Here is a 58,265-nt window from a genome sequence, read left to right as displayed (position 1 = left end):
AAATAGTTCCTCAAATCACAGTATCAAAGAACACAAGGTGGACATTCAAACAGGGAGACTGCAAACAGCTGTGTTCAATGTTCCAAAAACATTGATAAAGTCAGCTATTTAACACCCCCAAACACACTTGCTGTTATATCCGTTAGAGCTCTTTTTCTTTTTTTTTTTTCCCTCTCTTTTTTACAACAAAATTTACACATCTTGGATTTTATTACTCCTTAGTGCTTATTACTTTCTTGGGGGGGGGGGAAGAATACAGTCAAATATGGCAAAACAAAGCTGTCAGTCAATACCAAGGATAGACATAGCACATGGTGTAGAACAGAGTACAAGTTTATCAACAATGGTTATCAACGTTGTCCCTTGTTTCCTTAAAAAGAATTGTCTATCTTATTAGATATTATAAAGTTGGACAAAACAGTAGAGAACAAGACCAATAAAACTTAGGCATTGTAAACATTACAGGACTTCCAAAGAAGACAATAGTCAAACCAGAATGGGTATCTTAGTGAATCTTATTGTCTTCAAAGTAGTTGCCTATGTCTTCAAACTTGATACTATCATATAGAATGGAACAGAGTCTAATCAGTCAAAACAAGATCGTGGGAGTACTACAGGACTTCAAAACAAGTTAACAGGAAATCGAAAAGAGTTACTATTTATATATCCTAATTTTTTTGAATTTTTTCTTTAGTTAAGACAAACATAAGAAATGACTAAATAATTTTTTTTTGAAACAATAAGGGGGAGATTGAGATAAAACAGGACATAACAATATAACAATAGAGGTCACAGCATGACTGTTTCAATAACCTAGTACTTCACCACTATATAACCTGACTTAATAGTAGTTACCATAGTGTCTTTTTCCTTGAAATATTTGGGTAAAACTTCATATACTCTAGCTTCAAATATTTTCATATCAAGAAGCCCAGAATAAAGCCTTTCTAATTAATGAGTGAAAACTTTATAAGGCTTCAAGGCCACCTAATGGGGAATCATGATTACCACATATTTTTATATATTTGAATCATTACTTACATTAGGGAAACTATTCGGTATTCACACATGTGAGATTGATTTATTTCACTTATGAGTATGGTCTCAAGCTGCGCCCATTTATTGATAAATATCTCAATGTGATCCTTCTTTATAGCTGAATAATACTCCATTGTATAGAAATACCACAACTTTTTTTATCCATTCCTCAGTTGATGGGCACTTGGGTTGTTTCCAAGATCTGGCGATTACAAATTGTGCTGCTATAAACATAGGTGCACATATATCACTGTGGTATGATGCTTTCAGTTCTTCTGGGAATATGCCTAGAAGTGGAATAGCTGGAATAAATGGGATTTCCAGTCCCAACTTTTTGAGAAATCTCCAGACAGATCTCCACAAAGGCTGTACCAGTCTACACTCCCACCAGCAGTGCAGGAGAGTTCCTTTTTCCCCACAGCCTCTCCAGCATTTGTTGTCGGTTTTCTTGATCCTGGCCATTCTTTCAGGAGTGAGATGGTATCTCAGTGTGGTTTTAATTTGCATTTCTCTAATGACCAATGACGATGAGCATTTTTTCATGTATTTATTTGCCATTTGCATTTCTTCATCTGAGAATTGCATATTCATCTCAGATGCCCATTTTTGGATTGGATCTTTGAATTTCGGAGGTCTGAGTTTCTTTAATTCTTTATATGTTTTAGACAAGAGGCCCTTGTCTGAGAGAGAGTTCATTAAAATCTTTTCCCAGTTTGTGGGTTTTCTTTTCACTATGCTGGAGATTTCTTTTGATATGCAGAAACTTTTTAATAAGAAGTGGTCCCAGTTATTGATTCTGGGAAGTATTTCCCGTGCGGTTTGAGTCCTGTTCATGAATTCTTTACCTACTCCTATGTCTCCAAGGTTTCTACCTATTTTGTCTTCCAATAGATTTAGTGTTTCTGTTTTAATATTCAGATCCTTGACCCATTTAGATTTTAATTTAGTACATGGTGATAGACATGGGTCTAGCTTTAGTTTTCGGCAAATGGAGAGCCAGTTTTTCCAGCACCATTTATTAAAGAGACTGTCGTTCTTCCAGTGAACCTGCTTGGCTCCTTTATCAAAAATAAGGTGGTTGAGTGTGTTCGTAGTTGTGGTTGTATCTTCTAATCTATTCCACTGATCTTCAGCTCTGTTTTGATTCCAATACCATGTTGATTTTACTACTGTTGCTTTGTAGTATAACTTCAAGTCAGGGATTGTGATGCCTCCTGCTTTGTCTTTGCTGCTTAGAATTGCCTTTGCGATTCTAGGTCTCTTCTGGTTCCAGATGAAATTTAGGAGTGATTTCTCTAGATCTATAAGGTATGTTGATGGTATTTCTATTGGGATTGCATTGAATCTGTATAACAGTTTTGGGAGAATGGCCATTTTCACAATGTTTGTTCTTCCTATCCATGAGCAAGGGATGTCTTTCCATTTTCTGAGGTCATCTTCAATTTCCTTTTTCAGTGTAATATAATTTTCACTGTATAAGTCTTTCACTTCTTTCGTAAGAGTAATTCCTAAATATTTCATTTTTTTGCTTGCTAATGTGAATAGTCCAGTTTCTCTTATTTCCCTCTCTGTAATTTTGTTGTTCGTGTATAGGAATGCTATTGATTTCTGAGTATTGATTTTGTATCCAGCCACATTACTGAATTTATTTATTGTATCTAAGAGTATTTCAATGGAGTTTAGGGGGTCTTCTATGTAGAGTATCATGTCATCTGCAAACAATGATAATTTAACTTCTTCTTTTCCTATCTTTACCCCTTTTATTTCTCTTTCTTGCCTAATTGCTCTGGCTAGTACTTCCAGTACTATATTAAATAGGAGTGGTGATAAAGGACATCCTTGTCTTGTACCCGATTTTAAAGTAAAGGCTTTCAATTTTTGGCCATTTAGTATGATGCTGGCTGTTGGTTTGTCATAAATGGCCTTTATTATATTGAGGTAAAGACCATTTATTCCAATTTTCTGTAAAGTTCTTATCATGAATAAGTGTTGGACCTTATCGAAGGCTTTTTCTGCATCTATAGAGATGATCATGTGATTCTTATTTTTGGCTTTATTGATATGGTGGATTACATTTATTGATTTGCATATGTTGAACCATCCTTGCATTCCTGGGATGAATCCCACCTGGTCATGGTGTATAATCTTCTTGATGATTTGCTGGATCCTATTTGCCAATATTTTATTGAGGATTTTTGCATCTGTGTTCATTAGGGAGATCGGTCTATAGTTCTCTTTTATAGTTGGGTCTTTCTCAGGTTTTGGTACTAGAGTAATATTTGCTTCCAGGAATGACTTAGGAAGGATTGCTTCCCTTTCAATTTCATTGAATAGTTTGAGGAGTGTCGGCATTAGGTCTTCTTTATATTTCTTGTAGAATTCTGCAGTGAATCCATCTGGGCCTGGGCTCTTCTTGGTGGGCAAGGACCCAATTACATTCTCAATTTCATTAGCAGAGATTGGGTTATTCAACAGTTTTATATCCTCTTGATCTAGCTTTGGTACTTCATATGCTTCTAAGAATCTGTCTATTTCTTCTGTGTTATCAAACTTTTGAGAGTAGAGGTTTTCGAAATAGGTGTTGATGATCCTCTGTATTTCTATTGGGTCTGTAGTGATTTCTCCTTTTTCATTTCTTATTGCATGAATTTGAGCTTTTTCTTTCCTTTTTTTTAATAAGGTTGGCTAGGGGCTTATCGATTTTATTTATTCTTTCAAAGAACCAACTCTTTGATTCGTTGATTCTTTGGATTGTTTTCTTAGTCTCTATTGCATTGATTTCTGCTCTGATTTTTATAATTTCCTCTCTTCTTTTGGCTTTGGGCTTGACTTGCTCTTCTTTTTCTAGCTGTTTGAGGTGTAGCATCAAGTTATTTATTTGTATTCGTTCTGTTTTCCTGATGTGGGAACTCAGTGCAATAAATTTTCCTCTCAGAACGGCTTTCATTGCATCCCACAGATTCCGGTAAGTTGTATCTGCATTTTCATTTTCTTTTAGGTATTGTTTAATTTCTTCTTTAATTTCTTCTGTGACCCACTGATTACTCAAGAGTGTGTTATTTAGTTTCCATGTGTTTGCGGAATTTTTGCAGTATCCTTTGTCATTAATTTCTAATTTCAGAGCGCTATGATCCGATAATATGCAAGGGATGATTTCAACTCTTTTGCATTTGCTTAAATATGTTCTGTGAGCTAATATATGGTCTATTTTAGAAAATGATCCATGTACTGCTGAGAAGAATGTGTATTCTGATGTTGTTGGGTGGAACATTCTGTATATGTCTATCAAACCCATTTGTTCACAGGTGTGATTCAGTTCTGTTATTTCTTTGCTCATTTTCTGTCTGGTTGATCTGTCCCTTGGTGTCAGTGGTGTATTAAGGTCTCCTGTTACAATTGTGTTACTGATAATTTGAGTTTTCATTTCTGTTAATAATTGTTTTATATAACTGGGTGCTCTGGAGTTTGGTGCGTATATATTTAAGATAGTTATCTCTTCCTCTTGGAGTTTTCCCCTTACGAGTATGTAGTGACCTTCTTTGTCCTTTATGGTCATTGTTGGTTTAAAGTTCACGTTGTCTGCAAACAGAATGGCTACTCCTGCCTTTTTTTGGATTCCTGCTGCATGAAGAATTGTTTTCCATCCTTTGACTTTCAGTCTGTGAGTATCTTTCTGGGTTAGATGGGTTTCCTGTAAACAGCATATGGTTGGATTTTGTTTCTTGATCCATTCTGCTAGTCTGTTTCTTTTGATTGGTGCATCGAGACCATTTACATTAATGGTTATTACTGTTAAGTGCTGGTTAATTGTAGGAATGTTATCTCTCTGCTGTTGCATCTTTATCTTTCGGTTCTGTTTAATTATTTGCTTTGCTTAGTGGTTTTTTCCTTTGTGTATCTAAACTGTCTTTCAATATTTTTTGCAGGGTTGGTTTGGTGTTCATGAAGTTCTTCAGCTGTTCTTTGTCATGGAAGTATCGTATTGCACCATCTATTTTGAATGATAGTTTTGCAGGATATATCAGTCTTGGTTGGAAATCATTTTGCTTTAGGATCTGGAATACTTCACTCCATGTTCTTCTTGACTTTATCGTTTGTGCTGAGAAGTCTGCTGTGATTCTGATAGGTTTTCCTTTATAAGTGATTTGTCTTTTCTCTCTGACAGCTTTTAATAATCTATTCTTGTGTTGGATTTCTGGGATGGTGACTATTATATGTCTGGGTGTAGTTTTATTTTGGTTATGACTGTTTGGCGTTCTATATGCTTCACTGATCCTGATGTCAGTTTCTGATCTCATGCTTGGGAAATTTTCAGCTATTACTTCTCTAAATATCCTCCTGACATCCTTCATGTTGTCTCCCTCTCTTTCATTAATCCCTATCATTCTTATGTTATTCTTCTTTGCATCGTCTTGCAGTTGTTGAATTGTTGTTTCCTGGTTCCTTGTTATTTTCAAAAGATCTTTCCTTTCCTGTTCACTAGCTGCAATCCTGTCTTCAAGGTCTGAAATTCTATCTTCACTTTCATTAAGGCGGTTTTTACAACTTTCAGTGGAGTTTTTTATTTCCTGTATATCTCTGTGCATCTGCATTATGTATTCTGTTTGTTTCTTATATTGCTCGTCTAGGGATTCTATCTTTTTGTTTAGTTCCTCCAATTTTTTATCTGTGTTTTCTTTAGATATATTTAGAATCTCTTTCATTTCTTTTATCATTTCTTCTTTTATCTGGGAGATTATTTCGAGTTTGAATTTCTTTAAAGCTTCCTGGAGTTGCTTGTCAATTTCAGTGGCTATTGTGTCCGATATATGAGGTGGATGGGATATATTTTCTTCTATATACATCGCTCCTAGGGTTTCTTGAGATGGGCTGGAGGTTTGAAGTTGTAATTTGGTCTTTCGTTTTGTCATTTTCCTATATTTCTGTGTTTCAAGTGTTATTTGAAAGCTTCCTCAGGATCTGTTGAAAATCCCCTTCTATGTTTGGAGCTACTGGGACTCTGGCGCCGCGCTACTCCAAGCCATTAGGCCTACAGAACCAGTGGCCCTCCTCTGCCTGCTCAGAACTCCGCAGTTCCAGACAAGCTGGGCCTCAGGGACACTGTGCGCCCACCTGCCCCTGGAAGCTCCACAGTTCTTCAATCGCAGCCGGGTTAGGGTACTCACCACAGGCCGCAGTGCTTCAGGAACCTGTGGACCCTCCCTGGTTGCAGAGATATCCACAGTCCTCCAGACACGCAGAGAGGCCAGTGAGGGCACCCCAGATCTGCCCAGCTCCGCCTCTGCAGACCTATGGCCAGGCGCGGCAGCTAAACAGGCTGGGCTAGGCTGGTAGTGTGGGCCAGCCCACCTATCGGGAGCTCAGCAGGTCTCCAAATGAAGCCGGCAATGGGGAGGCTGATGTGGAAGCCTCAAACCCACCTCTCTCCTTCACTGCACCTGGAAGCCTGAGGGAACTCCAGCAGTCTGGGCGCAGAAATCCAGAGTCCTCCAGACACGCAGAGAGGCCAGTGAGGGCACCCCAGATCTGCCCAGCTCCTCCTCTGCAGACCTATGGCCAGGCGCAGCAGCTAAACAGGCTGGGCTAGGCTGGTAGTGTGGGCCAGCCCACCTATCGGGAGCTCAGCAGGTCTCCAAATGAAGCCGGCAATGGGGAGGCTGATGTGGAAGCCTCAAACCCACCTCTCTCCTTCACTGCACCTGGAAGCCTGAGGGAACTCCAGCAGTCTGGGCGCAGAAATCCAGAGTCCTCCAGACACGCAGAGAGGCCAGTGAGGGCACCCCAGATCTGCCCAGCTCCTCCTCTGCAGACCTATGGCCAGGCGCGGCAGCTAAACAGGCTGGGCTAGGCTGGTAGTGTGGGCCAGCCCACCTATCGGGAGCTCAGCAGGTCTCCAAATGAAGCCGGCAATGGGGAGGCTGATGTGGAAGCCTCAAACCCACCTCTCTCCTTCACTGCACCTGGAAGCCTGAGGGAACTCCAGCAGTCTGGGCGCAGAAATCCAGAGTCCTCCAGACACGCAGAGAGGCCAGTGAGGGCACCCCAGATCTGCCCAGCTCCTCCTTTGCCAAAAATCTTTTGTTTTCCTTGAGTTCCGTTTTTTTAAGTCAGCTATGAGAAGATTACTGAAGGAACATCAGCTGGTTATACGTGAGATGAACCACCAGTGGTAGGTGCTGGGAAATATATCACATTCTGAATCTAAAGGTCACTCCTTGAGAATTAATACTACTAATAAACAGTACAGAAGGCTCTTTATTCATTTTACGTTAGTGACTTGAAACCAGGTTTGTTAAACAGCTCACTGTAGCTGACAGTGAATGTTTAGCAGGAATGCGTACCAGGCTCTCATAATGTTATCCCCAAGTACAGTATGACTAAGGCATCCTACATTTAGCAGCACCTCTTTCTAACATCAAGTTAAAAGAGAAATAGAGAAAGAACGTAGGAAGAACTGCAGTGGTTTTGACAAACGATTAAGTACACTTCTACAAAGGAGTATCTGAAGAGTAAGCCTTTGCCCTGTGAAGACTGTGTGTCATTCCACATATGCTTGGGGTCATTTCTTCTTTTGTGGCTTCACTACGTCCTGTTTACACACTGACCCACTGGTAGTCTTCACATGCTGGCGTAAATGTTCTGTATCAAATCCCTCATGGAGTTATTTGGTGAATAGTCTGGTTTGCACTAACACGTCTGCAGTAATGTGAGAAACTTAAGAATCAGGCACAAAATTAAGAAGACAGACTCTTATTAGCACTGTCTGTGGCTGCTTTGCTTTGTTCTGTTTTTTGGTACGGGGACTCACACTCAGGACCTTGCACTACCGGGCGGCCGCTGTGCCCCTGAGCTGTATCCCTGGCTCTTAGCACGGCCTGTTGAAAGGGGTTAATGGTAGCAGCAAGGAGGATCCATACTGGTTGTATTTAGATGGGAAATAACACATGAGGAGAAGGGTTGGACTGATGATCAACATCTTATGGTGAGAGTTTACGCAAAATGTTATATAAAAGCAATTTTAGTTGAAATGTGGTTACAGTTTTCTGATAAGGTAAAATTTTGCCAGAAATTAATGACTGTTTTTATACTCTGTAGTCGTATAGACAGTAGTGAGATAACTGGTTCTAAGAGAAATTTTTCATATATTAGCTTGTAAAACACTATGTATAACTCACTTTTTAAATTTTATTGTCTTCAGTGTGGAAAAATCATTAAAAATGTGAAACTTTTAAAAGTCCAAGAATATTGGACAAGAACCTGGGGCGGTCAGAGTAAGCAAGACATGGTGACACCATAAGCAGTTATTTGAGGAATGGAGATGGTGTTCTAGGTTTCCCTTCAGAGTAGATGCGTGATGTTGGAAAATATTATTTGACTCACTCTAAGTCTCCCCATTTTGTCCTGGTACCGCCTGAAGAGCAGAAATGTTGGTTAGAAGAAGCACTTCTGTGTTCTTACAGACAGGGAAGCTGGTCAAGCTGGTGATGTGGAGGAACAGCAGGTAACTGGGGGGTGCGCAGCAGGAACAGTAGGCAAGGTTAGAGAAGGGGCTGGGAGGAGTTAGGAAACAATTCCATAAGCGTGTAATCGTCTCTTACTAAAACAAATACTTGAACACAAAGATTGTACCTTTCCAGTGAGACCCTCATGGTACAAATCACCTGTAGTTACACAATAACAAGGAGACAGCAGATAAACTTTCCTCGTTACCTGTGGCAGAAGGCTCCCTTGCATTCTCTGACTGCTCAACAAGTTGGCAAAACAGCACACAGCACAATTACGTACAAAGCCAGGAGGGCGGAATTCTAGATTTCAGTCTCTTAGCTCTTCATTAATCTTCAGCATTCCACTTACACACTTATGCACAGACACACATGCACGTGCATACACTGGGGCCAGTGCTGTGACTATCAGGCACTAGCTACTAAGAACACATTTCTCACAATCAGTGTGAAATGCATGGAATAGAACAATGTGAGGAGTTTGGTTATATTAACATAATGTATGGTTAGAATTATAAACACAAGGATGGTACAATGTTCAGAAATGGAAACTTTTCAAATCAAGCAGTCACACATATTTACAATATATACAGGCTTTCTAGTGGAGCAGAGAGAATGTCTAGGCAATGTTATTGCAGATTTTCCTGAATGTGGGCATCTCTAGTCCCTGTAATTCATAAAGTAAATCTGCTGACTTGGCATTAAGACTAAAATCTTGTGATCAAATATATATTGTAATAGGTTTGCAGAAATAACATTTACAAACTGTACAGTACACGTACGAGGACATAGAAAATAGATTCTAACTTTATGATCCCATTTATGTAAGGCAAGACTGAATCTGTTCCTAGTTTAGTCAGCCAGAGGTACAAGCAAGAAACAGTGGTCCATGAATAAATAAATGAATATGCTCATCAGGTATCTCAGTATTAAAAATCTGGAGAAACAAATTCCACTTTTGATCTGTGTTACTTCTCGATTGCTGGATACACCTATATTTCTTGAAACACTAACATTGTTGGGATGGCAGATTTTTCCCAAGTAACAGCTACCCAAACCAGTTTCTGAAGGGTCTAGTGTAAAACCAGAGGACTGCAGCTGCACCAGGCAAATGTGTATAGCACTTAGGAAAATCAAAATGGAAATTAATGCTCTTAATTTCATGCCATTGCTATTGAAGCAACAGCAATACAAAATATACAAGACGGGTCACATGACTGAGGGTAGACTTGAAAAGTTTTGTTTGAGTGTGCTGTTATACAAGACTCAGGAAAAAGCACAAAAAGGCAAAGGTCATTGGCGGACGTAACCATCCCTATTTCACTCCCCAGCCTCGTTCCGTTTTTTGGATATTCCTTCTCCATCCTTGTCACAGTAGCGATCCTTGATTTGTGATGGCTCTGCAGTTCGTTGCACTCATTGTGGTCCTGCTCTCGATCTATGTCCCTGGAGCAGTGTCGAGATTCTCTGTGTCTGTGGTCACTGCTCCCGTGGGTCTCATCTCGGTGGTTGTGATCACAATGTGGGGCATAGTGGTCCATGTGTTCACAGGAATAATCTTTTGGCTGCAAGTAAGCAGAGTCTCCACTCTCCTGAGTTTCAGAGTCAAATGTCTCTTGCCTGGAGAGGCCTTGACTCATACTGCTGTGATGTTTGTGATGTGGGGCTGAGGAGGAGGAATAAGGTGGGATTTTTTGACAGGTCCCAAGCAAGATTCTTCTTCAGGTTGGGAAGCTGACCAATCAGGAGTGGAGCAATCAGTCACCTGATCACCTGGAGAACCCTGGTAACAAAAGGAACATAACTGGGCTGACCTTGGGCTTAACCAAGGTCAGAGTATAAAGAACTAAGTGGTCATCGTGCAAAGACATTCAAGTGTAGTCCTTTGAAAGGATCTAAAATGCTGAAATGAAGTCTAGTGTAGCTCAGTTGCTTAATTCCTTTAATATCCAGTGGCATTAGTACGGTTTGTATTGTGTTATGTTGGGCTTTATTAAGTGCCTGAAACAGTACACATAGTAATCAGTTTATTTTATTATTAAGAATAAGTGAAGAAGGGTTACTGCTCTATTACATATTCTTTTGTTGAAATACACATGCAAGAGATTTTTCTATACGTGAACATAAACTTTCCTACCTCTGCTTGAACATAGATTAACAAAAACCACAACTAAAATAAAATGCATGTGTGACACTTGACATGGAACATCACTCCTCCAGGACCTTTACAGACACTGTTTAATCCAGTAACCTAGGAGATAAGGTGATCTCAAGGAAAAAAAAGACAAAAGATGAGACAGTTACAACAGATTGTAATTATTGCTAGGGTGTCCTTACTGTTCTTAAGGCCAGCAAGCCAAGAAGTAAGTTCACCTGAATTGTACATGCAGTTTCAGGTGGATCCAGGCCTTGAATGCAGACAGTTTACTGTCTCAAGGACCACACAGTTAGTTTTAAAAGTCTGTAGTATCGGGCTAGGGATTTAGCTCAGTGGCATAAGTGCCTGCTTGACAACTGAAAGTCGTGAGTATGATCTCTAGGACAAAAAAAAAAAGTCCATAATATGTTGTATTTATTGTGCTTTCTTAGATGTACAACACACTGTGAATATTGTTACCAAGTGATTCATGATGTGAGCCATACTTTCAATACTATTAAGATACTGGAGCATGCACCAAGCTGGCTGTCTGGGCTTGGAACCCAGTGGTGTCACCTGTAGCTTCTCTGTGAAGATTAAGAAAGAACTGCCCTTACCTGTGAATTAGAGAGTAGGGTGGCACTGATGGGCAGAGCTGAGGTGGCTAAGGAAAGGACTGGGGAGGATGCTGCTGGGAGGGTGGGTGGCCTTCCAGTAGGCCTCCAGTTAGTTGGCCAGGTGATCACAAGCGTCCTCAAGCTGCTTCTCATCCAAAATCACATCAAACAACTCCTGTGCTGGGAAACACTGCAGAGGCAGACTTAAGGCCAGGACCTGCCCCCTTACCTCATAAAAGAGGGAGAGGGTCCAGGGGTCATGAGCTACCTTTGTTTTTACTTGCCCATGCTTATGTGTCCCGCTTAATCCTTTTCTGTTATCAGACTGTCTTGGGCAGCTTTTAAGTGTGTGTTACCACATGTAATCGTTTTGAGCAATGAATGCTTAACCAGAAAGTGAACAGGTGTCAAAATTAACAGGTGTCAACCAGAAAGTGAACCGGTATCACTAAGGGCTTGGCAGTGCAAAAAAGAATTTCAGGGCTGAAAAGCATTGATGGTCTGGTAGAAGAGATGTAAAAAGGGATAAAAATCTGTACAGTACAGGAAGAAGCCTGTTCTCAAAAGTTAATGAGGCACAGTTGGGACATGAAATTTGGCAGAGATGTCTGAAACTTCTGACAATTTGACATGGTCCAAGCTTCACAGTAGTTCATTAGGAAGTGATTCACTTTTCAAGATTTTTTGTAAAAAGCTTATGATAGATTTTAACATACTTCAAGACAATCAGATTGATAGAATCACAACTTTTATGAGAAGGTGAGATGACTGTGCTTGAAAAAAAAGTAGTATAGGTTAGAAGTGCAAGTGTGTTCAGAAGTAAGAATTTGAGTAACTTACAGTTCAGAATTGTTTTTACATGGCCCTCAAGTCAATTTCTTAGATAGTTAATATAGGATGGGCAACTTGCTCCCTGAGATTAGAAGTGAATATAGGTCAGCTTCAAGGAGATTCATCTTATAGATCAAACAAATTCCATGGTCAGGTGTTAAAGTGAGGACAGCACAGGGTACATGCGGAAGTCTTCCCTCTCTGTGGCCCACTCGTGCTCAAAAACACAGGGCCACAGAAGCAAGCAGGATGATTTACTTGTCTGAAACTAATTCCTCTTTAAGTGATGAAGAGTCTGTCCCCTCACTAGCACTTGAATTCTTCTTATATATTGGTATTCAGGCCAGAAGAGTTCTAAAATTGATTTTAACTAGGATGTTGTTCTAGAAAGGCAGGTCACTGATTGCCTTCTCACAGCCTGCCATGACTAGGGTCCTTTTATTTACCTGGATATGTTTAAGAAGTCAGGGGCCCAAGTATGAATGTTTTATTCACAGTCAACATAATCTTAATCATTTATTAATTTTTCTTTCTTAGTCCTCGGGTCTGCCAGTAGATTTTTAGTTCTCTGAGAGAAGACATTTCTATTTTACTCCTTTTCCATGCCTATCATGAATTATGGCACTGCGGCTAAGGGCATACATATGTATTTATAGCTCTACCTCTATACTGATATCTCTAGATAGATATTTATTTAGATACATAGAGGTAGACATTGAATACTTTCACTTTGTCACCATGGATGGTTCCAAGCAGAGTTTTCAGTCTATCACAAGGATGCGAATGGAAGAAGTAAAAGGAATCAAGAGCAGTATTCTTTCATACACTGCAAAGAATTTCCAAAGGTGCATTCTAAACAAATTCAAGGAAAGCCTTTGCAAAGTACATGCTGACATACATGGATAGATACACTGTATGTTGTGTTAATTCAGTAATCTGCTTTCATCGCTGCTCTAGCTGCTGTGATCTTAGGTAAGTTCAGAGTTCTAGTGATGAAAAGTTATTCAAGTTTGAAGGTGTTTCTATTACCAGTTTTTTCACAATGTTTTGTTTTTAGAGCAGAGTAACAAAGTGTTTTGCAAGGATCAGTGAGAGCAGAGAGTGGTGGGTGAAAACTTTCAAACTAACAATCAGGGTTAACCATCACATTGATTTAATCACCTGTGGCCAATGATTAAACCAGTCATGGCAGTAAGATCACCTCTTTAAAAATCCCAAAAAGTAAAGTTCAGGGATCTTCCACGTGTTGAACACCTTGAGGTGGTGCCCCCAAGAGGGAGAAGAAGGAAGTGTCACATTCTTCCACGTGGTGTTCTGGAGTGGTTACCCTTTACAAAAACTGGTGATCTAGGCAGTAAACTGTGTTCTTTGAGCCATCCTACAAATTATCAGGTCTGAGGAAGGAGTTGTAGGAACCTCTGATTTACAGTCAAGTCAGACAGAATTTGTGGGAAACCTAGAAACCCACCAGACAGGACTGGTGTCTGAAGCAGAGTCAGTCTTTTGATCCTGAGCTTTTCAACTGGAAAGTCTGTATTATCTCTAGGTAGGTAGCATCAGACTTGAATTAAATTGTAGGACACAGTCCTGTTACCTATAGGAAACTATAGAATTGTTTAGTGTGCAGAAAATCAAAATCTGGTGCCAAAGTAGCTAACGTATTAGGACAGTAAGAGTTAACAAGAGTTTTTCTTCTAGCTCTGAGCTAATGACGCCAATCCTCAGTTTGATTTTTCATGAGACAAGTTAGATACTTCTCACAATTTAGATCTCAGGTGTCTCCCAAAAAATTCACCCAGAAGTGGGGGTTTGAGACGTAACTGACCAGGTGATCTCTAACCTAATCATTGCATTAATCTATTGATGAGATCATAATTTAATGGCAATGCTGGGAAGTGGTGGAAACGGGAGATGAGGATGACTTGAAGGGAGCAGACACTACAGGCATGACAGTGGCGTGGTATCTGGTTCCTGCCTCTCCTCTGGCTTTTCCATCTCTCTCTTCTGAGCTGCCATGGTGTGAGCAGCTTTCCTCTTCAATGTCCTTCTGCCAAGGTGCTTCTTCCTCCCTGCATCCCTAGAAGCAATGGAGCCATGTGACGTGGACTGAGACCTCTGGGACCAGGAACCAAGATAAATCTTTGAGTTGTTTATGTCAGGTATTTTGTCAAAACAAGAAAAAGCTGACTAACCACAGTACTACTACATTGTGTTTCATAGCTACAAGATGATCCACTCCAGCCTTCTGTCCTATAAGCCATTGTAAGATACATGAAGGAGGTGGTCACAATTCCAGAAAAACAATTCCTCACCTCTGCACAGCCTAAAAACTCACACTGACTAATGGCATCTGGTTTTATGAACCCAAGGAAGCATTGGGCTTGCTGCCAAGAGCGAGACGACCATGGAACCAGAGTCTGCAGTCCCAGAGATGCCTTTCCTCTCAGGCTTCTGGATTCCTTGTATGTTAGATAAGGAATCCACAGAGTGCCCTTCCATTCTAACTGGTCATCTCACAGGTTGCATTCATGTTCACATTTGCAATAATCCCCTACCCCACCATGAGCGCTTCTTATCTAAAAACATAACTATATCTTCCCAGAAGGCCCTTTCTCTATGTGAGCAATTTCAATGAAATAGCTTGAAACATCGTTTCATCTTCTTGACTATTGGAACTACAAAAATCTTTGGCCAGAAAATCCAGCCCTTTCATTTGAAAAATGAAATGCTGAAGCTTAGTAATTTTGTGCCTTGCTAGAGGTCACAGCAGCAGTTCAGCAAGGAGCTGTGCCCGGGGCTCCCAGCTCCTTGTCCAGTGCGTTCTCCAGTTACACCTGACCATGGCTTCACACATGAAAGCCCAAGTGAAAGCTGTGCAAATTACTTTTAACTTTAGATGGCAGCTCTTAATTGATATGCCACAGCCAGAAAAAGATAAGCATTTTTAAGAAGTCAGAACAACCGTAACAGCAGTCCCCTTCCCACTTTAGCTATTTAAGGCAAATTACATCAGTTGTCTGTGTACCTGATAGGAAAAGGTACCCATTTCTGGCATCAGCTGAGAATTGCCTGTTGGGCTGAGACACTAATAAGCCCATAGACTGTTCCTAGGAAAATGCATTGTGTGTGTCATTGAGGCTATTTTCAGCCTTGCTGCCTTGAATTGATTGTAAACCAGCACTGGTGATACTGAATTTAAGTGTGATTTCAGGGAAGGATGGAGAAAGTGTAGCATTTTTAGGATTTGGATCATGGCAATATGCTTTCAAAGGCAGTGATAAATCTGTAGACTTTTTTGAGACTTTCTAGAAGTCCTTTGAATAATAAATGAAATATTACCTTTCCACTCATCAGTTGATCTTATGTTAAGGAGAAATAATACTGCTGGAAACATGCACTGATTGTCATTTCACATACCATGCAATACTGCTGGGTATGTGTCTGTCCAAAAACCTGTGGCCCTCTTGGAAGGTGGTGGGGGGTGTAAGAGATGGGGAGGGAGGGCGGTCATGGCACCAGCACTGAATTCTCAAGGCCGTTACCCAACTGTGCTCAGCACTTTTTGTTTAAGGATTCAGGAGAGCATTATGTATGTTTCCACAGAATTTTTTTTTTTTTGAGACACTCTCTACACTATGAGTTCAAGCTGACCATGAGCTGAATTTGTAGCCCAGGTTGGCCTGGAACTGGCAACGATTCTCTCACCTCAACTACCCAAGTGCAGAAATTACAGATGTGCACCACCATGCCTGGCCCACCAAAACACAAAATGTATTTGTTAACAGCAGTCAAGACCAATTATCTATAAATCTCATTTCCAAAGCACCTAAATGAAACCTTGTCGACCTCAAGCTTGGCTATACACTATCTATAGAACTTGCATTATTATTTTATTTTATTGGCACAAAGAATTGAAGCCAGTGTCTTCACACTGAGATACATCCCTAGCCTTTTTTATTTTTTATTTGCTTGAGACAGGGTATTGCTAAATTGCCCAGGCTAGGTTCAGACTTAGAATCTTCTTGGCTCCGCCTTGCAGAGCACTGAGATTACAGGTGTGCACACCATACCTTGCTTTTTGTTTTCTTTTTGTTTCTTCTGAGTTCTGGGGATCAAACCCACAGCCTTGCATTCTACCAACAAATTACACCCCAACCCAAAAAATCTGATGCTCAGTCCTCTTGCCTACAGATTGATTTAGTGTTTGAGGTGAGTTCATATTAAAGGTATCTTGCTTGCTGATTTATCCGTTCCACATCCAGAACCTGCTTTCAGGGCTCATACCTTGTGAATTCATTCACTCCTTTCATTACTCAAAAAAAAAGAAAACATGCTGGTGGGCATTAACAGTAGGGAATTATACAGTAGGCAGAGATTCAAAGATAAACATGTAGCCAAGAATGGTAATGCAGTCCTGTAACCCCAGCAACTTGGAGACTTGGGTGGGAGAATCACAAGTTGAAGGCCAGCATGGGCAAATTAGTGAGACCCCATCCCAAAGTAAATGATGATGATGATGATGATGATAGCTAGGGTTGTACCTCAGTGATACAGTGCCCCTGGGTCCAATTCCCAGGACAGCCAAAAAGAAACAAGAGAAGACAAGAACATATAAAACTTTGCATCTCAAGAAAAAGACAGTCTTGCCGCAGAGAGAGATATACAAACAACTGCAATGCACTCTAGGTACTGTAGTTCTTAACTACAGAACTAAGAACTAATGGAAAAGCTACAAGGAAGGGACTAATCCACAGTGCCTATAGAAGGATTGCGAGACCTCAGCAGCAGAAGGGAGCAATGGCCACCTGTAAAGAAGCCACACTGACTCCATTTTGTCCTGCACACATCTGGTTGATGGCGTTTTGGTAGAAGGTGCAGACCTTCAAACATTCCCCCACCAAGGTAAAAACAGGAGGTCCTGTAAGGACAAGCAGCAAACAAATTACATAATCTAAGTATGCACAATATGTTTCTTTGTTTTTTATCTCAATAACGGCTGCTGGTTTACACTGGCATGACCATCCCTTCCCTCAATCCAAAGGATCTCAGCAGCTGGCTGGAGCATATAAGCTACTGCTCTCCACACTTATAGTACCTCAGTGGGCTGCCATCAACTACCTTTTAGAAGCCATTTTAGGGACAGCTCAACTGATCTGAGACTCTGAGCAGCTGGAGTTTGGCTTCATCTCAGTCCGCATAGTGTTGAAATCCCACAGTGGCTGGGTGAGGGACAAGTGCAGGAGGTGTCCAGGGTCAGAGAGCTGAAGTCAGCCTGGTGAGACACATCCAGAGTGTCCTGGGCTGAACAGTTCAGTCAGCTCCACAGCCAGAGGCTGGGATCAGCCTAACCTTCTGTGGAGTTGAAAACACCAGAATCAGCACTCAGCCCTGATCCTATTGATATAGGGAATGAAATTCCCAACCCACTATGTCCAGTGTGAGTTCATGTCCTCTAAAATCAAAGAATGCATTTTAGGAACAACAGAGGTTAAGAGTAGAATATATTTATTGAGAGAAAGCAAGCTTCTGTCTGAGAGAGAGACAAAAGGGGTCCCAAGCGGGTTGCCAGGGACTCTATTTTTTCTAAAGACTCTTCGAGTAAAATCACGGCATTAAAAAGAGTTTAACATGGGGAAACTGGGTACTCACAAGGCAGATGGGCATAAGGTGGTACAAAACTATGACTGACCAATAAGATGAATAGTTCAGGTAAAATTGATTAAACTGGGGACAAAAGGGGAAGGGAATCACTTAGAATGCAGGAATTCTTAAGAGAGCAGTGAATCTTCCCCAAAGGTTTGGAATGTCACTCCTTACTCCCTCAGGGTGCTAGGGAACTCTTTAGAACTTCACTCCTTAGGATATGGATGTATTTGTATGGTCTTTTATCTTGAGGCTTGGCCCACAGCAGGAGGTGCTTGTCTTCCCCTTAGTTGCAAGGTATCTGAGCTTCTGCACTGGCTCCTTTGAGGACCTAGCCCTGTCTCACTTCCTGTAGTATTTCTAACTAACTCAGCTGCTTATAACAGTCCCCTCTCTGAAGAAGTAACCAGAACTGCCATGAGGGTGTCATGGGTGATGACCGATCTGGCTTCTTCAGGCTGAAGAGGGTTGTAGTGGTGACCAGCAGTCAGAGATACTTCTGCAGAGATCCTGTCTAGAGGCCCCCAATAGATGCCAGGCATTTTCATCTTGGGTAGACATATAGCTCTAAGTCTGGAGGAGACAAAGACAAAGAAACAGTTGAGTATGTATGGGCCAAAGAATAAAACCAGTAGAACAATTATGAGTATAGGTAACAAAGATTTCCACCAATAGGAACTAGTAATAGATTTCCATAAGAAGGAGAAAGACAAGGTCCAGGAGTCTTAAGAATCTTACATATTGTTAATTTGGTATCTAATGTCTTGAATAGCTACTGAGATATTAGCAGAAGAGTCAGGAGTATATATACACAGCATTCAGTTTTTACAATGGCACGAATGCCTCTGTGTGCTGCTGTTAGAATGTCTAATGTCATCTGAGTTTGAAGGACAGCCTGTCTCATTATTTTTTTTTTCCTTATTTAAGAGGGACCAGCAGCAGTGTCATTTAAGGCCCACTCGGTATAGTTAGTCAAGGCCTCAGTACATTGCATGATGTCTTCTAATCCTAGGGAAGGGATAAACACAGAGGCCAAATGATCATACCAGTGGAACACACTTCTGTACCTTCGATGTTGTACGTGGGTAAATTTGCCGGTTTTTCGACATTTTTGATACTCCTGCCTTGTAACCATGCAAATCCTAGTGTGCATCTGCCTATCCATCCAGAGCCCAGGCAGGGCCACAGATAGGCTCCACAAGACCAATGAGTGCCATTCGGGGCTCCCCATTTGATTCCAGGGCCATTAAACCAGTCTGTTGCAAACCAGTCATTAGCCTGAAAAGTTACTTGTGTGTCCACATTGTTCAAGGGCTGTCCACCCCAGGTGGGTAGTGGCATTAGGCCAACCAGAATAAAAGTGGTGTTTTTGTTCCCAACATAAGGGGGATTTTCTACTGAGATATCCTATGGTGGGAGTTAATCATAGATACTCATCCCATATTTGAAAATAGCCATATTGATATCTATGGTTGTTGGCCCTTAGGATAGGACCTTTCTTTTTATCTACCAGGGGCCTTACAGGCCTGTAGAGAGGCTCCAGTGGCATTATAAGAAAAAAATCTGATTATGTCCAGGATCATTAACAATGTAATTTACAGGATCATTAAGAATATAATATTCAGAGGCCATTTTATTACTATGCAATTGTGGGCTGAACTATGAATACTGAACTTCTTTGTTATCTCATTACTATAGTCCTGTAATTTATTCCAATCACATCCTTGAAGTGGAGACACCCACCAAGGAAGTCCTGATGTACTGGACAAGGGCAGTGAGCCACATATCCTGCAAGAGTTGTGTTGTAATGATTTTGCATATGCTTGTGCCCACATTAAAAAGGAGTTGCATCCTCCTTTCAGTGGTGAAGGGAACAGTAAAAGGGCTAATAGTAGCCTTACTTACCTGAAGTCTTTGTTTTCTCCTTGAAGAGGAATCTTAGGTCTTCTGTGGGTTCACAGGAGTATGTGGGTGGTTGTTCACATCCAGTGATAGTCTCAAGTTTCCAGGGTTTGTGTCAGGTGTGATGCATCCGAGTGTCCAGGCCTATTGTCTTCAGCATGGAAGAAGTCGACAGGATCACAGTGTAAGGTCCTTCCAAATGGCTGATGAGGGAGGGGATTTTACCAGTACTAAATCTCCAGGGTGGAAGATAGGTTTTCCTTTCTCTGTAGGCTGAGCTTCTGTAAGCTCTTGAAGAGTTTGTTGGAGTTTATCCAATGAGGTGATGTCTTTTTATAAGGCATCTGTTTCTCTGACAAAGAGAAAATCATCAGTGAGGAAAGGGCATCCATAAGGCATTTCAGGCGGACTGAGGCCTAGGTTTTGAGGTGTATTTGTTATTTTGATAAGAGGTAAAGGTAGGATGAATCTGAACCCTGGTGGGGCCTTGGGCTGAGAGGGCAGTCTGACATCCAGTGGTCACCTTTGCAGTCAGGGCATGGCCCAGGGGGCTTTTGAGTGCAGTCCCTCTTAAGGTCACCTGGCTTGTGGCAGTGATGGCAGGTGAATGTCATTGTTGAGCTCTTCTTGGAGACCTGAGAATCAGACTTAGGGTCTGTTTCTCTTAATGCTGTGCAAAAGCAGCTGCTTTTTCTCAGTCTCTTTGTTTTCTCTCTTTGACATCCCTCTCACAGTTATAAAATACTGAGGAGGCAACTTTTACTAAAGTATCAAGTGAGCTGGGGATTTAGCTCAGTGGCAAAATCACTTGCCTGGCCAATGTGTGGTTGTGTTTGATCTACAAACTCCAACACACACAAAATCAATGAATAAATAAAGTATCAAGTGGAGTATCTGGAGGAAAAGCCATCTTTTGTAGCTTTTTTCTAATAGCTGAGGCTGACTGTGTAATAAACTTATCTTTAAGGATAATTTGTCCCTCTATTGAATAAGAATCTAAAGAAGTATGCTTTATCAATGCCTCTCATAATCCATCTAAGGAGGCAGAAAATTGTTCCTTCTTTTCTTGTTGAATAACTGATAACTTAAAATAATTGAATGGTTTAGTTCTCACTCTTCTTCAGCCTTCAAGAACACATGTCTGGAAATATTTTCTAATCCAATCACCCACCTGGTTGTGGGCCAAGTAAGAGTCTTGCATAGGGACTGTTTGTGATCCAGTGGGAACACAGCTTTTGCAAACTCCAACTGCACTGTGTCGCTGGGCCAAGACAAAATAAATCAGTGCTGCTTTTTTAAAATAAAAACACGTCTTGTCCATTTTTGAACTCGAGTTTGGGCTTTGGGGGCTCGTTTGTGGATTACAAGATTTAATGGCATATTTTTATTATTTTATTCTTGCACAAGTTAAATTTAAACTAGTTGCTAAAGTTATTTCCCTTTATCTTCTGGCCTTCTAAAATTGACAATATGGTATTCATATCCAAAGGCAATAGCAGCCTGTAATGCTGCGTGTCTCTCACGAGAAGTGAATGTCTGATTTAAGAGTAACACTACATCTTTCCAATCTACTTCATATGCCTGAGTAAGTCCTCTAAGGACCTGAATGTACTTGTCAGGCTCATCTGAAAATTTGCCAAGATCTAATTTTATTTGTCTTGGGTCACCAAGAGAGAAAGGTACATGAACTCTGGAAGTTCCAGATCATCCATGTACTCCCTGCAAAGGATACTGCCCTTGAGGAGCTTGCTTAAACTCAGCTAAGGATGGGTATAGTCCTGGAGAGGCCTGGATTACAGCTGGCCTAGAAGCTTTATCCTTAAGGCTGGAAGGGCAGGTGGGGGAAACCTTAGGTTCAGTAAAAAAAAAGGGGGGGGGATTTGATTAAGGCTATTTTGTCCTCAGGTTCTAAAGGTTCAGGAGGTGCAATTTTCTGCTCTTGGGGAGAAGATGCCTTAAGGGCCCGAGGTGCTGAGTTTTCCTGTGGCTAACATTTACATTTAGAGTATAAATAAGAAATATTTCCCAATGCATAGAAAGTCTGAATGTAGGACAACACTGACCATTTTTCCTGCTTGTCATGGTATGTCTCTGGTTGTAAAAGAGGATCATAATTAATACTTACCTCTGTATTCCACTAAGGCTCTAGGGGGTAGGTAGGCCACACACTCATGCAGAGAAATACCAAATGGATCTTTTTCAACATGGAAGGCTTGAACATCTAGTGCCTAAGAATGTGTTCCAAAGGAGAAGGGGCTTTGGCATTTTGTTGTCCATGTCTATAAAGTAAAAGCAAGGCATAAGTATGAAACCTTTTCTGTACCCAGGCATTGAACTAAGTACCATTTGATGAGCTATGAGTGATATTGAGCTATCTAGTTAATGCATAAAATGAGTTAAAATAAGATGTCCTTTTTTTTCCTATTTGATAGATGTTCCCCATGTGTCTCTTGGGTTGAAACTGCTCCAGGGCAGGTGAATGCCCTCTGGAGAGAATGGACGATAGATTCTGTCAGCTTATCCACCCTGGACCTGGCACACAATCCTGTATTGCTAGATAGCTCGTGAGTTTTGTTTCCATAAAGAATGTTTAAGAAGGAAGCATGACTTTGTAAGCATGTATTATAAGGGAGCATACATTAAAAGGTGAATTGGTGGTAGAGTACTTTTCAGGTTTTTTAGAGTAACTCTCCTCTAGAGATAGATAGAACAACTGACTGGAGGAGCCTTACTCCTTAATCTGGGCAAGAGTCTCCAGACATTTGTTTCTCACTTATCTAGGTAATCTTTCTTCGTAACAGGACAAGGTTATACTTCATTTAGATTTCTGTATCTTTGAAGCTCACAGGTTAAATTTATAAATTATCATCTAGCAGTCACATTTTAAGTTAGAAAGAGGCACATCAGTCTTCTAGTCACACAAAAAATCCTAGTTACATTTTTAAAAATTTTATTTAAAGACAAAAGAAAAAACTTTTATTTAAAGAGAAAAGAAAAAAACTGAAAAAGAGTCCAAGTAACACAGAATTTCAAAAAAATAGAAATCACTAGATAATAGATTACACATTGTCATCTTAGAAATAATTGCTCAAGTCTATTTACTTTTAATTAACATAGGTAAATCATTTCCCTAGTAGCTGCTATGGAATGTAAGCAATCATTGCAAGCTACCTCAGTATAATCTCTGAAGGGACGGGTAGTTTAAGTGATCTGAAGATCTATTGAAAAGTTTAGAATGTTTTTAGTCTACTAGCAGAGAAATAAGAATGATAGAAAAGAGGAGATTTTAAATGGTCATGAGCAAATGTCCATTGAGGAAATGTTGGGTGACAACCAGAGTGTTACTCTGGCCAGGAACCCTCAGTTCTCAGTTTCTATTGCCTCAGATAACCAGACATCAGTCTCCAAAAAGGAATCCAGCTGTCTGTCTGGTCAACATTCTGTTGACTCCATTGGCCACTGGCTTCCATGGGGATTCACCAAACAGATGCTGGGGAAAGCTAGCCTCTGATTTTGAGGGTGGCAGTTGCTATAAGGATAATTAGCTGGCACAGTGACCACTGTGTGTCAAAATTCTATGAGGGATAATTAAAAGACTGAGCAAGATCATTACCTACTTCTTTATCAATTTATAATAAAGGTTTTTAAGTCCATAATTTGAGAGGTTGGAAAGTCTCCTTATTCTAAATAGGTTTAGGTCCCCTATGTGTGCTGCTTTTAAGGATAGCTGCTTCCATTGCCACATGGAAACTGGTTCTCCCCACTGTGTCTTGGGTTTAATTTCCAAAGGAGATTTGCCCAGAACACTGAGCTGGGACACAGCTTTCATGTGTATTCTCCTGAATGGGCACAATTCTGATGTCTCATCTGATTCAGAGATGGAGTATGTGTCCCTCATCTAAGATGACTTCCCTGTCCTTGGCATTAGCAAATGCTCATTTTCTATGGGCTTAACTCAGAAGGAAAAGGTTGGAATAATCTAGAGTTTTTCCCACTTTTATATGCCTTTATTAGGAAAATGTAAAGTGGCAAGAGAGTAAGAGGTAAAGTGAAACAAAGGAAACTGAAGCAGAACAGGCTTGACATTCCTCTGGAGGATAAAGGAGGATCAGAGCCAGTCTGTCTCAGTGAAACCTGTCCTCCAAGTCCGGAAGCATGGCCACCAGCCTAGTGCTTCTTAAATGGTGGAACGAGTCCCATGTTTTATTGTAGGCATGTAAGTTTTCTAAGTCTGAACTAGATTTCATTTAAGAGAACCATTTAATAGAAATTTATATTAAAGACTGTTGAGGGTGTTCTATTATCATCTGTGGTGCTATTGTCTAAATATAGTTAAGCAAGGAATACCAGTAACTTTAGCAACTAATATAACATGTGAAAGAATAAAATAATAAAAATATGCCATTAAATCTTGTAATCCACAAACAAGCCCCCCAAAGCCTAAACTCAAGTTCAAAAATGGGCAAGACATGTTTTTATTTTCAAAAAGCAGCGCTGATTTATTTTATCCTGGGCCCTGCAACACAGTGCAGTTGGAATTTGCAAAAGCTGTGTGTCCTCCTTAAGGCTTTCTAGCCTCTTGTAGAGAGCAGAGTTTACAAAGTAAAGGGGTTATGGGGGTGGATCAGGAAATCTGCTAAGGAAATGTTTTCCTTAGCAGAGGACAGAGTAGTCTAGCATTAGTTAATTCTTTGTCAGCTGATTTTAGCACCACATCTGTTATTAGTAAAGGGCAACAATGGTTAACATATCAATTAGGTTAGGTTCCCGGGATTTACAATTTTTTACAGAAGGGAGCATTGATTAACATATCAGTTAGGTCACCCAGAGGGGGGGAATTGCATACAAAACAGTAGGTGGCGTTACAGGTACTTTGGCTTAATACAAACATAACAAAGCTCTTTTAGCTAGTGTACAGCTTTCCCCACTGATTTTAGTCAGTGCACCAAATCATTGGCTCATGGGTTTTCAGACATAGGTACCTGTTTATAACCTTGCGTCTTTAAAATCATAAGCTGTATAATTTGAACCTTTGACATAGTTTACTAATCTGTGTATAATACAAGGCCCAATAGGAAGATTAACAAATTTCTTGCAGCTGTCATTATTAAAGCTGTTAACCAAAAGGAGAAAGAAAACCAACATTTAAATTCACTGTTTTGTCACATAATTAACAATTTTTTAAAAGCCAGATAGAGGCCTCCTTGGGGTCTCCATAAGGGAGAACATAAGATTATTAGTTACATTTGGCAATCCTGAGCTTTAAAGAGTCCTTGGAGGGAATGGCAGTCCACTTATCTGTAGGTTGATCGCCTTTGGAAGCCAGGACCTGCTTGAAGTGGGAATGATGCATCGAGGTAGGCTTTCTGGCTACTTTGATAGCAGTTGGAGTGCTGAGGACTACAATGTAGGGACCTTTTCAATGGCTCAAGAGATCCATGGTGAATCCTGTTGATGAGCACCGGCGACTCAGGCTCTACAGCAGGGTGTTTGTCCTCTCAGTGGGCTGCAGGTGGAGGATGTTGTTGTTAAAATAACCGGTGGATGGAAGTCAGAACTCCCTGAAGAGTTTGGGGAGACTTAATAAGATCTTGATTAGCTAAATCAGCTAATTTTTCCTCAGAAATCTTAGGTATAAGAGGAGTTCTCTCATATAAAGCCTCAAAAGGGGAAATATCAGTAACATAGAGGGTACATTGCGCATGCAAGAGGTCAAAAAAGGAAGGAGACTCCCCTGGTTCTCACCAGTTTCTAAGGCCATTAGTAATTACCATCTTTAATGTCTGGTTTATCTTTTCTACTTGTCTTGAACTTTGAAGGCAGTAAGCACAATGGAGTTTCCAATTGATCTGCAAGGCTTTGGTTAGTTTTTGAGTTATCTGGGCCATAAAAACCAGGCCATTCTCAGACCCGATGGATAAGGGGAGGCCAAATTGTGGGACAACCTCACATAAGAGCTTTTTGACTATCACAGCTAACTCAGATTTTGTAGAAGAAGCTTTTATCCATCCAGTGAAACTATCAACCATTACAAGTAAATACTCATATCATTGAAGTCCAGGCTTCCCCATTTCTGTAAAGTCTACCTTCCAGTGTTCTCTAGGCATAGTCCCACTTAGTGAGTGGCTGCTTTGGGTTCACCAAATGGCACTGAGGGCATCTGAGGCTCACAGGCTGGGCAAGCTTTGATATTAGTCCCCAAATGCAAGTCTTTTCAAGTGCAAATAGGCTCTGACAAAGTAGGTGGGAATGCAGTAATGTCAGGGCTATCTCAAATCCCCACTGATTCTACAGCTGCCTTGTGGGTGGTGGCATCTGCCAAATTATTTCCTCATATAACAAGGCCATCTCCTGCTCAATGGGCTCTACAGCGGATAATAGCCACTCTTCCTGGCATCCAGATGGCAGCCAACAAGTCCAAAATTTGGGAAACATTTTTAATCTTTTGGCCCCAGAAGACAATAAGCACCATTCTTTATAAATGGTCCCATGAACATGGGCAGTAACAAATGCATACTGACAACTTGAGGTCTCACTGAGGGCAATGAGTTCAGCCTGTTGGGCCAATGTTTTTGGCTCCAGGCTTGGTTCCCATAGAATCTGCGAGTCTGTAGTAATGGCTGCTCCCACGACCCACTTACCTGGATAAATTTAACTGCTTCCATCGGAGAAATACAAAGGAACTCTGAATAGTGGCTCATCTGTCAAGTCTGGTCCCCAATACAGATGTGGAGGGGCAAGGAGGGGCATCATCAGGCAGCAGAGTAGCAGGGTTTGAAGCCGCTGTCCCTTGAAACTGATGGTAGTCAGATCTAGAAGTAATGCCTGATAATGCATGACTTGGGAGTTGGGCAGCCATTGGTCCGGTGGAGGCTTGATGAGAGTCTCCAGCGAATAGGAGGAAACAATTAAGAATTTTGGTCCACAAGTCAGTTTTTGTGTCTCCTCTATCAGGATGACTACCGAGGAAAACACCCACAGACAAGGTGGCCATCTGGCTGCCACATAATCAAGTCTCTTGGAAAGATAGGCAACAGGCCTCTGCCAGGGTCCCAAACTCTGCGTCAGTCCTATGGCTCCTAGAAATTTTTCCACTCGGTTTTTAGTCACAGGCACTGAAATCTGTTGGATGGCTTGCATCTGCTGGGAGGAAAGAGTCATTTATTTTTATTTTTTTATGGAAAGTCCAACAACCAATGCAGTTTTTCTGCCCAGCAGAAACCTCTTAAGCCAGGTCTTTAGGGTCCTCCCGGTTGTCAAATATCTTTTAAGCAACCTCTGATAACTGATTGAAGGGCATTTCCTCAAATCTCTCAAACTTTTGCAATTTTTGCTTAATATCAGTGGCCGACTGGGTTACAAAGGCAATATTAATGGCCCTTGCATTTTTAGCCACTACTGGTGTATAAATGTGATAGGGCTTTTGCACTCTTTTCAGAAAACCCCGAGGGAGACTAATAAGTCTCTGTTGAGCCAATTGCCTCACCTCTGCTCTCTTGGGCAAATTGGTGGGTTTTCTGGGGTGCCCTAATGGCTACTGAGAAGAACTGGCGATACCGATAAGGAACCTCCTCATCTCTGGTTGTCCAATTGGGGTGGGACAAAAGGAAAACATGGTTTTGGCATTCTGGATCAGAGGCAGGTTTTATCCGGATGGCACACTGCTTTTTTTTTGTCCCAGGGTGGGCCATTGCCCACATGGCAGGCCACTGTTTTACTGAAATTACATACTTAACAAAAAAAAAAAAGGCTTTTTCATAGGTAACAAAAGTAATTGTGCGGCATAGTCTCCCAGATATCCACAGCACATGCAAGAACTTGTATTTTATCTCTATAATCACCAGTCACATTGGGCACAATAGTTATTTTTTTATTTTTATTTATTTATTTTTTAATTCTATTTAAGGAGAAAAGAAAAAAAAGCAGAGAAAGGGTACAAGTTATACAGATTTGCAGAAAAAAAATGAACAGTAGGAAATCACTAGTTAATGGATTACATATTGTCATCTTAGAAATAATTGTTCAAGTCACAAAATTAAAGCTTGTAAAGTGGACATTCCATCAATGATACTGCAAATAGTTCTGTTCAATGATCCAATAAAACTCTGATATCATTTTCTATCTTATACACTTAAATATACATGCAGTTATATAGTTTAGAGCACTTTCTTTTCCTCTCTTTTGTACAATTTGGGTTTCATTGCTCCCACGGTTCTTATTACTTTTTTGGAAGAGAGTAAAACCAAATGGGACATAACAGAATGCAATCGGTCAAGTCAAAAGGGTGGACATAATAGATAATGTGAAAACATAATACAAGGTGATCAACAATGGTTACCATAATGCCTCCCGCTATCTCTAATAGAATTGCCTATATCGTTAGTTATAATACAATTGAACAAAACAGTAAAGAATAAAACCGACAAAACCAAAACATTGGAGACATTGTAGGTCTTCAAAAGTAGATAAAAGTCAATGAGAATGGGCATTATAATGAGTCTCATTATCTTCACAGCTGATGCCTAAATTTTCGAACCTGATACTATCCAGCAAAACAGAATAGGGGAACATCAGTTAAAAACCAGATGGTGAGAGTAATACAGGGCTTTAAATCGAGGTAATGGAAAGTCAAAGTGGGTTACTATAATATATCCTGCTATTTTTTCCTTTAATTAAAAGGATAAAAATAAAAAAGTAAATAATGGAGTGGAGATTGAGATAAAAGAGGGCATAACAACAAAACAGCGCAGATCAAAAGATAACCATTTAAGCAGAATACTGTTTCACCACTAGATAATCCTGACCTAAAAGTAGTTACCATATTATCTCTTTCCTTGAAATCCTTGAGTACAACTTCGTATACTGTAGCATTAAGTATATCAAAACAATGTAAAACCATTTAAGAGAATGACAGCATTACAGAGTATTTAGAATCGACTAACAGAAAATGAACAATGGTTTCTGTATAATCTCCTTGTCTTTAAAAGGTTTTTGCTTATACTATCGTACATAATAAAATCCAATAAGATACAACCTGTTTAGACCAATGGAGACAGAAGGACAAAAGCTAGATGAGACTTCAAAACAAGATGATACTAAATCAGTATTACCTACTAAGATGTCATTTTCTCCAAAATAGCTGTTCCTATCATCCAATCTTCTCTGCCTCATTTCTGTTGAGCTCTTATTCTGTCAGTAGCTGTCAGTTTGTCTTCTTCACTTTGTTCTCTGCTCCATTCGTTGTGGCCTCCACTATTTCTGGATTCTTTGTATTTTTCTTTTTTTAGAATATCCTGTAATACTCTCTCTAGAGTTGAATTGGTGGTTGCAAATTCCCCCAGTTCCTCTTTATCCTGGAAGCACCTTGTTTTTCCATCAATTTCCAGGGACAGTTGTGCAGGATATCTCAATCTTTGCTGGAGATTATTATCTTTCAAAGCTTGAATTATTTCCCCCCACGCTCTTCGTGATTTGATGGTTTGTGCAGAGAAATCTGCTGTAATTCTGATGGGTGCTCCCTTGTAAGTGGTCTGTTTCTTGTCTCTGACAGCTTTTCATATTCTGTTCTTGTATTGAATTTCTGGAATTTTTATTATTATATGCCTGGGTGTTGCTCTGTTTGGGTTGTAGGTAGCTGGGGTCCTGTATGCCTCATACATCTGAGTATCTTTACCTTTTGCTAAATTAGGAAAATTCTCCTGGATTATTTCTGTGAGTAGCTTTTGTAGTTCATTTGTTTGTGTCCCTACTTCTTCTTTTGTGTTCTTAATCCTTAAGTTATGGATCCTCTTATCATCTTCTTGTCTTTGTATTATTGCTGTTTGTTTCTTTATTATTTTCAAGAAGTTTTTCATTTCATTCTCCCATATTACAATTCTGCCCTCCAGTTCAGATAGTCTGTCCTTAGTTTCTTTCAAGCTGTTATGCCAGTCTTCGATAGACTTCTTAGTTTCTTGGTAGTCCCTTTGAACCTGCTTCACGTATTCTTTACTTTCCCTGTTATCTCCATCAAACAATTCTCCCCTCTTTTTCTCTTCTTCCATTCCACCATCTGTTTTTTCTTGGGTGGTGCTTAGCATTTCTCTAACAATTTTGCATACTTCTAGCTTCAGGTCATTGATAACTTCATTCCTGAATTGGTCTATGAGGCTCTCTATATGGCGCTTTATGTCTATTGGTGCGGTGTCCGCTATTGCCTGTTTCTCAGAGTTGGGGGCCGAGGAGCCTTTCTTGTTGCTGCCTCTTCCCATATTCCCTGTTCCTTATATATGCAAGCTTATATGAGAGGCCCAGCTTCTCTCCCTGTCAGCCACAGCCTGATTGAATTGCGCCAGTTAGGTGTTCCCACTCACCTCTGCGCACCAGGCAGCCTACGCGGGGCCCGCCCCTCCCGGCCTCCGTGGGGCTCTGGGATCTGGGTCGGGCCAGCCTATGGGGTCCGCCGGCAGCTTCGCGCAGGCCAGGCACTTTTCACCAATCCCGCCCGAGAGGGGAATGTGTGGCTGGAGTCGCCACCGCGCCCTGCTCCCGCAGGACTGCTCGGGCCCAGAAAATCCGCTGGACTCAAACTGTGGTGGAGTGTCAGTTTCTCTCACTGACCTCGCCACAAGTCAGAACATGCCTCCCTGCCCGTCCTGTTTTCGACTCCATTCGCAAACTCCCGTTCTCAGAGTTTCCGTGTGTCTCTCTCCTTGCTGAGCCGATGTAGAGGCAGCCAGCCACCGCGCGGTGGGAAACCCAACTCGCGGCTTCCAATGGCGCGGGGTCCAGCAGAGGCTTTTCTGTTCCTGTTTTAGCACCAGGACTGCATTCCAAGTTGGTTTCTCTCAGCGGACTTCGTTCCTGAGTCAGCAGAGCATAACTCCACCTGCTTATGTCTCTTTAGTCCGCACCATACCTGGCTTCTGAGCCTAGTTTTTCAGAGAGCCTCTGGTAGTTGCTGTTATCTGTCCGCCATGTTCTCCCGGAAGAATAGTTATTTTTTTTAAATTTAGATGGGCTTTTTCAAGTAGAAGACGAATTTTTTTTTCTGTTTTTTGCAACAATCTTGCAAGACTGAATCTGTTCCTAGTTTAGTCAGCCAGAGGTACAAGCAAGAAACAGTGGTCCATGAATAAATAAATGAATAAGCTCATCAGGTGTCTCAGTATTAAAAAGCTGACCAATCAGGAGTGGAGCAATCAGGTGATCACCTGGAGAACCCTGGTAACAAAAGGAACATAACTGGGCTTAACCAAGGTCAGAGTATAAAGAACTAAGTGGTCATCGTGCAAAGACATTCAAGTGTAGTCCTTTGAAAGGATCTAAAATGCTGAAATGAAGTCTAGTGTAGCTCAGTTGCTTAATTCCTTTAATATCCAGTGGCATCAGTACGGTTTGTATTGTGTTATGTTGGGCTTTATTAAGTGCCTGAAACAGTACACATAGTAATCAGTTTATTTTATTATTAAGAATAAGTGAAGAAGGGTTACTGCTCTATTACATATTCTTTTGTTGAAATACACATGCAAGAGATTTTTCTATACGTGAACATAAACTTTCCTACCTCTGCTTGAACATAGATTAACAAAAACCACAATTAAAATAAAATACATGTGTGACACTTGATGGAACATCACTCCTCCAGGACCTTTACATACACTGTTTAATTCAGTAACCTAGGAGATAAGGTGATCTAAAGGAAAAAAAAGACAAAAGATGTGACAGTCACAACAGATTTTAATTATTGCTAGGGTATCCTTACTGTTCTTAAGGCCAGCAAGCCAAGACGTAAGTTCACCTGAATTGTACATGCAGTTTCAGGTGGATCCAGGCCTTGAATGCAGACAGTTTACTGTCTCAAGGACCACACAGTTAGTTTTAAAAGTCTGTAATATCGGGCTAGGGATTTAGCTCAGTGGCATAAGTGCCTGCTTGACAACTGCAAGTTGTGAGTTTAATCCCTGGGACAAAAAAAAAAAAAGGTCCATAATATGTTGTATTTATTGTGCTTTCTTAGATGTACAACATACTGTGAACATTTTTAACTAAGTGACTCATGATGTGAGCCATACTTTCAATACTGTTAAGATACTGGAGCATGCACCAAGCTGGCTGATCTCAGTGGAAGACCTCCAAATGATATAGGGGAGTGAAACTCCTGACCTACTATGTCAGTAGGAGCAAAACACAGTTGACAAAGAATGCCCTAAAGTGGCGATACCAGTTTCCCCAGCACTTCTCCAAAGAGGTGCAAAGCTTAATCAAGGGTCTTCTCAACCCTGACCCAAGCATGCGCCCTACCTTGGAGCAAGTAAGGCAGCATCCATGGCTTCAGCTTGAATCTGTCCCTTGTCATCCTCCTCAACTGCTCCCCAAAGCCACAGAAAGGGCACATTATGGCTGGGAAGGGGTACAACCGGCTGAAGGTGAATTCGTGTTCTCTAAAATCAAAGAGTAAATTTTAGGAACAATAGAGGTAAAGAGTAAAATATATTTATTGAGAGAAAGCAAGCTTCTGTCTGAGAGAGACAGGAGGAGTCCCAAGCAGTGGGACTCTGTCTTTCCCAGGGACGTTTATAGAGGAAAATCATGGGATGAGATGGACTTGTGGGCAAAACTGGGAACTCACAAGGCAGATGGGCATAAGGTAGGGCAGAACTATGGTTAACCAATAAGATTAATAGTTCAGGTAAATTCATTAAATTGGGGACAAATGGGGAAGTGAGCCACTTAGAAAGCAGGCATTCTTAGAGAGCAGTGAATCTTCCCTAGGGGGTTGGAATGGTGACTCCTGACTTCCGCGGGGTGCTAAGAAGCTATTTAGAACATCAGTCCTTATGGATGTATTTGTTTGATCTTTTGTCTTGAGGTTTGGCCCACAGCAGGAGGTGCCTGTCTCCCCTTAGCTGCAAGGTATCTGAGCTCCTGCACTGGCTCCTTCAGGACCTAGCCCTGTCTCCCTGCCTATAGTATTTCTAGCTAACTCAGGGGCCCGAAACACTACTGCAGGCTTGCTGGGATCTGACAGCACGCAGCTGGGCTTGGAGTGCCTCCACTGTCTTCTCTGCACTGGACACTGCAATAAGACCACAGACCGCAGAGGCCTGCCACAGGTTTAAAGTCAGAGAACTTTTTGTCTTTGTGTTTTGTTTTTCCTGCCTGTGTACATTGTTCTCAGCTTTTGTATTTTTCTCTCTTTTTTGGTCCTGCTTTTTGCTCCTGTTTTATCACTCGTTTTCTAAGGCCTGGTAATCTCCCTTTGTACTTCAGTCTTCTTATCTCTCTTTTATTTTTCTATATTTTCTTGGTATCCCTAATAAATTTTCTCCCTTTAGGGCAAATTGCTCTACTGAGTATATACTTACTGTATATAATATTCTGCTTTGCCTTATAGTTGGCTGTGTAACTACAAATCTCATACCTGTGATTAAAGCAGGCATGTCCTTGGTCATAAGAGTTTATCATTTCCTGGCTGTGTTGGTTGCAGTTGTTATAGCTGATTGTACTATGTTAGCCAAAGTGACAGAGTTATTGGCATCAACTGATCTTCTTTGAACACCACCACCTCAGTTGTCTGAGGGGCACAAACAATCCTGTAGTTCTGGACTACAGAACTATAAGAACTGGGTGCTGGGCCAAACAGGCAGCAGCCCTTCATTCCTACCGAACTGAAGAGGCAGGGCTGGGGATGGAGCTCAGTGGCACAGCTCCTGCCTGGCAAACACAAGACCCTGAGTTTGACTCCCAGTACCAAAAAAGAAATTCCATAGTTTCTCGTTTTGAAAAAAAAAAAAAAGTTCCTTTAAGAAAAGAAGAGGCAAAATCTTGGGATGACAGAATCCAAAGCCAGCTACCCCTACAGAACATCTCTGAAAATAGTCATTTCCTTAAGAGGTCCCAATACTAGTAATAAACTACTGACCATAAGCAATTTACAAGCCTCAAGGCAGAAAACAAGTACAAAGATAGAAAATGAGAAAATGCAGAAGCAAGATGCACCATGACATGTGTTATGTGCATGTTCCAACTTGCCCTGAACACTCTCTGGTTCAGATCCTGCCCCAGGTGCTGCAAACACAGACCACAGTTTGGAAGCCACGAATGTCTTCTCTTTACCAAATGTCACTGTTCCCACGGTGGCAAGCAACACCATCACGTGTGGAGATTTCTCTTGTTCCAAACTCTGTCCCCACCACACGCATGCCTGTGTGCCCTCAAGGCTGGATATGAGTCTCTGTTTACTGACACAAGACTTCAATGGGCTCCTTTCAAAGGCTTGCAGACACAGACTTGGGGACAGCATTCAGAAGACCAGGGTTTGGGTCCATGTCTCTTCATGGGGATGTGTGGGGGTGATGGTAGATGACCCCTTGCTCTTCCCAGAACACACCCTACTGCCAGGCACAATAAGGGAGGTAGTGGTCAGGTGTGGTCAGGTCCATGGTACCCAGGTCTCCCTGCATCCTCATGGGAGGTTGTGGTCAGGTCCATGGTGCCCAGCCCTCCCTGTCCCTGGGGCAGCCTCCCTCAGACAGCAGGACACAAGCCAGGTGACTCTCCCCCCTGCTCCTCCTGTCTTCCTCTCGCTGGCTCTCAGTTCCTGGTGCCTGTGCAGCCTTCCCATGCTGTGCACCAACCCCTCCCTCTGCTTCTCGCCCACAGGATACACTAGTGATCTTGACTCCTCCTCTCCCCTCCAGCTCCCTGCACAAAGGGCTGCAAGGCAACTCACTGTGGCTTCCACTTGTGTGGCTGACCTCGCTGTCAGGATGACCACATCCATAGGAGGGATCATGGATCTGCACTACAAAGGCAAGGAGACATGTGTAATGCACGCTCACTGGGAAACACAGCATACAGTGGTGGCTGTGGTCACTCCAGCCTCCTCTGCAGCAGACCCCACTGCAACTCCTCCTACCCACACCTGGCCTCTGCCCACACCTACCCTTCTCCCTCCCCTCCTCTCCTCCCTACAGTTCTTCCCTGACAGTTGAAAATGATATCGAGACACAGCACATTCTGAGGAAGCAGCCGGACCACTCAGACTCCTTGAGTGACCTCTGGTTCTCTACTGTGCAGTACTTACACTGCGACCACCTTGTGTTTGTGACACTTGCACGTCGATAGGGGGCAGCAGCACAGGGCCTGCAGGCAGTCTCTCATGGTTCTCTTGACAGTTTTCCAGCCCCACCTCCTACTGCTGACAGGGGCTGGGGCAGCAGTGAAGGCAGCATTTGGAGTCCCAGGGCTGTGCTGGAAGGACTCACCGGGAGAGGCAGGATTGGGCTGCCAGTATGACTCAGTAGAGGCACGGCTGGTTTTACAGGACTTGATGGGAACAGCAGGGCTTGGTTGACGGGATGCTTTAGGGGTAGCAGGCCCTGAATGGTAGGACTTGATGGAAGAAGCAGGGCTTGGTTGACGGGATGCTTTAGGGGTAGCAGGTCCTGTATAGTAGGACTTGATGGAAGAAGCAGGGCTTGGTTGACGGGATGCTTTAGGGGTAGCAGGTCCTGGATGATAGGACTTGATGGGAGAAGCAGGGCTTGGTTGACGGGATGCTTTAGGGGTAGCAGGCCCTGAATGGTAGGACTTGATGGAAGAAGCAGGGCTTGGTTGACGGGATGCTTTAGGGGTAGCAGGTCCTGTATCGTAGGACTTGATGGGAGAAGCAGGGCTTGGTTGACGGGATGCTTTAGGGGTAGCAGGTCCTGTATAGTAGGACTTGATGGAAGAAGCAGGGCTTGGTTGACCGGATGCTTTAGGGGTAGCAGGTCCTGGATGATAGGACTTGATGGGAGAAGCAGGGCTTGGTTGACGGGATGCTTTAGGGGTAGCAGGTCCTGTATCGTAGGACTTGATGGGAGAAGCAGGGCTTGGTTGACGGGATGCTTTAGGGGTAGCAGGTCCTGGATGATAGGACTTGATGGGAGAAGCAGGGCTTGGTTGACGGGATGCTTTAGGGGTAGCAGGCCCTGAATGGTAGGACTTGATGGAAGAAGCAGGGCTTGGTTGACGGGATGCTTTAGGGGTAGCAGGCCCTGAATGGTAGGACTTGATGGAAGAAGCAGGGCTTGGTTGACGGGATGCTTTAGGGGTAGCAGGTCCTGTATCGTAGGACTTGATGGGAGAAACAGGGCTTGGTTGACGGGATGCTTTAGGGGTAGCAGGCCCTGAATGGTAGGACTTGATGGAAGAAGCAGGGCTTGGTTGACGGGATGCTTTAGGGGTAGCAGGTCCTGTATCGTAGGACTTGATGGGAGAAGCAGGGCTTGGTTGACGGGATGCTTTAGGGGTAGCAGGTCCTGGATGATAGGACTTGATGGGAGAAGCAGGGCTTGGTTGACGGGATGCTTTAGGGGTAGCAGGCCCTGAATGGTAGGACTTGATGGAAGAAGCAGGGCTTGGTTGACGGGATGCTTTAGGGGTAGCAGGCCCTGAATGGTAGGACTTGATGGAAGAAGCAGGGCTTGGTTGACGGGATGCTTTAGGGGTAGCAGGTCCTGTATCGTAGGACTTGATGGGAGAAGCAGGGCTTGGTTGACGGGATGCTTTAGGGGTAGCAGGTCCTGGATGATAGGACTTGATGGGAGAAGCAGGGCTTGGTTGACGGGATGCTTTGGGAGTAGAAGGGCCTGGATGGCAGGACTTGATGGTAGTAGTATGGCTGGGCTGGCAGGCCTTGGTAGTAGCAATAGCACGGCTTGGTTTGTGAGATGCTACAGGGGGAGGAGATGAAGATGGCTGATATTCATCTGTATACTCATCTTTGTTTGTGGACTGTTCAAACAGATCTTCAGCCTCACGTTTGTGTGTGGGCTTCACCTCAGACCTCAAGTGGAGTTTCTCGAGTGCCATGTCCTGTAGTAGCAGGAAGGGCGCCATGTCAGGATCGTATTTTCTGCACTTCACTGCATCAATCACCTTCAGCCGGTTGTACCCCTTCCCAGCCATAATGTGCAATATTGCCCTTTCTGTGGCCTTGGGGAGCAGTTGAGGAGGATGACAAGGGACAGATTCAAGCTGAAGCCATGGATGCTGCCTTACTTTCTCTAAAGTAGGGCGCATTCTTGGGTCAGGGTTGAGAAGACCCTTTATTAAGCTTTGCACCTCTTTGGAGAAGTGCTGGGGAAACTGGTATCGCCCCTTTAGGGCATCCTTTGTCAGTCGTGTTTGGCTCCCACTAAATGGGCGTACCCCAGCGAGCATCTCAAATAAAAGTATCCCTAAAGACCAAATGTCCAGTGGTGGGCCTTGGTATTTCTTTTGTAAAAATATCTCTGGGGCAGCATACTTTCGGGTGCCTCCACACGTGGTCACCTCCTGGCCAGGAAGGAACCTGAAAGCCACGCCAAAATCGCTGAGCTTGGGGTGGCCTTCACGGTCCATTAATATGTTCGCCGGTTTCAGGTCCCCATGGATGACTCCCCTGTTATGGCAGTACTGCACAGCCTCCAGGAGTTCTCGGAATATCAGCCGTGCCCTTTCCTCCTGCAGCTTCTGTCTCTCAGCACGCTTGATATGTCGCTGCAGGTCTTTCCCGCGTGCATATTCCATTACCAGGAACATAGTGGTACTATTTTCTGACACTTCCAGCAACTGAATGATATTGGGGTGCTGAAGGTCCTTTAGGATGCTGACCTCCCGTCTAACAGCAGTAGGCCTCAACTTGTCCTTTTGAAGTACCTTCACAGCTACCAGCATCCTTGTGCTCACATGTTCAGCGAGTACCACCTTGGCAAAGTGACCCTCACCAAGGGGCATCAGCACGTCATAGTCTTGATGGAAGTTTCCTGTGAACGATGACATTTCTGTGGACGATGACATGACGTCCAGCAAAGATGTTTTACCCACCTCGAAGGGTGCCCTGATGGAACTAGGCTTTATAAAATCAATGACAAAAATTTCGAATCTCAAAACGCCAACTCAACTCCAAACACCAATCTACTTCACCCACAAAGAGTCTCTGGGGTGAACACCCTACCTTACACAGCTAACTGCTGTGACCTCACAGGGGATCTTGTGAGGTCATGGTGCCAGTGGGCCCAGGCAGAGCTGGTCACCTCCACTTCACTCATCACACTCTTGGCCATGAGGGTCTTTTGATTCTAACAGAAAAATGTTACAAAATGTCTTACTAATGTGAGTTATGGAGATTGACACTTTTGTTTTAGAAATTCAGACCTGTAGGATGCTTCAATATCCCTTTTTGTTTCTGTTCTGAGAATCTGTTCTCAGCATCTGTAATACCTCTTGCATTTAGAGATCCCATGATGTCTACACTCAGCATCTCCAGTTCCTTTTGCTCTTAATTCTTACTGGTGTCAAAGTGATGCTGCAACTTCACTTACATTAGAATAACGTAACGTTCAGTGTATAAAATATGACAAATAAATTAATGCCTGTGCAGCTGACAGCAATTCCCCAAAAACATAATCATTAGACTTATCCTCAAAATCCTTGGAGAGCAGCGGCAAGCACAGTCACAGAAAGGACACCCAGGAGTTGGAGACACATTTATTTACACCAACGGGCACTGATTGGTACATTCCCAGAATATCAGGGCCTGATCTCTGATGGTCTGAGGCCTGTATAGGATAAGCAAGTGGGGAGTACCGGGGCAAAATGGCTTGTTGATTGGGGTTGGTTTATGCAGCGTGCATCACAGTGACCAGCTAGGCGTCTCAGTGACCAGCCGTTTCTTAGAGACAGAACTGTTACCTGGACAACTAAGAACTGCAGTATACTGACTGGGGTGCGGGATATTCTGTTACAGGAGGACAGAAGGAAACAGGTGGACATGTGCTGTGTGAATGAAACAGTGAAACAAAACAAAAAGCTCTCTCAACTAAGCATTTTACATCCAGCAAAACTGTCCTTAAAATGAGGGGGAAAGCTCAGACATTCCTAGATGCAAGCACTGAAGAATGTCCGTCCTTCCTACTAGGCCTGCCTTGGGTAGAGGAGTCCCTTAGGTTGAAATGAAAGAACCAGCTGTGGTCCCACATGCCTGTGATCCAGCACTCAGGAGGCTGAGGCAAGATGATCACTGTGAGTTCAAGGCCAGCCTGGGCTACAGAGCAAGACCCTGGCTCACAAAGGAGAATTTTTTTGCAGGAACTCAAGTCTGAAGAAAAGTCTGTTAAAGCTGAATATGTGGACCTTTATGAAAATCAGGACTGGTTTTGTATTCTACATGTTAGAGGCTCACATATTGAAAAGAAAACAAGGCACCCTGTAGTACTGTATTTCCTGAGACACAGTGTGGCATACGTGGAGGAAACTACAAACTCACTCCCCAGATGTGGGGCAGCATCCTGTATATGGCTATGTTTAACTGCCACGGATTCACACCACCCTGGGGTGGCCTTGGGATTTTCAAAGTTATATCCACGGCATCCTCAAAGAAAACATAAATAGCTTTTACACAGGTGACGAGCCCATTGACTCCAAAACGAATGACTCCTGCAGAAGAGCAGGACAGCTGCTGCTGGAGTGGGGACAGCCACGCCCAAGCCTCTCTCCCAGTCAGCAGCATTCGCAGACTGTGGAGCGAGAACCAGGCCTCACAAGGGGGTGGGCCCTGCCTGGAAACCATGTCATTTTCATTGCTTTGTTGGTTGGGTTTTATTCTTTCATTTTGTTTGATTATATTAAATCTGATGCCATGAACAACTGTTCAAAAGATAGCAAGACGTGTTATGGTAGCCATTCTGGACTTACTGTGAGCTTGTTTTGAAGTCCTTTACTGCAGTCATTGTTTTGTGTTTGTTGTTTCTGCTCTATTCTGTTGTTTGATTTTTACCAGGTCCAAAGGTATCTGCAGCTATTTTGAAGATGATAGAGGCATTATGGTAACTATTGCTGATTTTCTAAGTTTTAAAGACCTGTATCACTTATACTGGTTTATCTTGATCGGTTTTGTTCTGTTTTATTTTCCTTGGTTTTATCCTCTATTTAGGCCAGGGATTTAACTCAGCAGCATAAGATCTGTCTGGCAAGTGTGAGGTCCTGAGTTTGATCCCTGATACGAAAAACATAAAATAAAATAAAATTTTAAAAAATAAAGAAGAAGAAGATGAAAAAGAGCAAGGACAAGATGCTGCAAGGCTCATGAAACAGCCACCTGACAGAGGCAAACTCTTGCAAGCTCTAATTCCCTTCTAATGAAGGGGCAGTGTCTTCCCAATCAAAAGCAGAGACTGGGAGACGAGATGGGAAACCTCACCCAATTAGATGCAAAGCAAGAAGGTAGAAAAAGTACAAAGTAAAAGTCCTCTGTGCCAAATACAGAAGAGTTGGCCACTCTACTGTTGGAGTGGGTCTTTGGTTAAGAAAAGGTTTCAGGAGACACAAGGACATATTAGAGTGTAGGTAGCAACATAACCACATGCAGTAGGCCTATCCTGTACCAGTAAATTTTACTTTAGTGCAATAGCCAGCTGGGCATGTCACTACCTTCCCCTGAGGAACACTGGAAAGCAGTTTATGTGATTACCAACTTGCTGTGTCAAACAATGAAGTGGGTGAGCAAGTGGAAAAGTCTCAAAATGGGATTTTCACCCACGTTGTGCTCCATCTAACTGCTTTTGTGTGTTTATTCAAGCATCAAAGAGGGTTCAATAATCTCCCATTACTCCAGGATTTGTCTTTTTAAAAGCTTTCTTTTGATTTTTCTGGTGGAAATAGCCCAGTTCTGTACAATGGCATGTGAAAACTATATCTTGGAGGAGGTCACAAGTGAATGAATCGTCAGATTACTCATGCATGAGTGATGAAGATGATCCATTATGACAAAACACTTTCATAACAGAAGAGTGTTGTGGATGGATGGATGTCGATGAAGAGGAGGGAGAGGACTTTGACATTGGCCATGTGAGTCAAACTTCCTGGGACAGTGAAGTGGAGCAAAGATCAACTGATACTGATACCGACCTCCTTTGTTAAGATGACAAAGAAAACAATGTGAATACATATTTGACTAGTGAAAATGTTGCAAAATGGCCACATAACCAAATGAAATGATCTAATGTTAATACTAAGTCCAAAAATATAGTGAGGGACTTGGCAAGAGTGAAATGTATTGGACGAATGCTGATACTGCTATTCAAAGTTGGAAATTTTAACACATGAAATGTTACAAGATTCTGTGAAATATAGAGGTTAAAATTCAAGTAAAGTGTTCTCTATGCACCATTAGCCATATTCAAAAATGTTTTATGACATGGTGCTGAACTGAAAGCATTTATGGATCTGTGTGCTTAGGAGGGATTTCTCATAGTGGATTCTCATAGGGATTGCAGGAATGTAAAGGCCTCATGGAAAATGATGGGTCAACTCTGGCATAATGCATGCCCTTGTGCATGTGAGGACTTTTTGTGCTTTCAACTTAGACATTTAGCTTGAACTTAGCCACAAGGTGTTTATTCATAGAATAATAAACCAGATGATGTTATGAACAGAAATGTTCTTATGGTTTGGGACTACAGTTCATATGAGATTATTTACAGCAGAGAAAAATCCAGCTTTTCTTGTCAGTGAATTATGTGAAGTACTGTGGAGTGCACTGGTGAGCTGACAGGTGAATAGGCACACACAGCTTCCTAGATCCACGATGATAAGAGGAAAACAAAAAGATCTCAACTGTGTCCTACAAGAAAATACAGGAAAACAAAACATGCTATCAGTGGAAGTGTCCCTCGTGTATGGAACATGCAAGACTGCCTTGGGTATGACAAGTGCAAAGACTGCTTTGGATATGACAGTTGAAGCAAAGCTTATTTATGTGGTAGATTTTTGTTTCTGTTTACATTGCAGTTCACATAGGTTTCTATTTTTGATGTTACCTTTGGGTTTTATAAAGAAATACACAGCTGATGTGAAAAGATATCGATGTGTATTCTTTTTTTTTTTCTTTTTTTTTTTTTTTTTTTTTGTCTTTTTCACTTTTTTATCAGTACCGGGGATTGAACTCATGACCGCCTGCTTGCAAGGCAGGTGCTTATGGTGCTGAGCTAAACCCCCAGCCCCATTGATGTGTATTCTAAAGGCACAACACACAGTAAGAATTTAAGAACTTCTTTTGATATTTTATGTTCCTGTTGGCTGCACACTCTGTAACACAATAACCTTGACAAAACAGCAAAACTACTGAGATATCAAGTATATCCTACAAAAAGAGTAGGACAGCAAAACGTGTGCTCCCAGTGTGAGTATTATGTGTCTATGGAATACGCTGTGGTCATGTGCACAGACTGATTTAGATGTGATAATTGAAGTGAAGATTACTTTTTTGTAAATTGCTGTTGGTATTTTCAGTGTAATTTGTATAGGAATATTTTTGTTATTTTTTGTAGACTTTATGCCAAAAAATTGTTGATGTTTTAAATTTTGATGCTTTATTATAAACACTCAATAAATATTAAAAATTCAATACTTTATATTTTTTTGTTTTTTTTCCTGGTAAGCCAATGTGTAATATAACAACACTTATAAAAGTAAAGTTAATAACTCATCAATAGAAATATTCTAAAGAATGAGTGTGTGTCTGGTAAACCTATGTTTCTGCACCTTTATGACAAAGTTAGTGTTATGCTCCTGAAATAGTCAAGACCAGGAAAGTTTGCAGGGATGCTGTTCACAGTGTCATCATCTAACCTTGAAGACTCCTCTGGAGGTTTCACCTACATCCTGCCATGCAGACAAGCTCTCTATCTACAGTTGCCAAATCCTGGGAGGCAACACACCTCCTGCAACTGGAGTTCAGTATTCTGTCTCTGAGGTGAACATCAGGACGGTCATACATGTGCCAGGCCCTGGGAGAACTCCTGCTCGTCCTCTGAGAGTTCAGGGAAATCCCTGGGCACTGAGATCACTGCCCCTCTAAGCCAGGGGCTCCCAGTCACTTCTCCTGTTTCTACACTAACAGTGTCAAACAATCTGACAGTTTCAAGGCCAGGGAAGCTAGAGAGGCCTTGCAGCCAGGCCATCCACAGTGTGTTTCAGACAGGACTGGCTGGGCTCCAGCGAGGGAAGTGGTCGCCCTGAAGTCCTGCAGAGCGGTTTTGAAAGAGAGTTCTGTAGGATATATCACCTGGGTTGGAAGTTGCTTTCTTTTATGTGTTGAAATACCTCACTCCAAGCTCTCCTGGTCTTAACAGTTTGTGTTGAAAAGTGTGCTGTATTTCTAATGGTTTTACATTTATAAGTGATTCCTTGCTTTTCTTTATGAGGTTATAAGATTCTGTTCTCACCTTGGACTTCCCAGGTATTGACTGTCATATGTCATGGGGAGATCCTTTTCTGATTGTGGCTACTTGGGGTTTCATCTGTCTTTCTTATCTGTATGTCAAGTTACTTCCCCATATTCAGAAAGTTTTCTGCTATTGTTTCTGTCACAGATTTTTATGCCATGTGTGCTGTCTTGTGGTTTTTCACTTATTCTAGTTAGTTGTCTGTGCACCATCTAATAGCTGTTGGATCTACTGTCCATGTTCCAATTTTGTAAGGTGTCCCTGAGTATTTGGGCACTGACACCAGCCCTGTCTTCTAACTCCAGGGCTCTGTCCTTGTGGTCATTTCTGTTGCCCCCACTTTGGATACAAATTTAATTCTCTTGGATTTCTGTTTGGTACCATTTGTGGACTCAAATTCCTTGCTAAGTCACTCATCTACATTGTGTATCATGTCTTTTTTTTTTTAGCTCAGGTAATTTTGTAGTAGTGTATTTTGTAAATGTACTGATCATTCTGTTGAATTTAAGCTTTTATCACCTTGAATAATTCAGATGATAATTCACTGTCACTACTGTGGAAATCTCTTTAGTTAGTGTTTTTCAGTGATGCTCTAAGAGGTGTGGTGAACCACAAGCCTTTCTTTCCATTGTTTAAGTTTTAAGAACATTGTTGTCTGTTCTTTTCAAGGGTATTGATGTATAGATTATCTCTGTGATACTTGTGTCCATTCTGAATAATCACAACAGTGACCTCATAAGTTGAGAAATCTTTCTATTCAAATTCTTATGACAATGTGTAAAACTGATAGTACTTCTACCTTCAGTGCTGGTTAAAATTCAGCAGTGAAGCTATTCAAGCCTGCAGTTACTGGGAAGGTTCTAACCAATTCAGTGTCTTCCATGCAAATGAGGCTCAGGTCCAGAGACTTGGATCCTTCTTGTCTTTCAAAAAGTTTGTTCCCTGCATCAGAGCTTTCAAATATATCTGCTAATATTCTCCCCTGAACCGTTTTTGTTTTAGGTTGTATTTTTGGCCCTGGGAATTGAACTCAGGGCCTTGTGCTTGTCAGGCAGGCACTTTGTCCCTGAGCTCCATCTCCATGCTTCCTCTTAACTGTTTACTCTTTCAGGTTCTAGGTAAATAGTGCTGTCCCTAGTGTTAATTTCTAAACGTATTTCATCATAGTGAGACAAAATTCTCTGCATAATTGAAATTCTTTTAAATTGATTGGGGTTTATTTTGTGACTGTGCTGGAAACATTTCCTCCATGTACAGCAGTGAATCCTGCACTGTTGTTTGGATGGGATGCTTCTGTCAGTGGCAGTTGGTATAAGTTTGTCCATAATATACAACCTTTTTTACCAGAAGAACATGGCGGATAGATAGCAGCAGCCTCTGAGGCTCTCGGAGAAACTGCACTTGAAATCTAGGAATGGTGCAGGACGGGAAGATCCAGGCAAGGGGGGATATTCTTTGCTGACCCAGGAATGAACTAAATTAAGAGAAACCATCTGGAAATGCAATCCTGGCAAGACAGCAGGCACAGATAAGGTCTCAGCGCGGAAGCTGGACCCGCGCCACTGGAAACTGCAATTTGAATTACCTGCAGCTGCTGTTGCATCCCGGTCGGCACAGCAGGGAGAGAGGTGCAAAACCTCGGAGAGTGAGAAGCGTTGAAAGGAGATGGGAGCAGGACTGGCCGGTGCCCTGCATCGACCTGCGGTGAGTGAGCCAGTGAATTGGACCCTTACATAGAGAAGCAGGCTTCAGCGGAGGACATACTCGGACCAGGCAGACTTCCCGGAACAAGAAGCTGCAGTGACTTCAGTCACATATCCCCCTCTCAAGCGGGATTGGTGGGGAGTGCCTGGCCTGTGAGAAGCCGCTGGCTGAGACCCAATAGGCTAGTCCAACTCAGGTCCCAGCACCTGAAGGCGCACCCTAGCAGTGAAGCCTTGGGGGTAGGTTGACCTGGAGGGGCGGGCCCAGAAGAGGCTGCCCAGGTCTGTGTCTCCCTAGTACACTGCAGTGGGCAGGAACACCTAGCCGGCAATTCAAACAGACTGGCCGACAGGGAAGGAAGCTGGGCCTCCTATACACGCTTAATATAAGGAACAAAGAATATGGGAAGAGGGAGCAACAAGAAAGGGTCCTCAGTCCCCAATCCCGAGAAACACGCAATAGTAGACATGGGACCAATAGATATAAAGTGCTATCTCCAGAGCCTCATAGAGGAGTTCAGGAATGAAGTTATGAATGACCCGAAGCTAGACATAAGCAGAATAGTTAGAGAAATGCTAAGTACCGCCCAAGAAAAAACAGATGGTGAAATGGAAGAACAGAAAAAAAGGGGAGAATTGTTTGATGGAGAAAATAGAGAAAACATAGAATACATGAAGGAGGTTCAAAGAGATTACAAGGAAACTAAAAACTATTGAAAACTGGCATAACAGCTTGAAAGAAACTAAGGACAGATTATCTGAACTGGAGGGCAGATTTGTAATATGGGAGCATGTAATGAAAAACTTCTTAAAAATAACAAACAAACAAACAGCAACAATACAAAAACTAGAAGATGATAAGAGGATCTATAACTTAAGAATTAAGAACGTAAGAGAAGAAGTGGGGACACAAACAAATAGACTACAAAAGCTATTCACAGAAATAATCCAAGAGAATTTCCCTAATTTGGCAAATGGTAAAGATACTCAGATATATGAGGCATACAGGACCCCAGCAATCTACAACCCAAACAGAGCTACACCCAGGCACATAATAATCAAAATTCCAGAAATCCAATATAAGAACAGAATATTAAAAGCCGTCAGAGACAAGAAACAGATCACTTACAAAGGAACACCCATCAAAATTACAGCAGACTTCTCGGCACAAACCATCAAATCACGAAGAGCGTGGGGGGAAATAATTCAAGCTTTGAAAGATAATAACCTCCAGGCAAGATTGATGTATCCTGCACAACTGTCCCTAGAAATTGATGGAAAAACAAGGTGCTTCCAGGATAAAGAGGAACTAGGGGAATTTGCAACCACTAATTCAACTCTACAGAGAATACTGCAGGATAGTCTAAAAAAAGAAAATACCAAGATTCCAGAAATAGTGGCTGAGAGGCCACAATGAATGGAGCAGAAAACAAAATGAAGAAGACAAACTGACAACAAAGGACAGAAAAAGAGCTCAACAGAAATGAGGCAGAGAAGATTGGAAGGTAGGAACAGCAATTTTGGAGAAAACAAGACATCATAATAGCTAGTGCTGATTTAGTATCATCTTGTTTTGAAGTCCCATCAAATGTGTATTCTTCAGTCTCCATTGGTGTTAAAAGGTTGTATCTTATTGGATTTTATTATATATGATAGTATAAGCAAAAACTTTTATAGACAAGGAGTTTATATAGAAACCATTGTTCATTTTCTGTCAATTGGTTCTAAATACCCTGCAATAATGTCATTCTCTTGAATGGATTTATAGTGTCGTGATATCTTTGGTGCTACAGTATAAGAAGTTATACTCAAAGATTTCAAGGAAAGAGACACTATGGTAACTATTTTTATGTCAGGATATCTTGTGGTGAAACACTGGTTTGCTTAAATGGTTATGATTTGACCTGCGCTGTTCTGTTGTTATGCCCTCTTTTATCTCAGTCCCCCCCCCTTTTTTTTAATTATTTACTTTTTTAATTTTATTTTTTAATTAAGGGAAAATAAATAAAAAATAGCAGGATACATTATAGTAACCTACTTTGATTTCCTATTAACTTGATTTGAAATCCTGTATTGCCCTCACCATCTTGTTTTGACTGATTTTCCCCTATTCTGCTTTGCTTGATAGTACCAATATCGAAAGTACAGGCATAACTGTGAACACAATAAGAATCATTATGACACCCATTCTGATTGACTATTATTTTCTTTTAAAGTCCTGTAATGTCTCCAGTGCTTTGGTTTTATTCTTTACTGTTTAGTTCAATTTTATTATAACCGCCAATTCTTAAAATAGCAAGAGGCAGTATGGTAACTGATAGAACTGTGGAGTGGAAGGAAAAGGAGGAGGACTGGCGGCGGCTGAAAAGATAAGAAGTATAAAATGTAAGTAACCTTTATTTTGGGAATGCGGGGAGAGACACCCCTGACCCCCTGCGGCATGGCATCTCCACCCCGGGGCCAGCGATCTCTCCGTGGAACACGTGGAGTGAGGCATATAAGTAGCCTCAGCCTGGGGTGGAACCTAAGGGGCATTAGGGATGTACAGGTAGCCCACTGGTCTTAGTTTGGCGCCAGAAGTAATTTCTAAAGGTGGGGGGAGATAAGAGCTCCCTGGCTTTACTGGCTACAGTATCCGGCCTGGGCCAGCAACCCTTTCATATCCCATCTTATGATTATTAGGAAAAGGGGCGAAGATTTCTCTCTTTAACTACTTCCTGCTGGCCGAGGGCACTGTACTGGAGTCTAGGGGGGTCGACGGGATGACAGTTGATGTCTAGGTAGAAGCTGGTGCCAGGAGTTTTAGCCATGACAACTTCACTGGTGAATGCACGTATGTTAGACTGAAAAAAACAAAGAGACAAGATGTTATGAGGAGACATGGCACTGTCATATTTATGGACCCAAGAGAGGTAGAGGGAAAGGTATCTTTGATTTAGACATGTTATTCTATCAGGATGACGTTGAGGTGGGAACATTTTTATGGCAAGGCAGAATTCTGAAAAATTAAATGTGGGATTAGGAGGAGTGAAGTTATGAGAGGTGCTTACTCCCCCATATGAAAGCATAAAAGGTAAAAGGTAGGTAGGTAAGGCTTGTCTCTGGTATATATTATGTTGGAGTCTGTAGGCAATCCTGTTAGAGAGTCCTGGTATAGAAATGATCATTAATAGAATGTAAGAAATTAAGAACCAAAGTGGATGACAAAACATGAAAACCTGTGAGTCGTAAGGCAGAGATGAGTATCAAAAGTATGGTTAGATCTAGGGCCTGAGTGATGTGAAACCAGGATGGCAGTTTAAAAGGGAATAAAAGCATTTTAAGATTTAAGACTGGGGCCTATATAAAATAGGCCCTGTTTGTAACTGGCATAGGTTGACCTTTAATACTCCGTGAGACACTGAGGATTTATTAGCCTGAAAACTCAGTAAGAACTCTGTATATGTGGCCTCCTATGTCCACGAATATAGAGATCACCTAGTATTTTGTTTTTACATTATTATGTCCATCCTTTTGATTTGACTGACTGTTCTGATATGTCGCATTTGGTTTTACTCTCTTCAAAAAAAAAAAAAAAAATAAGAACTGTGGGAGTCATAAAACCCAAAATGTGTAACTGCCATTCTACAAAAAAAAAAAAAAAAAAAAAAGTGCTCTAAAGGTTATAACTGCATATATGTTTAAGTGTATAAGATAACTATATTACTGAGTGGGTTTTTTTTTTTTGGATCATTGAACAAAACTGTTTGCACTCTCACTGTTTGAAAGTCCACTTTATGTGCTTGAATTTTGTAATTTGAACAACTATTTCTAAGATGAGAATATGTAATCTATTCACTAGTGATTTCTTACTGTTTATTTTTTCAAATTTTATATTACTTGTACCCTTTTTCTGTTTTTTTTTTCTTTTTTCTCCTTAAATAAAAAAATTATCTTCTGAAAAAAAATACAATCTTTTGATCCCTAAAAATTGTGTTTAATTTTTCTATTAAATTGTGAGGACGTTGAAATGTCTGACTATAATTCTGTATTCAGTTGTCCTTCTATCAGTTTTTTGCACATTTCGAAGCTCTGTGCACATGTGTTCTGAATTCTTACACACTTGTGGTCAATTGGTGTCTTTCTCCTGAAACAATCTGTTTTATCCTTGGGAATGCAGTCTTCACTCAGAAATTGACTTTCCCTGACGCTCCTGTTGTCACTGCAACTGCCTTGGGCATTGAACTGGCCAGAGCTTTGTGTATCCTCTTTTGACCAAATTGTACTCTTATATTCAGAGGGGATTTCTGGTCCACTGAGGTAGAGATAGCAACACGTAAGGAGAAAATTCCCCTTAGGCACACAGTAGACAGGCACATTCCAGTAGAGCACAGGGCCCTGACTGAGCAGAAGTTGGAAGTGGGGTAGTCTACGTAGGTAGTTTCCAAGTAGCAGCCCATGGTATCCATAGCAGAGCTGGGAAATAATAATTTCCTGTGCAAATCCTGGCAAACACTACCATCAAGAAGATGCAGCATCACATCAGTTGTTGGGTTTAGGGACATCATGACCCTCCTAGTGTGACACCTGGGGTGGGACCGTCAACTCTGCAGTGCTCTTGATAGAAACACATCACCATAGTCTCAGCATGGGGGAATGTCGGGCAGCCAGCCAAGGGACCTGTGCAGAGGAACAAGGACAGCGTTCCTGGTAGACAGCGGACCGCCACAGATGGGAGGAGACAGCAGTGTCCCCGTCACTGCACACAATGTGGAGTCCTAGATAGGTCCTGTAAAAGACAGATGGGAGAAGCCCAGGTGAATTGTCCACTGTACTTAGCAGTACTGCAGGAACGTCCACTTCCTAATGTCACTCATCGTCCTTCGGATCTCTTACGTTCCTCCTGTCTGAAGAAGCCAGGTGATCAGTGTATAGGAACTCAATGACCTTCTTAAAATCTGAAACTATTTCTACATAAAAGGAAAATAAAGCTAATAAGCAGCTTCTTTGTAGGTGCAATGGTTAATCTCACCTGACAGTCTGTGCTTTGTAATTGGTGATGAATGCAAATCACTGCCCTGTGTTCACTCAGCTGGGTTCCAGCCTGTCTTCCAGCTCTGTTTTACCCACCCTTTGTTTGCTCTTCCCTGATTTTCCTCCTCCCTTTGGATTAGTATTCACATCTCTCACCCTGCTGAGCCTCAATCCTGTTGCATGTATGTTGCTGCCTTCCAGCGTGTGCCATTGGTCAGCCAGGCCTCCCTTCAGCAGCGACCCACCAGGCCACGTGTGTGCAGGGAAACAGTGCGACATTTCTGCCTTCCCAGGCTGTGTGCTGCTGTTTCCTACATTTTATTTCTGTGCTCACCGTGGACCTCACTGTACCTGGCCATTATTCTTCTTTCCATTGGGACAGAAGGTGCCTAACATGAACTCACCCTCATTGCCCTCAAGTGCACAGCCCCTGGCATTGGGCACCTCAGGGTGCTGGGTGACCATCTCTGCCTGCACCTCCACAGGGCCTGTGTCACAGGGCTGCTATCCTCTATGAAATGTTGGTTTGACTTCATGAGGTCTGATTTTTTAAAATTCTTTATATGTTCTAGACATATAAAGAATTTTTTAAATACTTTATATGTTGTAGAAGTCCTTTGCGAGACAGTTTACTAAGATTTTTTCAAAATTCTACGTTTCCTTTTACTCTGTTGGAGATTTATTTTGACATGCAAACACTTTTAATAAGACGTAATTCCAGTTATTGATTCTGGGAAGTGTTTCCCATGTGGTTTGATTTTTGTTCATGAATTCTCTTGCCTGTCCCTGTGTCTTCAAAATTTCCAACTACTTTGTCATCCAGCATGTTTAGTGTTTCTGTTTTAATATTTAGATCTTTGATCCATTTTGACTTTAGTTTTATGCATGGTGCTAGGCATGGGTATAGTTTTAGTTTGTGGCATATGGAGAGCCAGTTTTTCTAGCACCACTTATTAAAGACATTATCTTTCTTCTGGTGAATGTGTTTGGCCCCTTTGTCAAAGATAAGGTGGCTGAGTTTTGTGTAGTTGTAGTTCTATCTTACAATCTATTTCATTGATCTTCAGGATGGAATACTCTGTGCTCGTCCACTAAGTGCATTTGTTCACAGATGTGATTCGGTTCTGTTATTTCTTTGTTGATTTTCTGTCTAGTTGATCTGTCTCTTATTGTCAGGGGGTGTTAAGGTCTCCCATTATAATTGTGTTATTGCTTATTTGATTTTTCATTTCTGTTAATATTTGTTTATATAGCTGGTGCTCCCGAATTTGTTGCATAGATGTTTAAGATTGTTATCTCTTCCACTTGAAGTTTTCTCCTAACTAGTACGTAGTGATTTTCTTTTTCTTTTGATCATTCTTGATTTGAAGTTCACATTGTCTGCAAACAGAGTAGTTACCCTTGCTTTTTTTTGGTGGGTAGTTCCCGTTGCATGAAGTATTGTTTTCCATCCTTTGACTTACAGTCTATGAGTTTCCGTTTGGATTAGATGTACATGATATGATTGGATGTTGTTTCTTGATCCATTCCACCAGTCTATTTCTTTGAATTGGTGACTTGAGTCCATTTGCATTAATGGTTATAACTGATATATATATATATATATATATATATATATATATATATATAGGTTTATTTTTGTTGTGTTATCTTTCTGCTGTTGATTCTTTACTTTTACCCTCTATTTGTTTGCCAGGCTTAGTGCTTTTTTTCTTGTTGGCATTCTTGAAGTTATATATTTTATGTCTATCTAGAATATCTTTCAATATTCTTTGCAGAGTTGGTTTGGTGGTTATGAAGTTCTTCAGCTGTTCTTTGTCATGGAAATATCTTATTTTTCCATCAGTTTTGAAGGACAGTTTTTCAGGGTACATCAATCTGGGTTAGAAGTCAGTTTTTTTTAGGATCTGAAATACCTCATTCTGTGTTCTTCTTTACTTCATTGTTTGTGTTTAGAAGTCTGCTGGGCTTTTGCTGGACTTTCCTTTATAGGTGATTTGTCTCTTCTCTGTAACAGTTTTTTTTTCCCCCATGAATCATCAGCAACACTTTATTTTTTTTTAATTAAAAAAACCAGAAAAAGTAGATAATACATAATTTTTAAAAAATAAACAGAAATCACTAGTTGACAATTACATATTGTCTTGGAAATAGTTGTTCAAGTTACAAAGTAAAGCATACAAAGTGGGCATTCATACAGTGAGACTGCAAACAGTTCTGTTCAGCTATCCAACAAAAACTTAGTAATATGGTTATCAATCCTATACACTTAAACATACATGCAGTTATATCCTTGGAACACTTTCTTTTCCTCTCTGTTTTATAAACACAAGTACACATTTTGGGTTTTATTACTCCTACATTTCTTATTACTTTTTATACTAGAGATAAAATGTGATATTTATAAATATGATCCTTATTTATTTCACTAATAAGGATAGCCTCAAGTTGTCTCCATTTGCCTATGAAGGCCTCAAGATCATCCTTTTTATAGCTGAGTAATATTCCATTGCATAAAAATACCACATCTTTTTCATCCACTCGGTGGTTGATGGGCATCTTGGTTGTTTCCAAGATTTGGCTATTACAAATTGTGCTGCTATGAATATGGGTGCACATATATCACTGTGATATGACCTTTTCAGTTTTTCTGGGAAAATACCCAAGAGGGAAATAGCTTGATTGAATGGAACTTCCAATCCTAGTCTTCTGAGAATTCTCCATACTGATTTCCATAGTGGCTGCACCAGTCTAGTCTCCTACCAATAGTGGAGCAGTGTTCCTTTTTCCCTCACAGCCTTGCCAACATTTGTTATCAGTTGATTTCTTGATGGCAGCTATTCTTTCCGGAGTGATATGAAATGTAAATGTTGTTTTAATTTGCATTTCTCAAATGACCAGTGATGGTGAACATTTCTTCATGTATTTATTTGCTATTTGTATGTCTTCACCTGAGAAATGTGTGTTCATCTCAAATGCCCATTTTTAGAGAGGATCTTTGAATTTGGGGGGCTTGATGTTTTTCAGTTCTTTATACGTTCTGGATATAAGTCCTTTGAGGGGTTGTTGGCTAAAATTCTTTCCCATTCTGTAGGTTTTTCTTTTTACTCTGTTGGTGATTTCTTTGAAGTGTTTCCTGTGCAGTTTGCGTGTTGTTCATGAATTCTCCCTATATCTCCAAGACTTCTACCTACCTTGTCTTCCAGTAGATTTAGTGTTTCTATTTTAACATTTAGGTCTTTGATCCGTTTAGACTTTAGTTTTGTGCATGGTGATAGGCATGGATCTAGTTTAAGTCTTGGGCATGTAGACAGCCAGTTTTTCCAACGCCATTTATTAAAGAGGCTATCCTTCTTCTAATGAACATGTTTAGCCCCTTTGTCAAATAGCAGGTGGCCGAGTGTCTTTGAGGTTGTGCTCAAATCTTTTAATCTGTTCCATTGATCCTCAGGTCTATTTCTTTGCCAGTACCATGCTGATTTTATCATTGTGGCTTTGTAGTATAGTTTCAAGTCAGAAATTGAGATGCCTCCTGCCTTGCCTTTGTTGTCCAGAATTGCCTTTGTAATTCTGGGTTTCTTCTGTTTCCAAATGAATTTTAGACGTGTTTTCTCTTGGTATTTTGATTGGAATTGCGTTAAATCTGTGTAAGAGTTTTGGGAGTATGGCCATTTTCACAGTGTTGATTCTTCTAGCCAAGAGCAAGGAATATCATTCCATTTTCTAATGTCCTCTTCAATCTCCTTTTTTAGTGTAGTATAATTTTCAGCATATAGGTCTTTTACATTCTTAGTTAGGTTGATTCCTAAGTATTTCATTTTTTTAGATGTTTTGTGAAGGATGATATTTCCATATTTGGGCTTTTTGTGTACAGGAATGCTGTTGATTTTTGAGCATTGACTTTGTATCCAGGTACACTGCTGATTTGTTTATTAGTCTTTTAATGGAATTTTTGGGGTCTTCTATATAGAGTATCATGTCATCTGCAAATAGTGATAATTTAGCTTCTTCCTTTCCTATCTTTATTCTATTTATTTCTCTCTTTCTAGTCTGATTGCTCTGGCTAGTGTTTCCAGAACTATATTGAATAGGAGTGGTGATTGTAGACATCCATGTCTTATTCCTGATTTTAGTGTGAAGCTTTCAGTTTTTGTCCATTTGGTATAATGTTGGCTGTTGGTTTGTCATACATGGCCTTTTTAAGGTTTGGTAGGCACCATGTATTCTGGGTTTCTGAAGGGTTTTTATTATGAACATGTATTGGACTTTATTGGGAGATTTTTCTGCATCTATTGAGATGACCATGTGGTTTTTGTTTTTGGCTCTATTGATGTGTATTACATTTATTTATTTGCGTATGTTAAACCATCCCTGCATTCCTGAGATGAATCCCACTTGGTCGTGTTGTATAATCTTGATGACTTGCTGCATTCTCTTTGCCAGTATTTTATTGAGAATCTTTGCATTAGTGTTCATTAGTGAGATTGGCTTATAGCTCTCCTTTTTGGTTGGGTCTTTCTCTGGTTTTGGTATGAGAGTAATACTGGCCTCCAAGAATGATTTAGGGAGGATTGCTTCCTTTTCCATTTTATTGAAGAGTTTAAGGAGTATTGGCATCAAATCGTCTCTAAATTTCTTGCAGAATTCAGCTGTGAACCCATCAGGACCTCACTCCAAGCTCGTCTTAACCTGAACATTTGTGCTGAAAAGTCTGCCGTATTTCTAATAGGCTTTCTTTAACAGCTTTTTAGTGTCCTTTTTCTATGCTATATGTCTGAGATATATGTCTGGGTGTAGATTTATGTTGATTGTGACTGTTTGGCATTCTGTATGCCTCACTTATTTCTATACCACATTTTTTTCCCTATTTGTGAGAAATTTTCTGCTATTCTGTGAATAGTTTAGTTACGTCATTTGCATTGAATCCTGCATCTTCACTGATGCCTATTAGGCTTATATTGTTTCCCTTGGCATCATCTTGAAGCTGCTGGATTGTCATTTCATGCTGCTTTGTTTTTTTAAGTTCTACCTTTTTATGATCTCTATCTGTGATCCTGTCTTCCAGGTTTGAAATTCTATCCTCAGCTTCATTTAAATGGTTTTGCCAGCTTTCAATAGTTTTTGTTTCTTGGCTATCTCTTTGAATTTGTTTCATGGATTCTGCTTGTTTTCTGTATTGTTCATTCAAAGTTTCAATCAATTTCCCAAGCTCCTGTATTTTTTTTTTTTTTGTCTATTTCTTGTCTAGCTATGTTGAGCAATTTATTTACTAAGGTTACTTCTGTCTTTACATAAGACATTATTTCTAATTTGGTTTCCTCTGTAGTCTCATAGATTTGTTTCTTTGCTTCATTTGCTGTCTTTTCAGAGGTTCCTGGTGTATGACTTTTTATAGTCCTCTATTTCAGTGTTGCCTGGACTTGCTCCTGATGGACTAGATGTTTGAGATTACACTTTGCCTTTTCGTTTTGTTATTTTTACCTTTTGGATAAATATTTGGTCTTTCAGTCCGAACAGTTTCAACTGTCTATAGTATGAGTTTTTGGGTCCTACTGTGCGGGTGTCGTTTGTCCAGTTGTTGGATAAGACAATGTAGAGGAGAGCCAGTCACCTGAATTCCTCCTACAGGGCCTGTTGGGTGAGTCCTATATTCTTTCTGGGCTAACTAGCCTAGTAGTATTGATGTAGTTCAACTCTTGGTTCCTGCTGTTGCTATGTCTTCAGGTTGTTGCAGGTCAGCAGCTCTCCCTGCCTATAGTATTTGTGTCAGCTGAGGCCCTACTGTGTCACTGGAGGTCTCATAAGCTCTTTTAATTTTCTGCAAGTTGGCGGAGGCCTTATTGGCTCACTCCTCAATCTGTTTGATGTTATCTGTATGGAGGAGGGGATTCCCACTCTCTTGCCAGGTTTGTCAAGGTCTTATAGTTGGAGGGAGTTTCACTTCTACTCTTATTTACCCTCTGCAGATCTCTATTTTAGGAGCATACTCACCACACTGACTGGAGCCTGCTGAGGTCTTCTGTTTGGGTAAGGGGTTCCTGAGTCTCCCATCCATCCAGCACTGTACTTCCTTGTAGTCCAAGGTTCTGGGAGAAGGGGTTGGATCCAAAGATCCTCTGCAGTACTAGGTCCAGGAGGTGGGTGGTTTCCCTAAGGGATGGGCCCACAGTGGTAGTCCTAAGTGATTAGGTTGTGCTGGGGCATCCCAGGTGTTCATAGGTAAGGGATGGGCCCAGTGGTGGCAGTCCCAGGTGGCTAGGTCTTGCCAGGGCTTCTCAGATTTTCACAGCTGAGGGTCAGGCCCAGTGAAGGCAGTTCCAGGCAACCCAGGCCTGCTGGGCCAGCCCACTGCAGAGGGGCGGGCCCTCTAACAGCTTTTAATATTCTGTTCTTATGTGGAATTTTTCGGATGTTGATTATTATGCGTCTAGGTATCATTTTATTTTGGTTTTGACTATTTGGAGTGCTGTATGCTTCACTTTATCTGTATGTTCAGTTTCCATTCCAATTTGGGAAATTTTCAGCTATTGTATAAGTAGTCTTTTAATATCATTTGTGTTGTCACCTTTTTCGTTTATATGTATCAATCTTATGTTGTTTTTCTGTGCATCATCTTGTAGCTGTTGAATTGTTATTTCCTGACTCCTTGTTATTTTTAAAAGATCTTTCCTTTGCTGTTCACTAGCTGCAGTCTTGTCTTTGGAGTCTGAAAGTCTATCTTCACTTTCATTGAGGGGGTTTTCCCAACTTTTGATGGAAGTTTGGTTTTCTGGATATCTCTTTGAATCTGTTTCATGCATTCTGTTTGTTTCTTATATTCATTGAAGGTTTACATCCTTGTACAGGTTCCTCTATTTTTAAACTATGTCTTCTTTAGATGTGGCCATCATTTCTTTTACCTGGGAGATTATTTCTGATTTGAGTTCCTTTATAGCTTTCTGGGAGTTATTTCTTTACTTTACTTGCTATTATTTCGAGTTTCAGGTGTATGGCTTACATTTTCTTCTATGTCCATGTCTCCTAGGCTTGCCTGGGATGGGCTGGAGGTTGAGATTACATTTTGCGCTTTCATTTTGTGATTTTCCTATATTCCCTTAGGGAAGCTGAAGGCAAGGTCTCAGTTGTTTCTCTTTTTTTTTTTTTTTTTTTTTTTTTTAAGTACTGGGGATTGAACTCATGACCTCATGTTTACCAAGCAGGCACTTAAGCCACTGAGCTAAATCTCCAGCCCTCAGTTGTTTTCCTGGGTTGACAATATCTATCTCTACTGTAGGAATTTCCCCAGTTGAGTGTAGGTCCTTAGACATACCTTACCAGGTGGCTCCCAGCCACTTGGGGTTATTGGGCGAACCTCAAGTAGACCCAGAGGGACCTTCCTGAGATTCCTCTAGTGATGGGGGATGCTGCACAGTCCTCCCAGTCTCCAAGTGATGTGCACAGGCTGCCCAAGGGGATAGAGATCTCTCCGGGGGCTTTTGGCTCTCAAGGCAGAGTGCAGGCAGCTCCAGGCCACTTGGGGGTCCATAGTTTTAACTTTCAACATATCCTAAATTCTGACAACACAAAGGAGATTTAAAAACATATGCTACTTAATTAAAACTTTTCTTATTTTCTAGGTTACAGTTCCTCTCAGTCATCTTATCAGTGCCTTCCATTCACCAAAACCCGTGTCTGTTTCAGTCAGTGCATCAGTTTCTCCAAACAAGCATCGAGATGTAGTTCCAGAGCATGAGGCTGCTGGCAGTGAGGTAAGAGTTTTTACCCTGGTTGTGTGAGGAAGTCTTTCTGATGCGATAATTTATAATATTGTTTGTTGAAATATCAGCCAGCTATCACTACCTATTGCTCATGAGTAACTCACTACTATTACCTTCCAAGTCTCAAGGAAGTCAGTATAGTAAGACATCATTTGCTAACTCTCAGAAGCTTTGAGTAGATTAATCTAGGTTTTGTTAAAAATTTTTTTCTTTTCTTTTGGAGATACAGTCTCGCTATGCAGTTCAGTCTGGCCTTGAATTCACTTTGTAGCCCAGGCTGGCCTCAAACTCCCAGAAATCCTCCTGCCTCAGCCTCCCAAGTGTTCAGGTTACAGGTGTGTGCCACCACATCTGGCTTAGTCTAGGTGTTTGAAAGTAAAATACACAAGGTAGAAAACTGTACTTCAGTATTCATATGATTAGAAATCCAGTGATTTCTGGGATATGGGGAATTATGAACCTAAGAACCTTCCTGTTTCCAATTAAGGTAGTTACTTACAAACTCTGAATGTGGTCTATTTCAGGGGGAGAGGAGGGTACTGTGAATGGAACTCAGGACCTCAGGCTTCAAGCACTGCACCACTGAGCCAAATCCCTGGCCCCAGAATATGTTTTTAAGAAAAGATACTATGGGGGCTGGGGATTTAGCTCAGCGGCATAAGTGCCTTCCTTGCAAGTGTGAGTTAGATCCCTGGTACTAATAAAAACGAAAAAGACCAAAAAAAAAAAAAAAAAAAAAAAGAAAGAAAGAAAAGAAAAGATAGTATAATAGTTGAGGTTCTGAACAGCCTCTTTAACCTGATGCTTTTAATTCTGAAGTCAGGAGTTCTGGCAGAGGATAGTGGAGGAATAGTAGAAAGTGAATTCTAGGTACTTTTTAAGGCCTGT

At 41.4% G+C, this 58,265-nt stretch overlaps 1 protein-coding gene and 1 pseudogene across 9 annotated transcripts; both read right to left on the bottom strand.

Annotated features, from left to right (window-relative positions):
* Nucleotides 1-9,240: 9,240 nt before the first annotated feature.
* On the bottom strand, nucleotides 9,241-10,362 carry LOC134473611 (voltage-dependent L-type calcium channel subunit beta-2-like; annotated as a pseudogene).
* A 7,251-nt stretch (nucleotides 10,363-17,613) lies between these two features.
* LOC134473608 (serine/threonine-protein kinase MARK2-like) lies at nucleotides 17,614-43,518 on the bottom strand. Of its 9 annotated transcripts, none has more exons than XM_063238564.1 (6): nucleotides 34,738-43,518; nucleotides 34,384-34,455; nucleotides 31,953-32,092; nucleotides 26,312-30,872; nucleotides 19,674-25,176; nucleotides 17,614-18,341 (listed from the first exon to the last, which is right to left on the bottom strand). In XM_063238564.1, exons 1-2 carry the CDS (start codon nucleotides 37,476-37,478, stop codon nucleotides 34,443-34,445), a joined length of 2,754 nt encoding a protein of 917 aa, XP_063094634.1. In that variant the 5' UTR covers nucleotides 37,479-43,518; the 3' UTR covers nucleotides 17,614-18,341; nucleotides 19,674-25,176; nucleotides 26,312-30,872; nucleotides 31,953-32,092; nucleotides 34,384-34,442. The 9 variants fall into 9 exon arrangements, with proteins under 9 accessions (XP_063094634.1, XP_063094636.1, XP_063094633.1 ...); XM_063238566.1 differs by having other exon boundaries at nucleotides 26,312-26,813; XM_063238563.1 differs by having other exon boundaries at nucleotides 19,674-20,022; nucleotides 21,796-25,176; nucleotides 26,312-34,455.
* Between the last annotated feature and the right edge of the window lie 14,747 nt (nucleotides 43,519-58,265).

This window comes from Cavia porcellus, unplaced genomic scaffold, assembly GCF_034190915.1.
Source record: "Cavia porcellus strain 051 isolate PalLab524CR breed Dunkin Hartley unplaced genomic scaffold, mCavPor4.1 scaffold_27, whole genome shotgun sequence".
NCBI lineage: Eukaryota > Metazoa > Chordata > Mammalia > Rodentia > Caviidae > Cavia > Cavia porcellus.
This window is presented reverse-complemented; position numbering and strand designations above follow the sequence as displayed.

Coding starts and splice junctions, on each gene's coding strand:
- LOC134473608 (XM_063238557.1), bottom strand. CDS start 37,478: ATGTCATCGTCCACAGAAATGTCATCGTTCACAGGAAACTTCCATCAA.